At 35.0% G+C, this 72,089-nt stretch overlaps 1 long non-coding RNA gene across 1 annotated transcript; it reads right to left on the bottom strand.

Annotated features, from left to right (window-relative positions):
* Positions 1-4,044: 4,044 nt before the first annotated feature.
* On the bottom strand, positions 4,045-50,747 carry LOC141554977 (uncharacterized). Its single transcript, XR_012486035.1, has 2 exons — positions 50,276-50,747; positions 4,045-5,432 (listed from the first exon to the last, which is right to left on the bottom strand). It is a non-coding gene; the product is annotated as an uncharacterized LOC141554977 (long non-coding RNA).
* Positions 50,748-72,089: the final 21,342 nt, after the last annotated feature.

The following is a 72,089-nucleotide window of genomic DNA, read 5'->3' on the forward strand; positions in this document are numbered from 1 at the left end:
AAGTGGCAGGATACAAAATAAATCCACATAAATCCTCGGCATTTTTATATATCACTAACAAAATGCAACAGCAAGAGATACAAAGAGAAATTCCATTCCAAACAAATGTTGAGAGTATAAAATATTTGGGAATCCATCTACCAAAGAAAAGTCAGGAATTATATGAGAAAAATTACAAAACACTTGCCACAAAAATAAAATCAGATTTAAATAATTGGAAAGACATTCAGTGCTCTTGGATAGGCCGAGCGAATATAATAAAGATGACAATACTCCCCAAACTAATCTATTTATTTAGTGCTATACCAATCAGACTCCCAAGAAACTATTTTAATGACCTAGAAAAAATAACAACAAAATTCATATGGAAGAATAAAAGGTCAAGAATTGCAAGGGAACTAATGAAAAAAAACTCAGAGGAAGGTGGTCTAAGTGTACCTGATCTAAAGCTATATTATATAGCAGCAGTCACCAAAACCATTTGGTATTGGCTACGAAATAGACCGGTAGATCAGTGGAACAGATTAGATACAAAGGACAAAAAAGGGTACATCTATAGCAATCTAATCTTTGACAAACCCAAAGATTCCAACATTAGGGATAAAAATTCATTATTCGGAAAAAACTGTTGGGAAAACTGGAAATTAGTATGGCAGAAATTAGATATGGATCCACACTTAACACCATATACCAAGATAAGATCAAAATGGGTCCATGATTTAGGCATAAAGAGGGAGATAATAAATAGATTAGAGGAACAGAGGATAATCTACCTCTCAGACTTGTGGAGGAGGAAGGAATTTATGACCAGAGGAGAACTAGAGATCATTATTGATCACAAAATAGAAGATTTTGATTACATCAAACTAAAAAGTTTCTGTACAAATAATACTAATGCAAACAAGATTAGAAGGGAAGTAACAAATTGGGAAAATATTTTTAAAAACAAAGGTTCTGACAAAGGTCTCATTTCCAAAATATATAGAGAACTGACCCAAATTTATAAGAAACCGAACCATTCTCCAATTGATAAATGGTCAAGGGATATGAACAGACAATTCTCAGAGGAAGAAATTGAAACTATATCCACTCACATGAAAGAGTGTTCCAAATCACTACTGATCAGAGAAATGCAAATTAAGACCACTCTGAGATACCACTACACACCTGTCAGATTGGCTAAGATGACAGGAACAAATAATGACAAATGTTGGAGGGGATGTGGGAAAACTGGGACACTAATACATTGCTGGTGGAGTTGTGAAAGAATCCAGCCATTCTGGAGAGCAATCTGGAATTATGCCCAAAAAGTTATCAAACTGTGCATACCCTTTGACCCAGCAGCGCTACTACTGGGATTATATCCCAAAGAAATACTAAAGAGCGGAAAGAGACATATATGTGCCAAAATGTTTGTGGCAGCTCTTTTTGTTGTAGCTAGAAACTGGAGGATGAATGGATGTCCATCAGTTGGAGAATGGTTGGGTAAATTGTGGTATATGAAGGTTATGGAATATTATTGCTCGGTAAGAAATGACCAGCAGGAGGAATACAGAGAGGCCTGGAGAGACTTAAATCAACTGATGCTGAGTGAAATGAGCAGAACCAGAAGATCACTGTACACTTCAACAACAATACTGTATGAGGATGTATTCTGATGGAAGTGGAAATCTTCAACATAAAGAAGATCCAACTCACTTCCAGTTGATCAATGATGGACAGAGGTAGCTGCACCCAGAGAAGAAACACTGGGAGGGGAATGAAAATTGTTAGCACTAATATCTGTCTGCCCAGGTTGCATGTACCTTCGGATTCTAATGTTTATTGTGCAACAAGAAAATGATATTCGCACACATGTATTGTACCTAGACTATATTGTAACACATGTAAAATGTATGGTATTGCCTGTCGTCGGGGGGAGGGAATAGAGGGAGGGGGGGTAAATTGGAAAAATGAATACAAGGGATAATATTATAAAATATATATATATATATAATAAAAAAAAATATGCTTCAGAAACATAAAACAAATAAAACAACTTGTTGGTTATATTTTTCTTATTTCATTTGGAGATACAATTGGTAAATTTGTGCTTTCTTCTAGTAACTACATATGCACATGAATGTATGTCTATGTGTATTTATTTGACACAGACTTTTGATAATGTAGGACAATGATATCACAGATTAGAGTTACAAAGGACTTCAATGTATATCTGGTACAACTCTTCTCATTTCACAGATGGGAAAAATAAAGCCCTAAAGAGGCATTCCCAAGGTCACACAATTAGGAAGAATCATTTGAGTGTAGGTCCTTTGACCCTAGAGTCACTGTTTTTTTCTGTAGTACCAAATAATCTCCTTATGAATCTTTTTTTTTCCTTATGAATCTTTTAGTGAGAAAATGTCTTCTACCAATGATCTTGCTTGCTGCTTGTTCCTCCCCTCTGTTTATTATCTCCAATTTTTCTGAATATATTGTTTGTAATATTTTTTTGTTTCTAATAACTGTTTTCATGTTGTGTAGCTCCCTTAACCTTCCTTCTTACCCATTTTCCTCTTTCTTACTCCTTGCCATTTTTTTTCTCTTTCAGGATGTAGATGGCATTTTCTATCCAAAGTTTAGTAGAATTGCCTTGGATCACTGAATCACTAAGAACCAAGTCTTTCATAATTGATCACTGCACATTTTTGCTGTTATTGTGTACATTATATTTCTGGTTTTTCTTGTTTCACTCAGCATCAGTTCCTGGAAGTCTCCAGAGGCCTTTCTAAAATCAGCTTGTTCATTGTTTTTTATAGAATAATAATATTCCATTATCTTCATATACCACAAAAAGAGCTGCTACAAACATTTTTGCACATATGTTTCCCTCTTTTATGATTTCCTTAGGATATAAACCCAGTAGTGGCACTGTTAAATCAAAGGGTATATACAGTTTTATAGCCCCTTCAGCATAGTTCCAAACTGCTCTCCAGAGTGATTGGATCATTTCACAACTCTACCAAAAATGTATAAGTATTCCAGTTTTCCCACATTTATCATTATCTTTTCCTGTCATCTTAACCTAATCTGAGAGGTGTGAGGTGATACCTCAGAGTTGTTTTAATTTACATTTTTTTCTAATCAATAGTAATTTAGAGAATTTTTTCATGAGATTATTGATGGCTTTAACTTCATCTTCTGAAAGTTGTCCGTTTGTATTCTTTGACCATTTATCACTTGAGGACTCCTTGTCCTCTTAATAATTATCTAGAATTTATTCCCAGAAATGTTAACTTCCAAGGAAGTTCCAAAATATGATGGGGAAAAATCAACATTCCTAATTCAAAAGCCCATTCTATCCTTTTCTTTCTTTGTGTGACTTACCCTTTTGATGTCATACTAGACATTCCAGGACCTTATAAACCCTCATTCTACTCTCTCTGAGCTGTGCCTTTCCAGTTTTCCAACAATTCCTTCCTCTTCATGAGAGTAAGTACTAAAATGTTCTTCCTCATAGAAGCCAACCTAAGATGTTTAATTCCTTTCTCCCTGAGTAGAGATCGTTGAAAGCCTCTCCATCTTTCTCTGATGGGAATATTTTTCCCATTCATCCTTCACTCAATCATTCATTTTTTATCTAATATCTGCCATATTCCCAGGATATTTCTTTGGAAACCACAAAAATAAATAAGACATAGTCTTTTAGACCCAGTTTGAAGAAACAGGAAGATAGGGAATAAAACCTTTTACTTTCTTTGTTGTAGCATGGAATGAATATTAGCTTAGAAATCAGAGGAAATGAATTCAAATCCTGTCTCTGGTGCTTACTTGGGAAGTGATTTTGGAAAAATCACTTAATCTCCCTAGGAGAAGTTGTACTAGGTGGTCTTTACAATCCTTTCCAACTTTAATTATATAGTCCTAGGTATGAAAAAGTGTGGATACACACAAATGGAATCTCTCAACATGCAGTTGTGCTCACAAATTTGCTCAGACTCACACATGGTTACACAAGACACATCTGTGTATACATTACACAGACCAGGCAAGAAACTATCTGGGTTTAACATCATAGAGGAAGCAGTTTATTTCATCTTGGTTTAAAGCAGTTTATTAATTTCAAACCCATCATGGGAAACCTTGAAAACATCCCAAAGGAGATCTCCATAGCAACAGTGGTAGCCATATGAAAAGAAAGGTGTTAACCTTTTGAAGCCTGTGGATCTCTTCATATGTTGCCCTTCTCATTAACTTTGCATATAGAAAATGCCAAAATAATATGGGTGAGTGACCCTGAGCAGCAGATATGCTGAGGATGACAAATGACTGAGAGATATAACAGGTAGAGAGCTTTTGCATATCAATATCAGGTGACAGTTCTTCCCTTTGGTGGCTGATTCAGAGCTACATTTCATGACTTAGAGATGGAGAGTGGAGCTTGGCTGAAGTGGGAATTGGCCTAAACTTTTTTCCCCAGAAGGAAATTGAACTCTCTCCAAAACTGAACTCTCTCTTGCCATTGCTCTCATGTCCATCCATCTGTCTTTTTCACTAACAGCCTCTTCAGAGGAAAAGCAGAGCATAGATGGACAGGAGTCACATGTTTCTATGTTCTGGAAATCCACTGCTTTTCATTTACTTTGTGTTCAGTAGAATAATTCACTTGACTTTTCTGGTTTTTCCTCTTATTCTAGAAATGTTGTTATTCTTTGGTAGTTTCAATAGTGTCTGGTTCTTTGTGACCCCATTTGGAGTTTTCTTGGCAAAGATATTGGAGTGGTTTGCCATTTCCTTCTCCAGTTCATTTTTCAGATGAGGAAACAGAGTTAGGTAACTTGCTCAGGGTCACATGGTAATAAATATGTGAAGTCAGATCTAGCTGGCACTCTATCCAGCACTATGTCACCTAGCTGACCTAGCCTAGGAATACATTTACATAAAGGTCTATGCTCTGGTCTGATAATTGGGCAAATGGAACAGACAGAGAGAAAGTCCTATCCTATAGTATCACAAAACTTAATGATGGGAAAGAAATTTGGAGGTCATTTAATTCAACCTCCTCATTATACAGGAAATGAAAGTGGAGTCTAGATTAATGAAATGTTTTGGTGAAAGTCAGATTATAAACAGGAGATCTAGATTTGGAAGCTCAGTCTTTCCATTCCACGTCATCCCTTTATGATATGCTTATTGACATTTTTATTCAGGTAGCACTAAGGTTGAGAGATGAGATATCTACATTACAAGTGTGTTTGAGTCTAAGAAATAGCAGCATCATTGGAAGATCTGTCTTATTCCCAGAATTAGAAGGTCCATCTTTTCCCTGGACTTCTTGGATTGATTGGCACCTGAACTGGAATTCACTGGCTGCCTTATTCTCTGTCTTATGCTTTCTTTAGAATCCGGGTGCCAGGGTAGTTGAGATATTGTGTTGGTTCTTTGTTTCCCTACAAAAGTCACAAATAGGGTAAAATTAGTCATGACCCCAGAAATATTGGGGAAAGTTTATACAGTCCCACGGAGTAAGAAATGGGAGCAACAATGATCTGAACTCCTAGAATTTCTGTCCAGTATCCTGGCAATGTGGGAGTGAGCTCAGTCTGCCCTGGAGACATTATCTAAGTGGTTTGTCCAGCATGCTCTTAATGACAAAATGAAAAACCTTATCCTGTCCAAAAAGATTCAAATATGCATAACTAGAAAATATCATAAGAGAAAATTTTTATCCAAACCAGGGCTGGGATCTGGAAGGATGCAATGTATTATAGGGAGCAACATTATAATTGTGATACAGTGGAAAGAGCTTTGGGGTCTAGAGTCAGAGGAAATAATTTGAAAACCCCTTTCTAACTCCAGATAACCTTTCTGACTGTATTTTTCTTGTTTATAACAACAATAATAATAGCTAACATTTATATAATATTTAAGGTTAGCAAAGTGTTTCACATACATTACCTCATTTTATTATTGCAATAGCCCTGGAAGATAGGTGCTATTATAATCCCTATGTTACAAATAAGGAAATGGAGGCAGAGAGGTGAAGTGACTTGCCCAGAATCCCTGAGTTATTAAGTGTTTGAGACTGAATTTGAACTCAAGGTCTTCCTGATGTCAGATTCAGAATTATATCTATTGAGCCACCTAGCCACTTCTGCATAATGAAAGACTTTGACTAAATGACCTCTAAAGATTATTTCTGGCAAGATCTATGATCCAGTGAAGAAAAAATTCCATCCCATTTCTGGAGAGATGAAAACCTGTCAGAAATGCTCTCTATAACTCATTTTGTCCTTTTTCTTTCCTTCTTTTGACTTCTTCAAGGTCCTCCTAAAGTGAAGCAATGGAGAATCCCCAGAACATCCATACTAAGCGGGTTTTATCTCAACCCACAACATTTTAGTTCAGGCAAAATTTGATTTAAATGTACAATAAAGATAATTTTGAAAAGGAGAAGATGCTATAAAAGGGCAACATACCTAAGCCTGAGAGACATGTTTGGAAGGGGGAAGAGGAATTTTACCAAGTAACTGCTCCAAACCTAACCTGTGATAGGCCAGTTTATGGGCTCAGTAGTAAGTGTACATGGAACTTAGTTTTGTTTTTTGTTTGTGGTTTCATCTCCCTACTCTTCTTGCCTCCTTGAATTCACTGCCTCTGGTCATCTCATCTCTATGATAATACAGTCAGTGGTGATTGTCTCAGTTCTCCCTGGTAGGGAAATCTTTGTTATTTCCCTCTTTCCTGTATTGGTGATTTCATCCACTAGTGTAGGATTGAGAGTAACTCAATTCTTCAAGGGTAGGAATGAGTGGGTAACTCAAGCAATGACTTAGTTCTAATTAGTGTCTATAATTGTAACACAATATTATTGTATCATAAGAAATGACAAAAAGAATAGCTTCAGAGAAACCTAGGAAGATTTGAAAGAACTGATGCAGAATTAATTGATCATATCCAGAAGAAAAAAAATTATACAGTAACAATTTTGCCTCAGACTACTCTCCAAAACTATAAGTTGCAGAACAATTGTTGATTTATCTGCATTGGTACAGGAGATTCCCAAACTACAAATTCCTTAGGAAGGAAATGACAGATTTGGACCAAAATAAATAAAAACCTATGATATAAGGGAAAAAATGTTTGGTTTGAAGGAAGGGAAGTGGGAGTTCAAATTTTGCCCTGATATTTACTAGTTATCTGAGCCTGAGAAAATCAATTAATTTTGATATATCCCCAGCAGCTTGCTGTATTTACTGTCCTAAGTCATAAGATGAGTTTGATGATTTTCACTGATGTAGAATTTCCCACTCCAAATGGTCCCTAGAATATTAATGCATATTTTCCCATAAAATTAGGGAAGACATATCCTGTCTAGCAAAATAGAGACATGATTCATATGTTGGGAATATTCAAACCTTGTGGATGAATGGATGTAATTTAGCATGGTCAGAAACTGGAAGAAGAGATGTCTCCACTTCCTTCAGTTTACATGGTGGCTTACTATTTTTTTAAAGATGAAGATAGAGAAAAGCTAACTGTGAGCTGCAGTGAAATATTCATGACTCTCATCTAATTTCTAATTCAATTAAAAGGTGCTGATTTAGTTAACTGTGACAATTAGTTTTGTTAATGAAGATGTTTAAATGTTTATCAACAAAAGTAATAAAGGAAACTTTACCAAAACATCCCACTGACTTAGATTCCAAAAAGCTTTAAGGTCCTACTTTAAGAACAAAATCTGTACAGAATCCCTCATTTACAGAATAAATAAATTAAAGAATAGCTAAGTTACAAAAGAATCCTTCATTTTTTTGATTCCCTTATGTAGTATATTTTGGTGCATCCAAAATTTCATCTTAAAACTTCAAAATTGAGAAATATGTAAAGTGAGACAAATAGGTAAACAGAAGCTTTTCTAGTAGAAGGAAAAACTACTGATAAATTGTATGAGTAATAACCATAATAATAATAATTAAACTTCATATAAGGCTTTAAGATTTGCAAAGTATGCTTCACATACTATTTCATTTGATCTTCACGACAATCCTGAGAAATATGTAGAATAGGCTATCCTCATTTTACAGATAAGGAAACTGAGTCACAGAGACATTTGTGACTTGTTTAGAGTCATACAACCAGTAAAGATCTAAGGCTGGATTTGAATGCAGGTTTTCTTGACTATCAAGTACAGACTTGATGCATCTGAAATAGTTGAATGGAAAAAGTAATGAATTATGATCAGCTAAATAGTCAGCAACAATTTTAAATAACTAATAATGCACATACTTCATGACAGATTAATATTTGGGATAAGCAGTATAATTTTGGAAGTGACCAGTTTGGAAGTATTTTTTATTTAACTATGTTTATGTAATATAGGAGTTCTGTATTTTTTTTCTTTCTTTCTTTCTTATCTTCCCCCACTGGATGGGAAGAGGTGAGAGGAGAAAAAATGAATGTTAAATAATTGGGGAAAAAAAGAATTTTTAAAAAGAAAAAAAGAAAGCACTAGTCTTGGAGTGGTTTCAAACTTCATTCAAATCCTATTAGCTACATAATAATGAGGAAATAATTTCTCAGAGACTTTGTTTCATAATCTGTAAAATGAGGATAATAATGCAGAGTGATGGAGGTTTAGGAGAGGTTTTGGCCAGGCATTTAAGAATCTATGGGGTCAAGGCTAGGGCTTCTTTTTTAATAATTTTAATACATTTTAATAATAGCTTTTTGTTTTCAAAATACATGCAAAGATCGTTTTCAGCATTTACTCTTGCAAAACCTTGTGTTCCAAATTTTTCTCTTTTCTCCTTCTCTTCCCTCAATTCCACCCCTACATATTTCTACATTTATCATGCTACACAAAAAAAATTCAATCAAAAAGAAAAAGAGAAAAAAAAAAAAAGCAAGCAAACAACAACAAAACAATGTGATATGTTTTATTGTGAGCCACATAAAGTCTCCACGGTCCTCTTTCTGAAATGCAGATGGCTCTATCACAAGTTTTCTGGAATTGAAGGTCAGGGGTTCTTAACCTTGTACCGTGTGTGTGTGTGTGTGTGTGTGTGTGTGTGTGTGTGTGTGTATGTGTGTGTGTGTGTGTGATGGATCCATCCCTCTGGAAATCTAATGAAGTCTATGGATCCTTTTCCAGAATATTTTTAAATGAATACACTAAAATAAAATACAAAGGATTGCAAAGGAAACAGAATGGGCCAATGGAGTCCACTGGGCCTGGAGTCAAGAAGATTTGAATTCAAATACAGTTTTAGATCCTTACTAGCTATGTGATCTTGATCAAGTCAATTGGTTGGTTGTTGTCCTTCATTCTCAAAAAAAGACCAAAATTACATCACTGTGTTAGAGTCGAGTCACTTAACCCTGTTTATCCTAGTTTCCTCTTCTATAAAATGAGCTGGAGGAAAAAAAATGATAAACCATTTCAGTACCTTCACTAAGAAAACCTCAGATGGGGTCATGGAAAGTCAGACATGACTAAAACTACACAACAATGACAACAACTTCCTAACTCTAGGTCAGAGCTCTATCAACCATGCTACATACCTAACTTTTAGCTAAAACAATTGTTACTTGTTTGTTTTTATCAGAGAAAATCAGTCCATATTTGTGCATATCCTGGGTCTGACCCATTAAAAAATATGGAATGATCTATGGACATATGGAAGAATCAATAATTCTTCATTTAGGATGATGAGAAGTTACAGGTGGGTTGTGATCCTCGTTGTTGTTATTGTTTGTTCTTCATTCTAGAAAATGACCATGATAGAGAAGTGATGCCATGGTCTTCAAATGAATTGGATTTAATTGAGGGAGGGCTGTGCAAAGTCACCTGACTCACTTTCTCCTCCACAGCCATCTAGCTCTGGTGGCCAGAGATGGAGATGGCTCTGGATGCAAGGGGAGATCTTGGTGTTTTTAAGATAAAGTCTTCAACAAGTCATTTGACTGAAGCCACACCCAATCAGTGATTAAAGCTGGGTAGAAATTGAAGCAAAGAATCTCCCTTTTCACCTAGTCAAAAAAATCTGAATAAAGAAATTTTAGAAAAAACTCTCAGGGTTTCTGGGCAAAACAGAAAGGATTGCTATTTGCATTCACTCTTCAATCAGGACACAATTGGAAAGATGTCTCACACTGATGAGATCAAAGGCTTACTGATTCACTGTTGAAGCATGCAGGACACCATGCCTGACAAATAGCAAAAATTGATTGTTTCATAGGAATATGCAGAGGTATTATTAGATGCTAGAGAATATTAAAAAGCTTGAATAAGATGTGATGCACACATCAACAAGACAGGATGGCAAAAGGTTATTGGGTAGAGTCCAATGTAGCAGGATGGAACTGGCTAATTATGGGGCTGAAATTGTTAAGGAAGGAAAGTGAGATTGAAGCAAGGGTACTGATTTGGAAGAATACTGGGAATGAAGGAATTTGAGAATGAAGAACAGATTCGGAAAGTATAAGATAGGAAGAGTTGGAATGATAGAATAGGATCAGATGGGGGTGTCATAGGTCTTGATCAGGGAAGCCTAAGTAGCATTAGACATGGAGTTTAGAAGGTCTGAATTCAAATCCTGGATGAAACCAACATTGGCTTTGGGAGTCTAGGCAAATCACTTAAGCTGTTTGCCTCAGTATTCTCACTGGCAAAATGGAAATAAGAATAGCAACAATCTCTCTGGGTTATTGAGAGCACTAAATGATAGAAGAGTTGTAAAGTACTTGCAAATCTTAAAGTGCTACATAAAAGCTATTATTGTTATTAAGTGCAACATTTGTGGGCAACTGTGGGATACTGAGCATGATCACCTCAGAGCTCTTGAGAAATGTGGTCAAAATAGCTCACATAAGAAAAGCTATTAAATTTCTAGGAATCTTTTTTAAAATGGCCCAAGCCTAGCTATACTTGAAGTTGTAAAAACTCCAAAGATCCAAAGGTAAAACAATAGGTCAGCAAAGTGATCTAATGTATCAACTGAGACTGACAATATGTTTTGTGGGGAAAGGAATACTAATCCCTGATCAATGGATTCCACATTTCTTCATTTTTGAAATCAGAGAAGCCAAATATAAGATAATAAAAGTAGCAAAGTATTAATGTCTTATTTCTACTGAGGGGGCTGGGAATATGATTGTGATCTTGTCACATGGACAAAGAGAAAGTAATTTCAGATTATTCACTTCATGGGTAATCTATACTATAGAATCTCTCCTTCATCCAGTCAATAATCAGTTTTGGAGGTAAGAATTCCACTTAGATAAGATGGTCTGGCTGGAGTATATTCTTGGAGCAGAGTCACAAATATCTTGCAGAAAGTGGAGTCTGAATGAGGAAATAAAAATGAGGAAAAAGCCTAGATGTCCCATCCTCATATTAAATATTTATTTATATGAGAAAAATAATCATTTCTTTTAACACATACATATATACCCATATACATATACTTAAACATACACATACTCTCTTGTAAACCTCTTTTGATTTTTGTTTTGTTACTAACTAGGATAACTCAGTTATATATGTTTATTGCAGAATTGGTATTTGATGTGAAAAGCTCTAGGTATAGAGCTTGAAGTCCTCCAGATTGATTAATATTTAAAGAAGATAGATATAATTCTAACCTAGTATTTGCCCTCTCTGAGAAGAACAGAGTGGCCTCCAGTCTCAATTTCCTGCTTCCCCTCCTAGCAGCAAATAGTTTCCTTTGAAAAAGGGTGGAAGGAAAAGAAGCTAGAAATGTCTATTTTTATTGAGTAAATGAACTCCAACAAAATACTATGTCCCTGGTAGCAACCCATTATCTAAGTGGCTATAGTGAGGAACAAACTGACCCTGTAGAATTATCTTGTACTGACAGTGATCTTGTATAGACAAAGCTATTCTGTTCTGATGTCCACTGTTACCTCATATGATTTAAAGATGTCAATTCCCAAGATTATCTTGTATAAACAAGACAGCCACAACCACCACTCGATTTACTGATGCATACAATTCACATAGTTATCACATTTTGCTCTGGGTTCTTTCTCATAAAAGTTTTAACTTCTCCGCTTGTTAATTGTGAGCTCATTAGGAACTTTGTCCACTTGCTGAGTATTACAATAAATCTTTGCCCCTTGATCTAAAGATGGTGTGGGCCAGTGAATAGATGACTCCTTATCTTTTGTGACATTGTGCCTCATAATATTCTGCCTCCTTTGAGTCCCTCACAACATGCACAACTCACTACAACACAAACAAGCAAATTTCATGAACCCATTCTCTCTTCTTATTCCATAAAGATCAAATAGTATAAACGTCACAATTTGTGCATAGGTCAAGATATATAAAAGGTGCCTTCAGTTTTTTCTTTCTGTGAAGTGGGGAGGGAATGGATAAACATTACCATATGAGAGACACAAAATCTCAGGACTTTAGCCTCCAGGTGCCAGAAATCCTGAGATACCTTAGGGCCTATGCTAGGGGAAAGGAAGTGCTTCCTTTTTAAAAAACATTTATTCTTGACAAATAGGTGCTAAAAATAATCTTTCCTCATTCAAAAATCAAAGAAAACAGATTATTGGAGGTTGAAGATAAATTAATAACCCTTATAAGTAAACATATACTTTGGAGAGAGGGACTCAAAAGGGGCTCAAAGCCAATGTCTTATCCTTGGAAAAACTTAAAATTATCATTACAGATAGCTAGAGATAATGCCAAAACTGGGCCTACATTCTCCAATTGATCATTATTCAGGGCAACAAAAAGATTATATAATGATTAATTCTGAGATGATTAATTAATAATTAATTAATGAGATGATTGGAGCCAGTTCCAATGATCTTGTGATGAAGAGAGCCATCTATACCCAGAAAAAGAACTGTGGGAACTGAGTGTGGTTCACAACATAACATTTTTTTGTTACTGTTTTCTGCATTTTTTCTTTCTCATTTTTTTTCTTTTTTGATCTGATTTTTCTTGCTCAGCAAGATAATTATATAAATATGTATATATGTATTGGATTTAACATATATTTTAACATGTTTAACATATTGAATTACTTCCCATCTAGAGGAGGGGATGGGGGAAGTTGGGGAAATTTTGGAACACAAGGTTTTGCAAGGATCAATGTTGAAAAATTATCCATGCATATGTTTTGAAATTAAAAAAAAAACTTTAGTTAAAAAAAAAAACTTGACCTAGGACTCAGGTTTTCAGTGTAGCACTTGTTCAGCTAGATTGATGAAATTTGATTTAAGTTCAGTATGCCTCCCATTATATCATACTGTCTCTACAAGATGAGAAAGTCTCAAAAACCATAAGCATTAAATTTTTAATGGCATGTCACTAGACTTAGGAGTCAGAAAAATGGCACTCAAATCATGGTTCCACCATTTGCAATTTATGAGGCCTTATGAAACCTTGCCCTTAATTTCTTCATCATTAAAGTGAGGGGGATAGAAAGGATGATCCCTAATATCTCTCTGAATTCCAAGATATTGTGATAGCTCATAAAGTTGTTATGAGAATCAAATAAGGTTTGTAAAAAAATATTTTTTTCTGTAATCAAAGTTAAGCAGCTTGACCAGCTAAGAAGTATCTGAAGTAGAAATTGAATTCAGATTCTGCTGACAACAGGACTATCCACCTCACTGCCCCACCTTTAAACTAAATGAGGCCACTAGGTGGCATAGTGGGTAGAGTGCTAGATTTGGAGCCAGAAAAAGCGGAGTTCAAATCTAATCCCTAAAACTAAACTGTGTGATACTAGGCAAGTCATTTAACTTTTATATACCACAGTTTCCTCATTGGTAAAATGAAAATAATATCACAGAACCCCACACACCTTGCTATTAATAATATAAATTAATATTTGTAAAATATTTTGCAAACTTTAAAATGCTATATAAATGCTATTATGATATAAATATTAATGATCATTATCATTATTATTATTATGTGAAACCCAGACCTTTATTATATGTCTATAGAAAGGGCTGCTCTGACACTCTGCACAAGCAGATTTATCTACTTTCACGTAGCCTCATCAGTTGGACAAAAGATAGCCCTTCTGAACTCTACTCTAATGCATTAATAATAGGGGAAGCTTTGGGATCCAAAACAGTATTTAGTGAATATGCATCTTCTCTCATAACTCAGTACTAAGAGAATACCTTACTAACATCATGAAGCCTTCTCTATAAAGATGTAAGGTATATTCTACATTACTTTTTTTTTTTTTTTTTACAGGAAATCTGACTTGGAAGGAAAGAAGATAATGAACAAGAATTTATTAAACTCCTACTAGATGCCAGACACTGAGATAAATTTTATATATATATTCATATATATACATACATATATATATATATTCATATATATACATACATATATTTGTGTATGTATACATACACACATAGAGATTAACAGATGGATGCATTTGTGTATACATATATATATATATGTTTGTATGTATGTATGTATATTCACATTTGACATTTGACCACAAATAATTCCCTCCCCCAGTTGCTAAAATTTTTATTTTTTTAGTGGCCACAACAAAATGCCCCAGAAAATTCTTATTCTTCTATCATGCACAACTCTGGATCTGTTCCCCTTTTCATGTTTCTAATGGATATATAAATGAAGTTTATGAACCATTAACCTTAAGGTCAGTTTTCTAAAATCTCAAATACCATTTAAAAACAATTAATTACTTTGCTTCACTGGCAACAGATTGTAGATCAGTGCAATTAAACAGATGCTAAAGTTGAAACACTATGATCAAGGATGGATAGCAGGCTCAGACCCTTAATTATGTGTGTGTGGGGAGAAGAAGGTGTTTGTGAGTGTGTAGGTGTATACACTGAGTTGTTGTTATTGGGTTTTGTTTTGTTTTTCTTATTTGAGATGGTAAAAAGATGTCCTTCATTACTCTGGATGAGGTGAAAGGGATATAATATCCAAGTGATATCTTCAATAAGAAAAAAAAAAATTTTTTCTTGGTACTTCGACCACAATTGGTTGTCTTTAATCAGAATACATGGGAAGTTGTAGGTTCTAGATAACTGTTATTTTGGGTAAACCAAAAAGCAATTTTACCCAATCTTAGGACCCAGGAATTAGAACACGTAAACACGGGGCTTTTTGACTTAGGTGTCTTTGATTCAAAGACTCAATTCAGCAAGTCCCTATGCTAGAAAATAGGCTAATGAAGATAAGAATGAAAAAAACAAAAGACAACAATAACAACAACAAAATAAAATACCCAGCCCCCTTTCTTAAGGAGCTGGCATTCTTCTGAGTGATACAACATGAAAATAGATAAGAAATAATTTAAGGAGAGAGATTTGAGCTAAACTGAAGATCTTTGTACCAGGAGGCCAAAATATCATAGACCGAGAGCTGGGAAGGATTGTAGAGTTCATTTTACAGAAGAAACTGAGGTCAAGAAAAAATGAAATAATTTGACTAACATCATATATTGTAAAAGTTGGATTCTGGAACTCTTAACTTCATATGCATGAAACTCCTTTTCTGTCTCTATCTCTCTTCTTCCTTTGCTCCCTCCCTCTCCCTTCTTCCCTCTTTTCCTTCTCTCTTCCCTCCCTCTTTTTTCTCTCCTTCTCCTCCTGTTTTTTCTGTCTTTCTCTCTGTCTCTGTCTCTCTGTCTTTCTCCGTGTGTCTCTGTCTCTGTGTGTGTGTGTCTCATGTCTTTCTAGGTGTTTCATATCTCTCTGTGTGTCTTCCTCCCTCTCTCTCTCTCCTTTCCCTCCATACCTCCCTTCTTTGTTATAAAATAGAAACATGATTTATTTCAATACTATTGAATGAAACACACACACAAAATGGGGATAAGGTTTCCTTTACCTATATATAAAACCCAAACCAATTTATTAGGAATAATACTCATCTTTTCTCTGCCTTTTATTACCCAGCACTCTTTCTCCTGTTCAACACTGCCTCCTAAAGTTATCAATTGTTCTCTGACTAATGCTACAATTCCATCAAAGTTCTCCCAGATGTTAATTTTAATTCAGCTTTTGCTAGTCACCCTAGACCCTGTGTTTTTAATTCTTCATGTACTGAAATCTATTAATTCTGAAGCTTCACTGATCTCAAGGAGTTCCTTTTATGTCACTTCTCTGCATCCTACTTAAACACACACACACACTCACACATATTCCCACAGAAATACTGAATGGATTTTTTTTTCAATCCAGTATACAGAGCCTAAACAAATTTATTCACAAGACAAAACTAGTACAACTAAAGTTAACTGAACAATAGCCTTCTTCCTAAAGTGTTCAAAGAACACTTTCTCACTGCCTATGCTCTATTGCCTCAGTGCACTTTCTTAAAGTTCAGTATGAAAATGTTAAGTGTTTTGGAGGACAATTAAAAAGTGGCCATCTTATGTAGGAATTTGGCTTGCCATTAGAAGATAATAGATTTAATGTTAGAAGGGATTGTAAAGGTCATCTAGAACAACCTTTTATTTTATAGATGAAGAAACCTAGGCTCAGATTAATGATTTTCCTAATGTTTACATAGGTAATGAGCAGCAAAGTTGGGTTTAAAACTCATGTTTAAATCTGTCACATATTCTTCCTTTTCATTCTGCCGAATTTTACATAACATCAAAAATAAAAGCCTTTTAGAATGCATCACATAGTGTATTCAGACCTTGTGAATCCCCAAATAAATATGGAAGTTTTTGCTCACATATGTTAATTGAGAAGGCTTTTGGGACATATAATCCTTGTACCATCCCTTCTCTTTGACTATTTAATATTAATTATTATCAAATAAATAGACATTTATTAAGTGCCATTTCTGGATCAGACACTGTACTAAAAAGAAAGGGTATAAAGACAAAAATAAAACAGTCCCTGTCCTCAAGAAATTTCCATTCTGTAGAATTATACAACATAAAAATAAATATAACTATGCGATTTTTTGGGGTGGGAGGAGACACACCAATTACTAGGATAATAACTGAAAGTTTCTAGGAAAGACCAGGAAGAAGGTCCATGCTCAGTATCCAGATTACATACAACCACAAATCAATCTTACATGTTTCAAAGTTCTTATTCTCCGGGATTTCTGAATTCTGGTAGTCTCCATGCAAATCTTCATCCAAGTTTTTTTTTTTAAGCTTACTTTGCTCTATCTCTTCATCATAATGAAATCAGAAGTAAAGAATATATGGATTTATCCTGCAGCAAGAAGGTTTTAGGTTTTGATAAAGCAAGTAACTTCTTGCTGATTTTGGATATCTGATACAAATGCTAGAGTTATCATTTAAAGCTTCCTCAACAGGAACTGTTCTAGTTTCAGGTGATGTGTTTAAGATATGATATCATAAGAAAAAAAGAAATAAAGATGAAACCCTTAGCCTTTTAAAGTGAATTTCATTTCATTCTAGTTTTAAAACAGTGGAATTAATGTATTGTTTTTTTTTTTAAATCCATCCCTGGTAACTTGCAAGAAAAGAGATAACAACCTGTCTGGGAGAGGCTAGTCTTATCTCTTATATCTCTACCTCTAACATTCCATAAAATGTCAAATGTAACTTCATGCAATAAATTGAGTAAAAATTGAAGTTTTCTAGAATGCCAATAAATGGCTGAGTCAACGTGAAAATCATAAAGCCACTGCTCATTGTTCTCTCCTCATATGTTAAAATTTCTAAAAAAGTTAAGCAGTAGCTTTCTGGAATGATAAAACCTTTGAAAAATTGGAGCCTTCTAGATTATCAAGAACTGACCTCTGTTCCCATCACTGATTTCAAAAGTCAATAGAAAACATAGATCTCAAGCTAATAATAGTCAACTCTAAATGTACTCAGAGACCAGCCAGTTTCTTATTTCTGGGCAGCTATTGGTTCTGGCTCAACATCTATATCATACCTACTAACTTTAAGTGATCTCTAAAGCTCTGTCTTGGGCCTTTTTCCTTTCTTTGTCTTCATTCTTTCTCTTGATGACCTCATTAGTTCCCATAAATTCAGTCATCACCTCCATGCAGATGACTCACAGATATCTAGTTCAGTTTCCTCCCTAAGGTTCAGTTCCACATTTCCAGCTATCTATTAAGTATCAAATCACAGAGGAATCTCAAACTCAGCACATTCAGAAGAGAAGCCATTTTCATTTTTCTAAAACCCATACTATTTTTGTCAAAGACACCACCATTTTTCTATTCTCCCAGATTCATAACTTTGGTATTATCCTCAATCTTTAAACTTTCCTCAATTCACATATCCAATCACTTGCAAGGGAATTCAATGAAGCCATCGAAGTGGTCCATGGGACCATTAAGACTGCTTCCCAAAACTGTTGTATGTAGCTCCTTAGATGAAACCAAACATTTTTAAAGGGTGAAATAACATGAATAATGAAGATTGAAATAGCCCAACAAAGTTTTTTTTTTTTTTTTACAGTAATACACATGAGGAGACATAGATGTTTGAAGGAGTAACAAGGCAACGCAAATGAAATGACCATGATAAAGAATCCCAGAATGGATCCTCCCAGTTGTCCCCACTCCATTTTCTAGTGACACTTGCTTTTGGGCAGAAAATGTTTCCCTATTGCCTATTTCACAAGGATGAAAGAAAAAAAAAAAGCTTTTTTCCTCCTTACTGCCTCATTGACTCTGAGTTTCTCTACACCTTCACCAAAAGAGATTTTGCTCTTATTAACTTCAGACCACTCCAGATACTTGAATTTTGCACAATAGAAATGCTGAACTGAAATTTTCAAAGGAAAACTAGACAATGACTCTGAATGACAAGGATAGATACAGCATTTGCTAAGTGAATACAGAAGGGAGCCTGGGCAAATTATGGCCATGAGAGAAGCAAGCAATGTTCTGCTGTGTGGGCAGAAACAGGAAGGATTTCAGTGAGATGACTGAAATTAAAGACAGAGATGTAAGATGAGTGTGGAAAATCTGGTGCATTTTTCAGAAACCTGGAGCTGGTGGGTCAGCAGGGAAAGATTTAAATAATAGTTCAGTTTTACCATGCTATTGATTTCAATAATTATACAAACAATTAGGATTGAATGGAAGAAGAGGATTGGGCACTAAGCTAAATTAAGAATGTCTTTCCAATCAGTACTCCACAAACTTTTCTTGCCTTCTAACTAACTGCTTAGAGCCCAGATCCATCATAATACTAAGCTGGAATAATATTCTTTTCTGACCTTCTTCCCAACACTCCCATCAAAATTTACCTGTCCTTTTTTCCATTATTTCAAGGCTTCATTCTGCTAGGTCATTCAGTTCAATCATCTCTGTTAATGTACTATTGGTTGATATATTTCAAGTGTTACCTTCTTTCCCTCAATGTCCTTCAAAGATACATTTTGCTTTTATTCAAATAAATGACTATAATGGTGGAATTTCAGACATCATGACAAGCCACTTGCAAAAACCATTTGGAATCCTAATCTCTAATAGATTGCTATATGCAATGTCCTATATGGACATCACCTTAATTAATTCAGTTCAATTTAATCCCACAAACATTTAAGTGCCTACTATCTATTAGATACTGGGGGAGATGAAAGATTGTTTCTTAGGCGTCTTAAATTCTGCTAAGGGAATGCAACATATGAACAAATAAGAAACTACAAAATAATTTGATGAAGAAATAATATTAATAATGTAGAGTAAAAAAAAAAAGTGAACTGCAAGAAAACAACCCAAAATGGCACCAAAACTGAAGCTATAGTGCAAATAAGGGCTTTGAATTGCAGAGCAGTGGAGGAAATGCATTGAAAGCATGGGGAAGATGTGTAAATGCACAAATGCAAAAGATGAAGTGTTGAGTTAAATAAAGGATTAGATAATAATTGTCCATTTGGTCTAAATTATATAGTGAGAGAAGAGGTGTATAATGTGAAGTGGGATTAGAAATGTTAGTCAGAGTAACTAGGGTCCACTGAAGATTTTAGAGTGATTAGTATTATTAATACACTCAATTAAGACAATAGTTTTTCTTATATTGAAGCAGTCCGGCATTCCTGGTATAAATCCTTCAGTGGACCTTAGTTACTCAAGGATTAAATAACTATTAAATACTAATATTTTACTTAAAATTTTTGCATCGATATTCATTAAGGAGATTGGTCTGTAATTTTCTTTCTCTGTTTTGGCACTTCCAAGTTTAGTTATCAGCTTCATATTTGCTTCATAGAGGGAATTTAGTAGAACTCCTTCTTTGCCTATTTTTTCAGATAGTTTCTATAGTATTGGAATTAATTGTTCTTTAAATGTGTGGTAGAATTCATTTGTAAATCCATCTAGCCTTAGAGATTTCATTTGAGGGAGTTCATTGATAGCTTATTCAATTTCTTTTTCTGAAATGTGGTTATTTAATTAATTTATTACCTGTCCTATTAATCTGAGCAATTTAAATTTTTGTAAATATTCATCTATTTCAATTAGATTGTCAGATTTGTTGGCATATAGTTGGACAAAATAGCTCCTAATTACTGATTTAATTTCTCCTTCATTGATGGTAAGTCTACCCTTTTCATTTTTGATATTGGTAATTTGATTATTTCTTTCCTTTTTTTCTAATCAAATTAACTAAACTTTTATCTATTTTGATTTTTTTCATAAAACTAATTCTTAGTTTTTATTAATTAGTTCCATAGTTTTTTTGTTTTTTACTTTTAATTTTATTAATCTCTCCTTTGATCTTCAGAATTTCTAATTTAGTATTTGATTTGGAGTTTTTAATTTGTACTTTTTCTAGCTTTTTTAGTTGCATTAGATACATTGATCTCTTCTTTTTCTATTTTATTCATATGACTCTTTTGAGACATAAAATTTCTTCTAAGAACTACTTTAGTTGCATCCCATATGTTTTGGTATATTGTTTCCTTATTGTATTCTCCTGGATGAAATTACTGGTCATTTCTATGATTTGTTGTTTGACTACTCATTCTTCAGAATTAGATTATTTAATTTCCAGTTGGTTTGTAGTCTCTTTTCCTAGCCTCTTCATTGTAATTTGAAAAGGAAACATCTATTATTTCTGCTTTTCTACATTTGATTGTGAGGTTTTTATGCCTAACACAGTCAATTTTTTGTGTAGGTGACATGTTAAACTTTATCTTAGGATGATTTCTGGCAGTTGTGTGGAGGATAAATTGAAGAAGGAAGAGAATGGAAAATTAAGATCAATTATGCAGTCTATTTTAATTATCAAGTGAAAATTAATAAAAGCCTAAATTAGGATGGTAGCTGATGACATAGATGATAGCACTTGGCAACTGATGATTACTTATGGAAGGTTGGTAGTAGTGAGGAAGAGAGAAGAGTCACAAAGGATTCCAAATTTATAAAATAAGGTTATAGTGAATGAAAAAACATGATGAGAAATATGACTGAAAATGTAGATTGGAGTCTCACTGTGGAAAGGCTGAGATGTCAGGACAAGAAGTTTGTATTTTAATATTAAAAGCAATAGGCAACCACTGAAGGATTTATAATAGACATTTCCTCAGAGAGAATTTCTGCAGTCATATAGGAGATGGATTTGAGAAGGGAGAAACAAGGAAAAAAATCTATGAGGTGGGCTATTAGAATAAGCTAAATTAAAGGTGATTATAACCTTACCTAGAAATAGTAGCTATGTGAGTAGGGGAAAGGGAGCAGCTGTATTAAGATTTGACAATTGATGATTGAATATAGGTATGAAACACAAGTATCTAGGAGTTTTCCAAGTTTATAAAGTTAGATAACTTGGAAGATGAGGGTATCCTCAATAAAAATAGAGATGTTCAAAGTGTAATAGAAGAAGAGATGATGAGTTCCATTTTGGACAAGTTAAAATATTGCCAACATGAATATCTAGTAAAGATGTTCCATAAGCAGTTAATAATGCAAAACTCTAGAGTTCTATTTATATGTAGAAACTGGCCTTCATTCAACTTTTAGAAAAAATCAAACACTAGATGACCATTTTGGAAATCACTTTATCAGTAGTCTTGACCTTCCAGGGGACACTTCAAGTATCTTACTCCCTGGGAAGGTACATAGTGGTGCCTAGACAATCAACCAGAAATATTCACAAAATAATTCTTGGACACAGATACCATGGTCCTCCAATATAATTCCTCAGGGAAGAGCAATCAGGAAAGCATAGAGAGAACCCACTTGAGGAATTAATCCAGTAGACAATGGATTTAGAGTTAGAAAGAGGCTTAAAGAGGGACTCTTAACCCCTTCTTTTTACAGATGAGGAAACTAAGACTGAGATTAAGTGATTTGAATTGGGTACTCAACTATTAAGAATCTAAGGCAATATTTGAATTCAAGTCTTTCTGAACAAGGGCAGGGCTTTATTCTCTGTATATCTAGCTGACTTTCAATAAATCAACAGGCATTCATTAAATGTCTCCTATATGACAAGTATTGTGCTAGGTACTGGAGGAATAGAAATATTTTGTTTAATTGTTTCAGTCACATCTTAATTTTTTGTGACCACATTTGGGATTTTCTTGACTAAAACATTGGAATAGTTTGTCATTTCTTTCTCCAGCTCACTTTGTAGATCAGGAAATGGATGCAAAGAAGATTATGTGATTTACCCAGGGTAATACAGCTAGTAAGTGTCTAAGGCTAGATTCAAACTCAGGTTTTCCCAACTCCATTGAACCACCATGGATCACATTCTTAAATTCAGGAACTCTGACCATAGAGTATATAATAGTCACATCCCAACTTCATCTGGCACCTTCACTACTTTTCTCTCACCCTTTCACTTTTTTTAAGCCACAGAAACCTTTCCAAAATACACCACCAACATTCCCAAATACTTCTTACCTCAAACTGGCTACAACTTCTCTGTATAGAAGAGCTTAAGCAATGTTTAGTCCTTGTGACTTTGTCTATGTACTATCCCAGAAGTATCAAACTCAAATGGAAAACAGAGCCACTAGCCCATGCATAAGTATTCTTGCTAGTCACATACTGTCTTAGAAAACTACATATTAAGTTTATCCATGTTTTATTGTCTTTATATTTATTTTGTTAAATATTTCCCAATAACATTTCAACCTGGTTCAGACCACACTGAAGAGTATTGCAAGTCTTCTCTTTGATACCTTTTTGTAGTCCAGTTAGATTGCTATTAACTGTTCTCTAGCCTCAACATATCATGTCTTTACATTCACAGAGGCTATTCTTATATCTACAGAGGTGAAGTATTGACAGTGTGAGATTTGAATAGGTACAGGGGTTTTTGTTGTTCATTTGTTTCAATTGTGCTCATTTCTCTATGATCTCCTTCAGAATGTTCTTGGAGAAGAAACTGTAATGATTTGCCTTTTTCTTCTCAACTAATTTTATAGATGAGAAAACTGAAGCAAACAAAATTAAATTACTTGCTGAATCAGTAAGGGTCTAAGGCTGATTTTGAGTTAAGAAAGATGAGTCTTCACAACTCTATGCACTGTGACAACACCTAGCACTCCCCTTTAAGTACTGAACTTTCCAAAATCTAAACTGCTTTACTTGTTATTCCTTTAATTTGGCCATGCAACTCCAACGTCCATATCTTTGCATGCAAGCAATAGTCAATTAATAAATGAATGGATAAGGGATTGAATTGGATCTGTAAAACAAGTGTGATAGAAACTGTATTACCCCTCTCACAAATTATTTTAAGGTTCAAATAAGATAATTAGTAAGCATTTATCGGGAGCCTAGGCTGTGTGAGGTGTTCTGCTAGGATCTAGCAAAACAAAGAAATAAAACAAAAAATGTGAGTAAAGCATTTTCAAAATTTAAAATATTTTATAAAAATAAATTATTCTTGCTAATCAATATCCTGAAAATTAAACTTTTTATTTATTCTAACCAGTTCTCCCCTACCCAGGTTCACGAGATTTTAGTTTCTAACTCTTGGAGTTTTATTTCATTTTATTTAACAGAATACTATTCTATTTAATATTATTTATTTCTAATAAATATAATAGAATTCTATTTAATATAATAGGGGCAAAAGTGATCTCTGCTATTAAGAAATTTAGGGAGGAGAGTTTAAATGATCCCATTAACTTTATTAAAATGTTTCAAAGAGAAAGATTGCAGACTTGAATGCTGAAATATTATGATCATCAGAGATGAGGAAATACAGGCCTGTCATGGCTTGGGGTAAGAAAGTTCCTAACTTAGCTAGGTAATAATTGACTTGGAAATTGAATGACACAGTATCAGGGGCAGAGTGGAAACAGGAGTAGGCTTGACTGTTAGTAAGTGTGTCATCATAGAGTGACATCTGCAACACCCCCTGAAGCTGTCACTGGGAGGTCTCATTTGCATTTTAAACAAATATTTAAAATTAGCCAAGTAACAAACAATTAGAAGCTGGCATATCAAGCTTCATTCCTTCATTGACAACAGCAGGGACTGAAGATAACTAGGTATTCTCATCTGGATTTGTAGGGAATAGTGCTGGTAATCAGTAGTTTCGATTACTGATGAATATTTGAAATAGAGAGTAGAAAGGCACAAAAAATACTGGATTTTTTACATTTCTACTTAATCTAAATTCATTATTCAAATGAGTTTGATGGATAGTTTTTTGTTTTATTTTTCACAAAGATTCATCAATAGCACCATAGAACTAGGATGGTCTTTAGTGGTCATTTATCAGCACCATTACTATGTGGATTGGCAAGATTTTATTAATTGCCTAACTATGTACCAGGAACTTTGTTGGGAGCTGGGTATACAAATAATGCAGAAAGCCAGATAGTCCCTGCCCTCAAAGATAAAGCTAAAGGGGAATGAAAGGAGAATAGGAAAACTGGGTAACAAGGGATGATGACAGACAAATCAAGAACAATGTAACATGGTGGGACATGAAGAGGTTGTTGCTTGGAGTGCCCTTGTTAAAGTGAGCTAGTGAAAGGAGTCTGGTACCCTTTAATCAGAAGGACTGATCCCAGCACCAGGGGGTACTGAGAAGGTGAGAGTTCTAGGACTTAAGTGATCTTTCCAGGGCTTGATAGAGGAGTTCAGAAGAGTGTAGCTGGTCTCATTTCATCAATAAATAGATAAAGTAGGATAAGCCAGAGAGGCCAATTAATTGCTTGTGATCACATAACCGATTAGGCAAGATTAAGATTAGTACCCAAATTTATGGACTCCCTGTTCACATTACTTCCTAGCATAATATGCTAAATGGGGAGATGGCACTGGAAATTAAAGGAGAAAAGTACTTGAGAATGTTGTTTTAATATGGAGATGTTATAAAAAGAAGACATTATTATTGTCTTTGAACATTTAAAGTGTTAGTCTACAAAAAACTTGTTCTCTGCAAATCTGGAGGGCAGAATTCTAAAATCAATTGGATAGAAGTTTCTGGGAAGCAAATTTTGTTTCAGTATAAGAACTAAGAATGGAATGGAAATATGCAAACAGACTAGATAGCCAGTCATTAAGCACGTGGTTGCATAGATTTCCACACTGAGAATGTTCCACAATGGGATTTCCACACATAATTATTTTAATTGATATCCTCAAAAGCAGTTAGGATCTAGAGCACTAGATCGAGTAAAGAAGACCTAAGTTCAAAACCAGACTCAAATACATTCTAGCAATGAGACTCTGGGAAAATCACCTAACCTCAGTTTCTTCAAGCAAAAAATTGATTACTTACCTCCCAGGAATGTTATGAGTTTCCAAGGACACACTATTTTTCAAGTGATTAGTACAGTAGCTAACAAAATGGGTACTTCATTTCAGCCCAAAAAAATTATGACTCCTTAAGAACAGAGATTTCATTTTATTGTTGAAATTAGAGCAGAATATTAGAAATGGAAGGAACTCTTAAATTGTCAACTCTTTTTATTTACAGATGAGGAAGCTAAGACCCAGAAAAATGAATATATTTTTCCTTGATCACACAGTTGCTTAGTGACAGAACCTGGACTATTCTCTGGATGTCTTGATCTTTTTACTAAGACTATTGCAGTGCTAGACAGGCAAGCACATAGTAGGTGCTCAGAGCATTTGTCTAGAAAATTAGTTGAAGAAAGATGACAAGATCATAGATTTATAACTGGGGAGGATTTTTAAAGGAGAGTAGGGGGCAGCTAGATAGCACTGGTCCTAAAGTCAGAAGTACCTGAGTTCAAATGAGGCCTCACATACTTAATATTTCCTAGCTGTGTGACCTCCAGGCAAGTTACTTAATCCCAATTGCCTCAGCAAAAATAAATAAATTAAAAGAAGGTTAGTCTGACCTTTTCATTTTATAAATGAGACAGTGGAGATACAGAAAGATTGTGTCTGATCCAAGGAAGGACATAGAAAAGTCAGGGGGCAGAAATGAGAGTTAAACCCAGGCCCTCTGACTACAAATCTGACATTCTTTTAACAAGAAAACATGCAGCAAGAATTACAACTTACTTTATTATTCTTGTTGCTTCCAAACTAAAATAAAAAGGGAGAACTTGTCAGTAGAAATGTGTCCATTTCAATTCTATGATACCAGAACCATGAGGAAAAGGCATTAAATTCCAGGAAAGAACCTATTAGGCCCCATAAGCATAGCTGTAGCCAAACATTACTGGCTCACTGACTTCCTTCCATAGATAACTTTAGAGATGGTTATTTTCTTCGTTGAGAAATCATGGCTAGGCATTTTCAATGAAAATGAGTTTTGCAACCTCTAGCATGTTGGAGAAAAAGAAATATTTTGACACTCTGTTCCAATAATAGATAATTTGGAATAATCTCCAGGGTAGATAAGCAATGTGAAACAATTTGCTTCATCAAAGAAAGCCCGCTTTTCTGGGATGGCTATATCATCTCCCATGCCTGCTCTTGGTGCTTCAGAAAGGTAATAAGAAATTTAAGTTAATATACTGCAAATGTGTTAGTCACAGAAAGTCTCATTCCTGTGCCACTAGCATTTCTGCTACTTTTTCAGGTTTGATGACCATTGTGTAGTGGCAGAAATGTACTGCTTCTAACTAATTAACCCTTGATTACAACAAAATGAAGTTTATAATAGAAAAGAGAAGGGGGAATCAGGCATGGGAGATGGAATAAAGACATGAGAAACGGCAACTATAAACTAAGCAGTATAGGGCATATGAATCAAAATTATAACTAAAACAGAGAGAGTCCCCAAACACACAGAGAAATAACCTCTGAAGCCAAACTAAAAAATTTTCTTGTTACAGAAAATTTAGGCCAGCCTTTTAGATAAATAAATCTAAAAAATGAAATCTGCAATGTTTTCCTGGAGGGTTCCTCTTCTCTCAGGGGATTTTTCTGGTAGTAAAATAATGAAAATATGCATTCTTTTTTAATTATCTAAAATAAATCTGAAGGATTATTTATTGTTAATTACAATTATAATTGCCAATAATTTTATATTACAAATAGAAAGTACTTTATTTATAAAGACATATCATAGGTAATCTTTACAACTGTAAGTTAGTTTAAATATTTTAGTTATTTCTTTTTTTTAATTTCTTTTTTCTATTTTAAAAGTATTTTATTTTTCCAAATATATGCAAAGATAGTTTTCAATATCCACCTATGCAAAATCTTGTGTTCCAAATGTTTCTTCTTCTCCCTCCATTTAAGACAGCAAGTAATATGATACAGGTTAAATATGAGTAATTCTTCTAAACATATTTCCATATTCATCATGTTGCACAAGAAAAATCAGATCAAAAGAGGAAAAAAAAACACAAGAAAGAAAAGAAAACCTAATAAACATAATCTTGTTGTTCCCTTGTACAATGTTCTCTTGGTTCTGCTCACTTCTCTCAGCATCAGTAATGCGGGTCTTTCCAGGCTTTTCTGAAATCTGCCTGCTATCGTTTCTTATACAACAATAGTATTCTATTATATTCATATGCTATAACTTATTCAGCCATTCCCCAACTGACGGGCATCCATTCAATTTCCAGTTCTTGTCACTACAAAAAATAAGGCTGATACAAACATTTTTGTACATGGGGGTCAAAAGACAATGTTTCAAAAAGTAATTCTCCTATAAGGATTCTTAGAGCTGAAATTATTATTTGCAGCCATTGGTACTAGTTACTACAAGTGGATATGCAGCATGTTGCCTTCCTAAGCTTAATGTTGTTAAAGTAAACAACATAAACATGAAACCTGAACAGAACTATAACTAGTAATTTTGGTGCCTAGGGCAAAATACCTGAAATGCATCCTCAAATAAGCTTTGTAATTATTCATGAGGAAAAAAAAAAATACAAGGAGTAACTACAGCAAAGTTAAAAATACCAAGTGTAAATAAAGGATGGACAACAAAGGCCATGGGTCACTATTGCTGAGGGAATACCTACCTTGATGAAGGTGGGGGGAGAGGGAGGCTAACAGGTTTAGAGCAAGGTAGGGCCTTGTGAGAATAGCTGCTCAATGGAACATGACCGACTGGGAAAAGTGGGTCCTATTTTAACTAATAACACTTGCTATTTCAAAACTAAGCTCAGATGTTTCTATGCTGCTGAATTATTACAAACGCTATCAAAATATAAATTTAAAACATTTCAAAATTATATATGATGTTTAAAATCATCACTTTTTTTAGTCATTATTTCAATTTTGGTACTCTTGGACAAAGCTCTGGTTATCCCACCCTAGTTAAGTTCTAATTCTGAGTTAATCCAATGAAACCACATCTGATTCTCCAAATCATGATGAATTATTGATGTCTTCAGTAGGAACAGAATAATCTAGGAAAATGAAGTGACTAGAAAATCAAAATTCACAGAGGTTAAGGTACTTACTCAAGGTGATATAACTAACAAGTAATAAATACCAGTACTAAAACTCAGGTTAGTTGGTTCCAAGTCATCTGTCACATCTTACTACACCAAATACGTTTATTTCAGAGTAAGTTTCTGCTAGGCAGAAAGATGTCATATTGACCTTAAGAAGTCTTCTCTTCATCTGTTCTACTACAAATCTAGCAAAATGACTGAGAAAGTTCAAGCAACTAAACAAATGATCAGGTATAGATGTTTGAACAGTGCTTGGCTAATAAAGAGAGGAAAAAAATGTTTTTTTACAGTTAGATTAAAGAATATTGTTAGATTCAAGAAAGCAAATTTAAGAAAAGGACACTGATAAAGACATAGAATAAGTTTCATTGTTGTTGTTATTTAGTCATTTCAATCATGCCCTACTCTCTGTGACCCCATTTTGGAGTTTAATTGGCAAAGATACTAAAATAATATGACATTTCCTTTTCCAGCTCATTTTATAGATAAGGAACTGAAGGGTTAAGTGACTTGCTTAGGGTCACACAACTAGTAAGTTTCTGAAGCTATTTAAAACAATTAAAATGAATCTTCCTGATTTGAAGTCCAATGCCCTGGACTTAAGCAGTTGCCCCAATAAATTGCATATATCACAGTCAGCAAATTATGCTTTTCCATATTGTTGCACTGCCTTGCATAGAATAAATATGGTGTATTGATTTTTTAAATATCACAAATATGGCTGATCATAGGATATAGTTGAGCCACTCTGGGGCCCCATATAGGAGAGATACTATGATAATAGAATCATAACCAGTGATAAAATGGGGGAAATGCACATTACCCCCTTTTGAGTTTAATCAAAATTAATTATTAATCAAATTAATTAATTGAATTAAAAATAATTAATTAAATATGAATTGATGTTAATTAATTAATAATGTAATTAATTTTTATTTTATTTTTAAATTATTAATTTAAAATAATTAATTAATCAAAATTAATTATTAATAATATATCTACTACTCTCTTAAGTCTATACAGTTAATAAAAATATCCACACTATGATTTGTAGGATTTGTCTATTTCCCAAGGTATATATGCTTTTACTGAGAATTTAGCAATTGGTTCTTAGAATATGTGTATGTGTATGTATGTGTGTGTGTGTGTGTGTGTGTGTATATATATGTATATATATGTATGTATATTAAGTGACTTCCCCAGCATCACATAATGACATAGTAGAAATCCCATCAAGGTCCTCTGAGTCAAAATTTATTTTCTTGCCACTAGATCAACATTCCTTTTACAGAAAGTAATCTATGACTTTGTAACTTGCCCAAGGTCACATAGATAAAAAGTAATAAAGCTGAGATATGAATTTAAGTTGTCTAGCCTCAAATCCAGAATATTCTCCATGCATCATGCAGGTCAATTGTATTTCCTTGGGCTAAAGGCCATTGCAAACTTAGAAAACCAAGATGATTTTTCTCAAGTGCATAATTTTATTTGCTTAAAAATAGGCATATTGTAATCTTCTGAATAAGTTATAAAGGATGTGATCAGCAAGATGGTAGAATAGTTGTTTACCTCATAACTCTCCAATCTAACAACCTCAAAAGAAGGAAATGTGTACCACATCCATAGTCATTAATGCTAAATTCACAAGATAAAGCAGAAATACCACACAATGTGAAAGCATCATGGAATAATATAGAACTGAAACATTTAAAGATCTCATTCACTCTCCCTACCACAAGTCTACCAGGTGCACCCAGCATGACCAACATAAGCAAATGGCTGCTTATTTTGATCTCCCCATCTTAGTGACTTCATCTGCACCCTCACCCAGCCCCAACAAACTCCAACAGATATAGAAATTATTGTGTCTATCAAAGCACTCAAAGGAAAGGAACATCAACTGTGGGGAAAAGAGAAGGATGCAAAACTAAGGGAAAAGAAATATAGAGCTAGGGTCAATCTGCCCTGCCCCCAGCTGAATTTATTCTGACTAGGAAACTGAGAGCCTACACAACCAATTCAAGGAATCTAAGAAAACCTCAGAGGTGTGTGTAGGAAGTAATTTGTGTATTAGAGTAAGGAAAGAGGAAGAAGCCAATTTCAAAGTCCATTTTAATGAAACTGAAATGTTTTTGCACAAACAAAATCAGTGCAGCTAAAAAAAAAAAAAAACTAGATTGGGGAAAAATGTTTGTTAACTATCTAAAAAAATTGACATACAAAATATAAGGAGATCAATATAAAGATATTAGGATAAAGACAAATTCTCCAAAAGAGAAAAGGTAAAAAATTATCAAATCATTCTCAAAAGAATAATTGTGAACCATTAAGAATCATATAATTTCTAAATCACTGTTAGTGAGAAAGTAAATTAAAACAACTTGGAGTTTGTCTCAAGCCCATAAAATTGGCAAAAATCATTAAAAGATAAAAGTAGAAGTAAAGGAATACCAATATACAATTGGTGGAGCCATGAATTATTCCAGTCCTTCTCTAAAATAACTTCAGGGGGAAGTGACAAAAATGCCTATACCTATTGACTCAAAGATCCCACTTTCAGGAAAATACTCCAAAGACGTTGAGAAAAGAAAGAAAATTTACCTATGTACAAAAATATGTCACAGAAACACTTCTTTGTTAGGCAAAAACTGGGAAGCAAAATAGGGAACTACTAATTGGGGAACAGTTAAAAGCAAATTATGCAAGAAAGTAATGGATACTATTTCTTTGTATGAAATAATGAATATAGGATTTAGAAAAACATGGGAAGACATGTAAATTGATTAAAAGTAAATTATGAAGAGCCAGGAGCAATATTTACAATAGCAACAATGCAAATAAGAACAATAAAATACACTATTCTTTATATAATTATAAAGACCAAATTAGATCCTAGGGAAGAAATGAGGGATTCTACTTCCTTTCTTTGAAATGGAAAGAAACTATGATTTTTCAATGTTGCATATCCTATCATCTGTAATCAATGAAATGGTTAATTTTGAATAAGTGGAGGGGTTCCTTTGGGGGGGTAAGGTTTTTATGATGAAAGACCATGTTTTGGAGGAAAGGGTATGAAATGATTGTAATGTTAAGTACAAAAAAAAAGATATTAAAATTTTTTAACTTTGAAAATAAAACAAAAGCATGAATTTTTAAAGACAGAAAAAAATCCCATTTGTCATTTATTCTATAAAAGAAATCATGAAACCAATATATTGTCTTGCCAGCTTAACTTGCCAGCATGATCTAAAAATAAAATTGTTTTATCCTTTAAAATAGTAAGTACAGAGAAAAACTTTAAAAAAAAAAAGGAATGTTGCTGAATAATAGTATTGATACAGTGTATCATATATCTCAAAAGTCAACCTTTTCAATCTGAGTTAACCTTTACTTCTGAGCAATAATCCTCTCTGTATCAAAGAAAAGGGACTCTGAGGAAGCCATTCACTACCACCTGGAGCAAGTCAACTAATTTTCTTATAATTCTAATTACATGGCATTTTCTCTTATACTGAACAGATACCTACCTCTCTTAACTTTCCTCCATTTCTCCTAACTCTATTCTCTGGGAGTAGGAAGAATATTTACAATCCCACTTTTCATAGGTCTTCAAAAACATGGTTATGTTTCCCTCTAAGGAATCTTCTTTTCTCTGGGATAACCATCCTTCAATTAAACTCTATAGCATATTTGTGTTATACACTTGTTAAAGGAAGGAGTATATTCTACAATGGAAGACTACTTATTGGAGAAAGGGGTAAACTCAAAAACAATTGTAATGTTTCTTAAAAGGGCATCAATAAAAGTTTTTAAAATAAGCTATAAGGTTCAAAGCAAAATTGCATTTATTCCCAAATATGAAAAAATGTTATAAAAGAAATTACAAAACCAACACATTATCTTATGAGTGTAACTAATGTCTAAAATAAAATTTACTCTACCCTTTAACATAGGAATTTCAGAGAATAACCAGTTATTCTTGAAGAAGTCTTACCTCTAAGAAAGTTTTGTTTCCAGAAATATAGAACTTAAAAGGCTCTACAATAAAAAAAACAAAACCACGAAAAACAAGATTTCTCGCTACGATTGAGTCCATACTATACATTTTGGTGAAAGAAAGAGGGCACGGTTTGGAAACAGATTAGCATAGATACCCTAAGCCTAGAAAAGATGGGACTGGGGAGCTAAGATTCTCTTTTAGAATCACTTTTGATTCTCAACTTATTGAAAAAGTCAAAGCAGTCCAAGTGACAAGCTTAGCTATTAGACAAAATATTTTAAATCGAATTTCCAGTAACTAAAGAATCCCTTCTTTAGAAATGGCCTGTGAATTTACAGAAATAGAACTAAATTGAAGCCATCTGTGCTAATTATAAATCCAGTCTTTAACACTCTATAGTTACATATACCATCATTTTAATAAATTCTTTTACAAGGATTAGTTTAGTAGCACCATGGTGGGATTTCCATTGACATACTTGCCTCAGACCATTAACTTGAAAAATGTGAGTGATTCCCACCTCTCCATCCTCTCATGTCCGTCCTCCCACGATCTCTGTGGATTCACCTACAAAACGGGGGAGAATGGAAGCCTTGAAGTTTCCCTTATCTTCTTTCCTGCCCTATCTTCCTTCTTTATCCAAGGCCTGAGGCCTCTATTTTTGCTTCTGTTACATAAATAGGACAGTAAATAACCTTACCCAGTCAATCTTAATCTTATGTTCACCTGCTCCAACATGATAAGGCAGATGAAGTTGATCTGTGGAGTCTCATCATCCCATTACTGAAATTTTTTCTCGCTTTTGCTCACTGCTTTCCCCTAGACCTCATTCTATGTTCTGAATGTCCAGAATTCTTCAATGTAGAGGCCCACAAGGCCCAGATCTTCTCTATGTCCCTCAAGTCATGCCGAACTCAACCAATATTGTCTTAAGGGAGTAAATCACCCTCAAGGGGAAAATGCAAGTCTAACTTAGAAAAGGATGGAAAGGGAGGAGAGAGATGGAAGGAAAAGGAAAAGGTACAGGGAAAGAGGAGGGGGAAAGGGGGCAAGAGAATGAGAGGAAGAAAAAAGAAGGAAGGGAGAAGGAAAGGGAGAGAAAGAGGAAAGGAGGAAAGAAGGAGGAAGAAAAATGAGAAAGAGAAAGAAGGAAAGGGAAGGGAAGAAGGAGAGGGTGGGGACAAAGGGTAGATTTTTGTTAATTTCTAAGCATATTCCAAAGAATATGTGCTAAACTGCCCTGAAATAGGAGGATAAATTAATAGACAAGCCTTTGAATAACTCAGTGGAGCCAGTAAGAAGGAGGGCAAGAAATAAATTCTTAGCACATAGAAAGAGACCCAATGTTGAAAATCCTACCTGGGCTGACCTTAGCTTTTCTTGCACTATTGGTTATAATCAGTTGGTTCTGGGGAAATGGGAAATGGGTGGACTTCTAATTTCTAAGCATCTACAATCTGCTTCAAGAAAAAATCATAAAGGTGTCAAAAGCTAAGATGTCCCACCCACTCAAAGTGTTTATGTCCATTTGATGCCTTTCTTCACACTATGCCTTAAATAAGAAGAATAAGGAGTCTAGGAATATGTAGAGAAAAATCATTGTGTGGTCAATCCAGCTCTGTCTATCTGGGTAGGACTTCACTGTGATCAAAGCAGAGAGAAAACAATTCTAATCAGCCTACTGGCTTGTCCAGTGGTCAATGAATAGAATTTGGAGTTAGAGTTGCTGAACTCTAGTTCTAGTTCTACCACTGATTATCTCTTATTACCTTGGCAGGTCACTTAACTCTACTATACTTCCATTTCCTCATTTGTAAATGTAGAGGGTTAGATTAAGTGACTTATAAAAACCTTCTAGATTTAAATCTATAATTCTATGTTAGAAAATTCCTTTTTTTTGTAGGGTTTTTGTGTTTGTTGGAAGAAGTTGGGAGATTTGCATCTAATCAGCAAGAAAAATCTTGACTCCTTTCATCTCATTTGCTGAAAACATTTGGCTGCATATAAACCTTCATCACAATGGAAAGCTTGGTTCAAATTTTTAATTCAGTTTCTGTTATTATTATTATTAAATCCCTTATATGAGAAATATTGTTCCTTGACTTGTGTTCTAGGAAGAGGAAGAATGCCCCCATTGTAACTAATTTAACACCTGTAAATTTCCAGGGATGATTATTCAATGACAAGGAGACATATTGAAACTTGTAAGAAAAGGTTTAATAAAAAATGTAAATTGAAAGGACATAAAATTCAAATGAGGTTCATTCCCCAAGTTATAGCAAGCTCCACGTTCAACCTTTATTCATGGCTTTCTTTATAATGTTATTAAGCTTCTACTTTTTCTATCCATGTAATTAAGCTTAATTAATTCCCCCTAAAGGGGGGGAGGAAAGAAATGATATTTGATCTGAACTAGGTGGTGAGTATAATAATTGAGATCTGGTTGTTGCCTCCTGCTGCAGTTTTCTGTGATCAGACCATTCTGAGATGCTTCAGTCTGTGCCAGACAGCTTTTGGATTCCAATTTTTTGTCCCTTCTGGCCAGGAAAACTCACAGCAAACAGGTATGTATAGGGTAGACTGATTATGTTGTCAAAATAGATCACAAGATAGATAGAAATATAACAAAGTACAGTATGCAAAACTGAAATCAAAGAAAAATATATGCAGATCAAGTGTCCCATGATATGGCTTTAGTGTCCCAAGCAAGCTATATCATGAAAATGGGGGTTGTAAGGGTCACTATTTTATACATAAATGAGAGCTGAAACTGTGGACAATCACTAAGCCCAGTCCCTAGCCCAATGAAGCACATGAAACACAAAACCAAAATTGGATTCCACAATTTTTTTTTCTTTTGATAATAGCTTTTTATTTTCAAAATACATACAGCAGCAGCTAGATGATACAGTAGATACAGCACTGACTCTGAAGTCACAAGGACCTTAGTTCAAATCTGGCCTCAGACATCTAATACTTCCTAACTGGGTGATCTTGGACAAGTCACTTAACTCTCACTGCCTCAGCAAAAAAAAAAAAAAAAAAAAAAATCAAAAAGTTTTCAACATTCAGTGTTGTAAAACCTTGTGTTACAAATTTTTCTATCTCACTCCCCTTCACTAGACAGCAAGTAAACCAATATAGGTTAAATATGTGCACTTCTTCTAAACATATTTCCACATTCATTATACTGCATAAGAAAAATCAGATCATGAAGAAATTGAAACTATTTGTAATCATATGAAAAGATGCTCCAAATCACTATTGATCAGAGAAGTGCAAATTAAAACAACTTTGAGACACCACTACATACCTGTCAGATTGGCTAAGATGACAAGAAAAAATAATGACAAATGGTGGAGGAGGATGTGGGAGAACTGGGACACTGATGCATTGTTAATGGAGTTGTGAACAGAGAACAATTTGGAACTATGCTCAAAAAGTTATCAAACTGTGCATACCCTTTGATCCAGCAGTGCTACTACTGGGCTTATATCTCAAAGAGATCTTAAAGAAGTGAAAAGGACCCATATGTGCAAAAATGTTTGTGGCAGCCCTTTTTGTAATGGCTAGAAAATGGATAATGAATGGATGCCCATCAATTGGAGAATTGTTTGATAAATTATGGTATATGAATGTCATAGGATACTATTGTTCTGTAAGAAACAACCAACATCATGATTTCAGAGAGGCTTGGAGAGGCCTGCATGAATTGATACTAAGTGAAATGAGCAGAACCAGGAGATCATTATACATGGCAAAAAGACTATATGATGATCAATTTTGATGGATGTGGCTCTCTTCAGTAATGAGATGATTCAAATCAATTCCAATTGTTCAGTGATGAAAATCTACACCTAAAGTCAGGACCATGAAAGCTGAATGTGGACAACAACATAGCATAGCATTCCCACTCTTTCTGTTGTTGTTTGTTTGCATTTTGTTTTCTTTCCCAGGTTTTTTTCCTTATCGATCTGATTTTTCTTGTGCAGCAGGATAACTACATATATATATATATATATATATATATATATATATATATATATATATATATATATATATATATATATACACATATATTGGATATAACATATACTTTAACATATTTAACATGTATTGGACTACCTGCCATCTAGGAGAGGAGCTGGGGGGAGGAGAGAATAATTTGGAACAGAAGGCTTTGCCAGCGTCAATGTTGAAAAATTATACATGCATATATTTTGTAAATAAAAAGCCTTAATAAAAAACTAAATAATAATAATAAAAATTAAAAAAAGAAATAGAAAAGTCTGATCAAAAAGGGAAAAATGAGAAAGAAAAACAACAAAAAAGGTGAAAATATTACATTTGCAATACACATTCAGTCCCCATATTCCTCTTTCTGGATGCAGATGACTCCTTTCAGCACAAGTCTATTGGAATCGGCCTGAATCACCTCACTGTTGAAAAGAGCCAGGTCCATGACAGTTGTTCATCACATAATCTTGTTATTGCTATGTACAATGTACTCTTGGTTCTACTCACTTCATTTAGCATCATGTAAGTCTCTCTCTCCAAGCCTTTCTGAAATCATCCTGCTGATTATTTCTAATAGAATAATAATACTCCATTACATTCATTTCCATAATTTATTCAGCTGTTCCCCAACTGATAAGGCATACACTCAGTTTCCAGTTCCTTGCCACTACAAAAAGGGGTTGCTACAAACATTTTTGCACATGTGGGTCTTTTTCTTTCTCTTTTATGATCTCTTTGGATACAGACCCAGGAGTGACACTCCTGGATGAAGGGTATACAGTTTGACAGCCCTTTGGGCATAGTTTCAATTTGCTCTCCAGAATGTTTGGATCAGTTCACAACCTCATTTAACAATGTATTAGTGTCCCAGTTTTCCCACATCCCTTCAATATTTATAATTATCCTTTCCTGTCATTTGAATTGGCTTTAATTTCTTCATCTGAAAATTGCCTTTTATATTCTTTGACCATTAATATGTGGATAAAATGGTTTGTATTTTTATAAATTTGAGTCAATTCTCTACATATTTTATTAGGTATATATAATATCTAATATCTAGATAATATATAATATCTAATATCTAATAATAGGTATATATAATATCTATCTATATCTATATAATATCTATATATTATCAGAACCTTTGGATATAAAAAAAATTTCCATTTTCTGCTTCCCTTATACTCTTGTCTGCATTGGTTTTGTTTGTACAGAATCTTTTTAATTTAATATTATCAAAATTATCCATTTTACATTTCATAATGTTCTCTATTCTACATCATGAATCCATTTTGACCTTATGTTGGCATAGGATATTAGGTATTGGTTAATGCCCAGTTTCTTCTGTACTATTTTCCAATTTTCCCAGAACTTTTTGTCAAATAGTGAGTTCTTATCCCAGAAGTTGTAGTCTTTGGGTTTATCAAACACTGGATTACTATATTCATTGACTATTGTGTCGTATGAATCTAACCTATTCCATTGATCAGCTATTCTATTTCTTAGTACCAAAAGATTGTGATGACTGCTGCTTTATAACATAGTTTTAGGTATAGCCATGCAAGCTTCATTTGCATGCTTTCATTAATTCCCTTGAAATTCTTGACCTTTTCTTTTTCCAGATGAATTTTGTTCTTATTTTTCTATCTCTATTAAATAATTTTTGGTTGTTTGACTGATATGGTACTAAATAAATAGATAATAGAATTGTTGGCCTCCCCATGAACACTTGATATTCTTCCAGTTGTCTAGATCTAACTTTATTTGTGTGAAAAGTCTTTTGTAATTTTGTTCATATAATTCCTGGCTTTGTCTTGGCAGATAGACTTTCAAATATTTTACATTATGTACAGTTGTTTAAAGGGAATTTTTCTTTCTATTTCTTGCTGCTGGACTTTGTTGGAACATATAGAAATGCTGATGATTTATGTGGATTTATTTTGTATCCTACAACTTTGCTAAGTTGTTTCAGGTAGTTTTTAGTTGATTCTCTAGGTATACCATCATATCTGCTAAAAAAAAGTGATAATTTTGTTTCCTCATTATCTATTCTAATTCGTTCATTTTCTTTTTCCTCTCTTATTGCTAAAGCTAACATATCTAATACAATATTGAATACTAATGATGATAGTGGACAACATTGTTTCACTTCTGATACTATTGGGAATGCTTCCAGTTTATCCCCATTATATATGATGCTTGTTGATGGTTTTAGACAGATACTACTTATTCTTTTAAGGAAAACTCAATTTATTCCTATGATCTCTAGCACTTTAAATAGGAATGGATGTTGCATTTTGTCAATTTTTTCTGCATCTATTTATATAATAATATGATTTCTATTACTTTGGTTATTTATATAGTCAATTATGCTAGTAGTTCTTCTAATATTGAACCAGCCCTATATTACTGATATAAATTCTACTTGGTCATAGTGTATTGTCCTGGTAATCTCTGTACTAATATTTTATTTAAAAATTTTGCATTAATATTCATGAGGGAAAATGGTCTATAATTTTCTTTCTCTGTTTTGACCCTATTGGGTTTAGGTATCAGCCCCATATCTATGTCATAAAAGGATTTTGATAGGACTTCTTCCCCTATTTTTTCAAATAGTTTGTAGAGTACTGGAATTAATTGTTCTTTAAATGTTTAGCAAACATTAATAAGTGAATATATAAATAAATTATAAATCCATCTGGCCCTGGAGATTTTTTTTCTTCATTGATATCATGTTAAATTTCTTCTTCTAAAATGGGACTATTTAAATAATTTTTTCCTCTGTTAATCTAAGCAATCAATTTTGTGTAATATTTCTTCATTTCACTTAGATGATCAGATTTATTGGCATATAGTTGGGCAAAATAGATGCTAATTATTGCTTTAATTTCCTCTTTATCAGTGGTAAGTTTACTCTTTTCATTTGATTTTTTCTTTGCTTTTTCTAATCAAATTAACTAAAGGTTTATCTATTTTGTTAGGTTTTTTCATAAAACTGACTTTTAGTTTTGTTTATCAGTTTGATAGTTTTCTTCCTTCCAATTTTATTAATCTCTCCCTTTATTTTCAGAATTTCAAATTTAGTGTTCAATGGGGGGGGTTAATTTGTTCTTTTTGTAATTTTTTAGTTGCATGCCCAATTCATTGATCTTTTCTTTCTCTAGTTTATTCAAGTAAGCATGTAGAGAGAGAAAATTTCTCCTAAAAACTGTTTTGACTGCATCCCATGAATTTTGATATATTATTTCATTATCATCATTCTCTTGAATGAAATTATAGATTGCTTCTATGGTTTGCTGTTTCACCCACTCATTCTTTAGAATAGATTATTTAGTTTCCAATTAATTTTTTGTCTATTTTCCCATTGTTTATTAAATGTAAATTTTATTACATCATGATCTGAATAAGATACATTTATTATTTCTGCCTTTCTACATTTGATTTTGAGAGTTTTATGCCCTAATGGCCAATTTTTTGTGTAGGTTCCATTTACAGCTGAGAAAAAAAAAGTATATTCCTTTCTGTCCACATTAAATTTTCTCTTTTGTCTATCATATCTAACTTTTCTAAAATTCCATTTACCTCTTTAACCTTTATCTAGTTATGATAGAAGGAGGTTGAGACCCCTATTAGTATAGTATTGCTGTCTTTTTCCATCTTGCAAATTCTCTTAACTTCTTCTCTGGGAATATAGATACTACCCCACTTGGTGTATGTATGTTTAGCATTGATATTACTTCATTATGTATGGTACCCTTTAGCAAGATGTAGTTTTCTTCCTTATCTCTTTTAATAAGATCTATTTTTGCTTTTGCTTGATCTGAGATCAGGATCATTGCCTTTGATTTTTTTTTTTAACTTCAGCTGCAGCATGATTGATTCAGCTCCAATCTTTTACTTTTACTCTGTATGTATCTCTCTACTTCAAATGTGATTCTTGTAGACAACACATTATAGGATTCTCAATTTTAATCCAGTCTTCTATCCACTTCTGTTTTATGGAAGAGTTCATCGCACTTACATTCACAGTTAAAATTACTGAGTTTGACAATACTACCTAAACTAATCTATTTCTTTAGCGCTATACCAATAAGACTCCCAAAAAACTATTTTAATGGTCTAGAAAAAATAACAACAAAGTTCATATGGAAAAACAAAAGGTCAAGAATTTCAAAGGAATTAATGAAAAAAAAAAAATCAAATGAAGGTGGCCTAGCTGTACCAGATCGAAAATTATATTATAAAGCAGTAGTTACCAAAACCATTTGGTATTGGCTAAGAAATATACTAGTTGATCAGTAGAGTAGGTTAGGTTCAAAGGACAAAACAGCCAATAATGTTAACAACCTAGTGTTTGACAAACCCAAAGACCCCAGCTTATGGGATAAGAACTCACTGTTTGGCAAAAATTGCTCAGAAAATTGGAAATTAGTATGTCAGAAACCAGGCATTGACCCACACTTAACACCGTACACAAGATAAAGTCAAGGGGGCGGAGCCAAGATGGCGGAGAGGAAACACACGACTCAGTGAACGTCCTCACTCCCTCACAACCAATTAGATAAATTAAGTCTCAAAATTAGCTCAGGACTGATAGATACCACAAGGACTGGAAGCACGACTTACCAGCTGAAGAGAATCTGGAGTTTCAACAGGAAAGGTCAGTTCTCAGGGGAGGAATAAGAAAGACCAGCACAGACGGTGGGGTAGGGGCACACTGCGCCCATTGCGCTGGGAGGGGCTCTGGGATCAGAGAAGCCACTGAGGTAAAGGAATCTGGCACAGGCTGTTAGCTCTTCTCTGCTAATTATTTAGCAGTTCAGAAGAGAAAGCCAAAATATTTTAAAACTCAGATTAGATTTCCCCCCCCCCCCCGCCCCCCCCCCCCCCCACCCTGGGGGTGACTCAGGCACAGATCTCGGCACCAGGGGGTGTGGCCTCAGCTACCTCCTGAGAATAGTTAAGAGACTGACAAGTGGGTGGATACGGCCCAAGGCAACACACACTGCCTAGCTTAGCTGGAGGGAGTGGAACTCTGCTCCAGGAAGTCCCAGAGAAGCGGAACCTTTGAACTAGGGACCGCGGTTTCTGGCAGACACTTCCAATTTGAGCGCAGGGGCTTCTCACGTCACCTGCTGCAGACACCCACTCCCCACCCGGACACATAGACTGGGCTTCCTGCAGTCTTCACTATTCTACGCCCTTGAAGCACAGTAGTGCTAATCACCTCTGAGGCACTCCCAGGGAGAGGGTGGGGAACTCTATCCCAGAGCTCTCTCTTAGTGCAGGCGCAGGGGCCTCTGCATCCATCCGGTCTGGGAGGAAGCTGGTAAAGAAGTAAATAATTTCCTACCCCAGGGACAGACCCCAAAACATTTTTTTAAATATGAACAAAAAAGCTAGAAAAACTATAGAATCCTTCTATACAGAGAAAGAGCGGGTATCCAACCCCGAGGAAGTTGACAGCAGAGAATCAGATAACAACCTAAAGGGGAACGATTCCTGCCCCCCATCACATAACTCTCTCCTAGAAGAAGCTCTTAAGAAATTGAGGGAGATCGAAGAAAAATGGGGAAAAGAAAGGGAAGTTATGATAGAGAATAACAATGTCCTGAAATTGGAGTTGGAAAAAATAAAGAATTCACAGGAGATGCAGGGAAACAAAATTAGTGAATTAGAAAAGGTTAAAAAAACACAGGAAAGTAGGATTTCTGAATTGGAAAAGATAAAAAAGTCTCAAGAAAATAGAATTTCTGAATTGGAAAAAGAAAATAATTCTCAAAAAAAAAAAATTAGGGAAATGGAAAAAAACTCAATAGAGCAAAATAATTCATTTAAAAACGAAATTGGGCATTTACAAAAAGAACTAAAAACTGTGAAAGAAGAAAATAACTCCTTAAAAGTCAGGATGGAACAAATAGAAATGAATGATTCACAGAGAACCCAAGAATCAGTCAAACAAAACAAAAAAAATGAGAAGCTGGAGAACAACGTCAAATACTTACTGGGAAAATCTATAGACCTGGAAAATAGATCTAGGAGAGATAATCTGCGGATTATTGGACTTCCCGAAAACTATGATCAAAAAAAGAGCCTAGATTCTATTTTACAGGAAATTATCAAAGAGAACTGTCCAGAGATAATAGAAACAGAAGGGAAAGTAGATGTGGAAAGAATTCATCGAACTCCTTCTGAAATAGACCCTAAAAAAAGAACACCACGGAATATTGTGGCTAAGCTGCAGAATTACCACACAAAGGAGAAAATCCTGCAAGCAGCTAGAAAAAAACAATTTAAATACCAAGGTGCCACAATAAGGGTCACCCAAGATCTGGCTGCCTCCACATTAAAAGATAGAAGGGCCTGGAACCTGATATTCCGAAAGGCAAAAGATCAAGGACTGCAACCAAGAATGAACTACCCAGCTAAGTTTAGCATCTTTTTCCATGGAAGAAGATGGTCATTCAATGAAACAGAGGAATTCTATATGTTTCTAAGAAAAAAACCAGACTTAAACAAAAAATTTGATCTACATCCACAAGACTGAAGAGAAACAGAAAAAGGTACACAGAACCCTTGAGAACTGTAACTTTGTTGTGGGTATATAAAAAATACTCAAGGATAATTTGATTTTACTGATATAAAAGAAAAAAAGGGGGGTGTGGTAAAGGGAAGGAGGTCGGTTCAGAAAAAGGGGAAGGAGTGATAAAAAGAGGGAAACTACATCCCAGGAAGAGACATAGAAAATACACCATATCTGAGGGAACTTAGTGAGGGGGAGAATCATTGTGTGAATCTTACTCTCATCAGAAGAGGCTCAAAGAGTAAATAATTAACATATTTGTTTTTCAGAGAATTTTCTCTCACCTCATTAAAAGGGGGGAGAGGAAAAGGGGAAAGGAAAAGGAGAATAAGTGAAGGGACTTGGAGGGAGGGGGGAGGGATCCTAAAAAAAAAAAAAAAAAAAAAAAAAGAGGGAGGGTTGCGCGTCACAAGGGGGGTCTGTAAATTAAATATCGGGGAGGGGGATCAGGGGGGTCAAGGGAAAAAAGTATAATCTGGGGATAATACGATGGCAGGAAATACAGAATTAGTAATTTTAACTGTAAATGTAAATGGGATGAACGATCCCATCAAACGGAGACGGATAGCAGATTGGATCAAAAAGCAGAACCCTACAATATGTTGTCTACAGGAAACACACTTAAAGCAGGGAGATACATACAGAGTAAAGGTAAAAGGTTGGAACAGAGCTTATTATGCTTCAGGTAAAGCCAAAAAAGCAGGGGTAGCTATCCTTATCTCAGATCAAGCAAAAGCAGAAGTAGATCTCGTTAAAAAAGATAAGGAAGGAAACTATATCCTGCTGAAAGGTAGCATAAATAATGAAGCCATATCAATACTAAACATATATGCACCAAGTGGTATAGCATCTAACTTTCTAAAGGAAAAGTTAAGAGAACTGCAAGAAGAAATAGACAGTAAAACTATAATAGTGGGAGATCTCAACCTTGCACTCTCAGATTTAGACAAATCAAACCACAAAACAAACAAGAAAGAAATTAAAAAAAGTAAATAGAACATTAGAAAAACTAGGTATGATAGACCTTTGGAGAAAACTGAATGGCAATAGGAAGGAATATACTTTCTTCTCAGCAGTTCATGGATCCTATACAAAAATTGACCATATATTAGGACATAAAGATCTCAAAATTAAATGTAGGAAGGCAGAAATAATAAATGCCTTCTTCTCAGATCACAATGCAATAAAAGCTACATTCAGTAAAAAGTTAGGGGTAAATAGACCAAAAAGTAATTGGAAACTGAATAATCTCATCTTAAAGAATGACTGGGTGAAAGAGCAAATTATAGAAACAATTAACAATTTCACCCAAGATAATGATAATGATGAGACATCATATCAAAATCTTTGGGATGCAGCTAAAGCAGTAATAAGGGGAAATTTTATATCTTTAGAGGCTTATTTGAAGAAAATTGAGAAAGAGAAGATTAACGAATTGGGATTACAACTTAAAAGGCTAGAAAAAGACCAAATTATAAACCCCCAACCAAAAATTAAACTCGAAATACAAAAATTAAAAGGAGAAATCAATAAAATTGAAAGTAAAAAAACTATTGAATTAATAAATAAAACCAAGAGTTGGTTTTATGAAAAAGCCAATAAAATAGATAAACCTTTGGTAAATTTGATCAAAAAAAAGAAAGAGGAAAATCAAATTGATAGTCTTACAAATGAAAAGGGGGATCTTTCCACCAATGAAGAGGAAATTAGAGAAATAATAAGGAGTTACTTTGCCCAACTTTATGCCAATAAATTTGATAACTTAAGTGAAATGGATGACTTTCTCCAAAAATATAGGCTCCCTAGATTAACAGAGGAGGAGATAAATTGCTTAAATAGTCCCATTTCAGAAAAAGAAATAGAACAAGCTATTAATCAACTCCCCAGGAAAAAATCCCCAGGGCCAGATGGATTCACATGTGAATTCTACCAAACATTTAAAGAACAATTAGCCCCAATGTTATATAAATTATTTGAAAAAATAGGGGATGAAGGAGTCCTACCAAACTCCTTTTATGACACAGACATGGTACTGATACCTAAACCTGGTAGATCGAAAACTGAGAAAGAAAATTATAGACCAATCTCCTTAATGAATATTGATGCTAAAATCTTAAATAAGATATTAGCAAAAAGACTTCAGAAAATCATCTCCAAGATAATACACTATGATCAAGTAGGATTTATTCCAGGAATGCAGGGCTGGTTTAATATTAGGAAAACTATTAATATAATTGACCATATTAATAATCAAATTAATAAGAACCATATGATCATCTCAATAGATGCAGAAAAAGCATTTGACAAAATCCAACATCCATTCCTACTAAAAACTCTTGAGAGTATAGGAATAAATGGATTATTCCTTAGAATAATCAGGAGTATATATTTAAGACCGTCAGTAAGCATAATATGCAATAGAAATAAACTGCAACCTTTCCCAGTAAGATCAGGAGTGAAACAAGGTTGCCCACTATCACCATTACTATTCAATATAGTACTAGAAACGCTAGCCTCGGCAATAAGAGCCGAGAAAGAGATTCAAGGAATTAGAGTAGGAAATGAGGAAATCAAACTATCACTTTTTGCAGATGACATGATGGTATACTTAGAGAACCCCAAAGACTCTGCTAAAAAGCTACTAGAAATAATTCAAAATTTCAGCAAAGTGGCAGGATACAAAATAAATCCACATAAATCCTCGGCATTTTTATATATCACTAACAAAATGCAACAGCAAGAGATACAAAGAGAAATTCCATTCCAAACAAATGTTGAGAGTATAAAATATTTGGGAATCCATCTACCAAAGAAAAGTCAGGAATTATATGAGAAAAATTACAAAACACTTGCCACAAAAATAAAATCAGATTTAAATAATTGGAAAGACATTCAGTGCTCTTGGATAGGCCGAGCGAATATAATAAAGATGACAATACTCCCCAAACTAATCTATTTATTTAGTGCTATACCAATCAGACTCCCAAGAAACTATTTTAATGACCTAGAAAAAATAACAACAAAATTCATATGGAAGAATAAAAGGTCAAGAATTGCAAGGGAACTAATGAAAAAAAACTCAGAGGAAGGTGGTCTAAATGTACCTGATCTAAAGCTATATTATATAGCAGCAGTCACCAAAACCATTTGGTATTGGCTACGAAATAGACCAGTAGATCAGTGGAACAGATTAGATACAAAGGACAAAAAAGGGTACATCTATAGCAATATAATCTTTGACAAACCCAAAGATTCCAACATTAGGGATAAAAATTCATTATTCGGAAAAAACTGTTGGGAAAACTGGAAATTAGTATGGCAGAAATTAGATATGGATCCACACTTAACACCATATACCAAGATAAGATCAAAATGGGTCCATGATTTAGGCATAAAGAGGGAGATAATAAATAGATTAGAGGAACAGAGGATAATCTACCTCTCAGACTTGTGGAGGAGGAAGGAATTTATGACCAGAGGAGAACTAGAGATCATTATTGATCACAAAATAGAAGATTTTGATTACATCAAACTAAAAAGTTTCTGTACAAATAATACTAATGCAAACAAGATTAGAAGGGAAGTAACAAATTGGGAAAATATTTTTAAAAACAAAGGTTCTGACAAAGGTCTCATTTCCAAAATATATAGAGAACTGACCCTAATTTATAAGAAGCCGAACCATTCTCCAATTGATAAATGGTCAAAGGATATGAACAGACAATTCTCAGAGGAAGAAATTGAAACTATATCCACTCACATGAAAGAGTGTTCCAAATCACTACTGATCAGAGAAATGCAAATTAAGACCACTCTGAGATACCACTACACACCTGTCAGATTGGCTAAGATGACAGGAACAAATAATGACAAATGTTGGAGGGGATGTGGGGAAACTGGGACACTAATACATTGCTGGTGGAGTTGTGAAAGAATCCAGCCATTCTGGAGAGCAATCTGGAATTATGCCCAAAAAGTTATCAAACTGTGCATACCCTTTGACCCAGCAGCGCTACTACTGGGATTATATCCCAAAGAAATACTAAAGAGCGGAAAGAGACATATATGTGCCAAAATGTTTGTGGCAGCTCTTTTTGTTGTAGCTAGAAACTGGAGGATGAATGGATGTCCATCAGTTGGAGAATGGTTGGGTAAATTGTGGTATATGAAGGTTATGGAATATTATTGCTCGGTAAGAAATGACCAGCAGGAGGAATATAGAGAGGCCTGGAGAGACTTAAATCAACTGATGCTGAGTGAAATGAGCAGAACCAGAAGATCACTGTACACTTCAACAACAATACTGTATGAGGATGTATTCTGATGGAAGTGGAAATCTTCAACATAAAGAAGATCCAACTCACTTCCAGTTGATCAATGATGGACAGAGGTAGCTGCACCCAGAGAAGAAACACTGGGAGGGGAATGTAAATTGTTAGCACTAATATCTGTCTACCCAGGTTGCATGTACCTTCGGATTCTAATGTTTATTGTGCAACAAGAAAATGATATTCGCACACATGTATTGTACCTAGACTATATTGTAACACATGTAAAATGTATGGTATTGCCTGTCGTCGGGGGAGGGAATAGAGGGAGGGGGGGTAAATTGGAAAAATGAATACAAGGGATAATATTATAAAATATATATATATATAATAAAAAAAATAAATAAAAAAAAAAAAAAAAAAAGATAAAGTCAAAATGGGTTCATAACCAAGGCATAAAGAATGAGATTATAAATAGATGAGAAGATCATAGGATAGTATATCTCTCAGACCTGTGGAACATGAAGGAATTTATGACCAAAGAAGAATTAGAGATCATTATTGATCACAAAATAGAAAATTTGATTATATCAAATTGAAAAGTTTTTGTACAAACAAAACTAATGTAGACAAGATTAGAAGGGAAGCAATAAACTGGGAAAACATTTTTATAGGCAAAGGTTCTGATAAAGGCCTCATTTCCAAAATATGTAGAGAATTGACTCTAATTTATAAGAAATTAAGTCATTCTCCAATTGATAAATAGTCAAAGGATATGAACAGACAATTCTCAGATGAAGAAATTGAAACTATTTTTGGCCATATGAAAAGATGCTCCAAGTCATTATTAATCATAGAAATGAAAATTAAGACAACTCTGAGATACCACTACACACCTGTCAGATTGGCTAGAATGACAGGGAAAGATAATGCAGAATATTGGAAGGGATGTGGGAAAACTGGGACACTGATACATTGTTGGTGGAATTGTGAATACATCCAGCCATTCTGGAGAGCAATTTGGAACTATGCTCAAAAAGTTATCAATATATTGATCCAGCAATATTACTACTGGGATTATATCCCAAAGAGATTTTAAAGAAGGGAAAGAGACCTGTATGTGCAAGAATGTTTATGGCAGCCCTCTTTGTAGTGGCCAGAAACTGGAAACTGAGTGGATACCCATCAATTGGAGAATGGCTGAATAAATTGTGGTATATGAATATTATGGAATATTATTGTTCTGTAAGAAATAACCAGCAGGATGATTTCAGAAAGGCCTGGAGAGACTTACATGAACTGATGCTGAGTGAAATGAGCAGAACCAGAAGATAATTATATACTTCAATAACAATACTATATGATGATCAATTCTGATGGACGTGACCCTCTTTAACAATGAGATGAAAAATCAGTTCCAATAGAGCAGTAATGAACTGAACCAGCTACACCCAGGAAAAGAACTCTGGAAGATGACTATGAACCACTACATAGAATTCCAAATCCCTCAATTTTTGTCCGCCTGCATTTTTGATTTCCTTCAAAGGCTAATTGTACACTATTTCAAAGTCTGATTCTTTTTGTACAGCAAAATAACTGTTTGGACATATATACATATATTGTATTTAACTAATACTTTAACATATTTATCATGTATTGGTCAACCTGCCATCTGGGGGAAGGGGTAGAAGGAAAGAGGGGAAAAGTTGGAACAAAAGGTTTTGCAATTATCAATGCTGAAAAATTACCTATGCATATATCTTGTAAATAAAAAGCAATATTAAAAAAAAAACTGAAAAAATAAAATAAAATAAAATTATTGAATTTATATTTCCTGCCATCCTATTATTCCCTATTTTTTCTCTCTCCTTTCTCCCTTTCCCTCTTCACCAGTGTTTTGCTTTTGACCACCACCTCCCTCAATCTTTCCTCCCTTTTTTCATCCCTTCCCCTTTTTCTTATCCCTTTCCCCTTCTACTTCTGTTCTCCCATATATAAATATATATATATATATATATATATAAATATATATATATATATATATATATATATATATATATATATATTTAAATATTCCCTCTCTGAACCAACTTCTATGATGATAAGATCCAAACAATGTTCATCCCCCTCTCTTCTTTCCCTCAACTGTAATAGTTGGTTTTTTGCCTCTTCATACAATGTAATTTACCCCATTTTATCTCCCCTTTTCTCTTCTGCCAGTGCAACCTTCTTTCTACATCTAATTTCTTTTATATAGCATTACCGAAAAATCAACTTATACCTACATCTTATAAGTATGACAAAGACAGAGCACAGAGCACATTGTCCGAGCTTCCTCTACAGGATGATAGGCTTTTATGCTACAGACTTCTTCCCCACACTGAGTGATCCTGGCCAAGTCCTGCCTGTTATGCTGAGGCTTAGGGGATCACTATTTGCCTTCTGTAGTTGTATTGGAGGTCTTATAGCTAGTCTGTTGATCCACTGGCTTCTGAACCAGGACACAGTAGACAACACTGTTGTATTTTGTCTACAAGCCTCCCACCAGATTACCCAAGGGGCCTCTCCTCCCTGAGCCCTGACTGTTTTGGGCCACATCCCCCCCCTTGCCCAATTGAGACAGACCTTTCCTGAAGTCCTTCCAAGATATTTTCTGCTGGAAATTTGTTAGACTCCAAATATTTGTAGGTTCTATCATTCCAAAGTCCATTCAGAAGCTTAATCTGGTGTTGATTCTGAGGGAAGTCAAGAAGAGCTCAGGCAAAGCTATCTTGTCTCTGCCTCTCTACCCCTTCCATAAAATATTGTAGGGGTTCCAGCCCTTGAACTTCTGTTTGCTTGTTCTCTGTTTGAAGTTTACAAGGTCACAATCTATTCCTATATTCCTTTCCCTAATAAAAGAAACAATAACAAGATCATATGCTCTCAGGCTACGTGATAGCAGCCTAAGTGGGGAGATAAAAGTCTCTCTCCTCACTAGAACATTTATAACATTCCTTGTCATTCCACTCAAATGCAGTTGGGAAACAGAGCAGAAATTAACCTACAACTGCCTTTTGTAAGCATTCTCAGTTCCAGTCCAGCACCAAGGCCACTTTTTTTTCATTTGGTAAACAGACCGCAAACAATAAATATATATCCTCTAAAGTCCACCTGTACATTACATCAACAGAGCATGCTATCAAATGCCCATACAAACCATTGATCTGTTCCCACCCACAAACCCCATATAATTTTACATTCTTGCCTTGCACATAAAATGACCTATTTATAGTATTTCCTAGGGAGCTATCCATGGATTTACCAAGAGTTGATCATGAAGCATTTTAGCTTTACAAACAAAACAAAAGAATGAATCAGAGGAGTATGGCATGTGTAAATAAAGAGCTGAGAGAGCAAAAGAGATAATGTCCCAGGCAACGTTAATAGAACATTGAACTAAAGAACCAACTTCCTAAATGGAGAGGAGTGTGGAAACACAAGGAAAGGGAAAAGATCACAGGAAAACTACAGAAATGCTCCAAAGGGCTGCACCAATGACATAAAGTTGAAGAATCTCTCTCTCTTCCATTTTCTCTGCCCCCTACTCTATTTTTCACTGACTTAATATTTGATCTTCTTTTTCCATGGGCCACATTCCACCATTCTCCCCCCCTCCCGTCCCTAGCAAAATTTATCTAGTGTCACATTCTCTCACAGTCCTGCTAGCCTTAATGTACTGGTGCTTTTTGGCTCTCTCTTCTCTCTTCCTCTCTCCTTCTCCATCTCCCATCTTCTTTCTCTCTCCTTTCTTTTCTTTATGTGCCTTTTCTCCTTTTCTCTGCTTCTCTTTTTATCTTTCCTTCTGTTTGGATTAGAAGGAAAAAAATGTTTGACCCTTTTGCCCTCCTTGCAAGGGAGGTTGGAGGTGGAGTATTGAGTATGAAAAGGTATCTCCTGCTTCTAGAATGCACAATAAAGGAAAATTTCCTTTTAAAGACCCAACCCCCTGCTCCCTGAATGAGGGTTTGTGATATCCCAGTCTGAATTGGAGTGGGATTTGGGCCATAAAACTCCCTCTGCTGGATAACCTGGGCCAGTGTTTCTAATAGGCTTTAGGATGTATTAGAGAACTGGTGACTTTTCACCATTAATCCCTCCCCACTGAAACTGGATCCTGACCTTACTGACTTTTAAGTCCTTTTGAAAACTCTCAGCAGTGTCTTCTCCTATGCCCTGAATTAAATTCAAAGAAAAGTTTCAGTGGCTACAATATTTCTTCAGTCTGGAGAAAAAAAAAATAAAGAATACTTTGTCTTCATCTTGCTGTCTAGTTTCATATTTTTTCTCTTAGTCAGAATGATTAAAAAAGCCTAAGTTTCTCTAGAACAAACATGTTTGGAGTTCTAGAAAATGATTCCCTCCTCTCTTTCACTCTTTTCTCAGAGAGAGGAAAAGTCATTCGTAAAAGCACCAGTCCTTCAATCATAGCAGCATTATTTCATTCTCCCCTGCCTTCTTTGTACCTTATTCTTATCAATCATCCTTTGTATCTTGCATCTTCCTATTGCTGTATCTTCTTTACCTATAGATTTTCCTCTAGAATCGTGTGTCATAGTATTGGAAATCATCTAGTCCAGCCCTGTTATTTTACAAATGAGGAAATCAAAGACTTTTGGCTAGGTTAAATAAATTGCCTAATTGAATTTGAATCTCTGACCTCCTGTCTCTAAAATTAGTTGTCTGCTTCATGATGCTTCCTTTCTTCCCAAAACCTTCATCTAAAAATCTATTTCCTCTTTAAGCTATCATCGGGGGCAGCTAGATAGTATAGATAGATAGATAGATAGATAGGCAGTGGATAGAGCACCAGCCTTGAACTCAGGAGGACCTGAGTTCAAATTTGGTCTCAGATACTTAGCACTTCCTAGCTGTGTGACCCTGGGCAAGTCACTTAACCCCAATTGCCTCAGCAAAAACAAACAAACAAACAAATAAACAAACAAAAAAATAGTCCTTTTTTCCCCCTTTAGATTCAGAATTTTGCGGTTTTAATTTACTTTCTATTTCTCTGTTTCTTTTCTTTTGGTCTTAGGAGGTTGTATATATTTTTTAATTCCCAGAAATATTCCCCACTCCATTTTTATAGTTTAATTGTTTTTCAGTCATCTAACTCTATTTGAAGTTTTCTTGACAAAGATATTGAAGTGGTTTGCTATTTCCTTCTCCAGCTCATTTTACAGATGAGGAAACTGAGGCAAATAGGGTTAAGTGACTTGCTCAGGGTTACCTAGCTAATAAGTGTCTGCAACCAGATCTGAACTCAGGTCTTCCTGACCTAAAGTTCAGCTTTCTATCATTATACCCCCTAGTCTGTCTCCCTTAGCTCCTCTTAAGTGTAAATCTAACTCTACCTGTCTCCAGGTCTGCCATGTGTTTTCTACATTACCCTAGGCAAGTCACTTCTCCTGTCTGGTGGGACTCAGTTTCCTCACTTGTAAAATAAGTATAGCTTTAATATGCTACTAAGCATTTCAATAGAGTACATGACTATATCCCAATGCTCATTTTGCCTCCTTTAAATATTTCCCCAGGCCTCCTCTAAAAAATTCTTCTTTGTCCTAAAAGAAATTAACCATGGTAAACACCAAAAGATTAAACATAGCCTTGGCTGAACTGGAAATTAGGCTGTCACTCCATTAAAGTCTCCTAGTCTAGATCCAAGGAGAAAGGGCCACCAAAAGTGGGCATTTATTAAGAGAGTGAGTATTTGGTAAGGAAACTGTTGGGAATTCTTCTTCCCATGTGAGGCAGAAGACCGCACTATCCTATCTTGGGCAGCATCCGTTTTATAAGAACAGTTTCTCACTTTTACTCATTTGAGAATTGAATTAGCTTTTGTGTGTGCTTCACTAGCTTTACAGAACATTTCCCTGCAATCATTTAAGATGCTATTAAATCCTAGAGCGTGTTGTCTGTACATCTGATAATTTGATTCTGAGTGATGTTTGTGTCGTTACTAAGCATTTTAGTCGGCAACAATAACGTTAGGAATATGTAGCCCAGTCTTTTAACTACCAACTCAAAGGAGATTTAGGAAACAGGATGTAGCACTAGTAATGAAGAGAACAGATTATTTTCCAAGTTGTTTTATTTCAATGGGGAGGGGAAGGGGGGAAGTGGATTCAATTTAAAGATACTTCCAGCACTCACCCAAGTAATTTCTTTAGTTTCTCCTATGAAATGATTCAAAATTTGATTCTGCCAAGTGGTGATTGTAAAGTTGCAAGTGTCCAAGACCTCCTCATATTAAATGGTTTAAGGATTATTTTTAAAATCCTTTCTATGAGACAATCTTGTAAGTAAGAACAAAACTCCAAAAAGCCCAAATCATTTTTTATTGCTCTGGACTCCTTTTCAGAGGTAACAGTGGTAGGATTCTAAAGGCCATGTTGTTGTCTTCTTTTTTTCTTCCTCTCTCTTATCTAGCTTAAACTCTTACTCATCCTGAGTGGAGAGGTAAATCGATCCAAATGTGTTTTGAATTAAGCTGTGTTTTGATATCTTTTCCCAATTCTACAATCCCACTCACCTTCCCAAACCACCACCTATCATTACTTCTCTTGGTCACACATCCCTTAGATTGTTCACAGACTTTATTAGCTAGAGAGATCTTTATAAACCATCCAGTCCTTCACTCATAGGAATAAAAAGACCCTTAGAGATTTTCTAGTTGCTATCCTCCACTTTTGAGAGGAAGAAACTGAGTTCCAGTCTCCAAGTGACTTGCTTAAGTTCACATGGCAATAAATATGCATGGATCTGAACCCAGGTTGTTTGACTTAAATTCACTGTTCTTTCTGTTATTTCATGCTGCCTGGGTGAACAAAGAGAGATTTGATGAGTTTAAGGTCACAAAAAAAAAAAAAAAAAAAAAGAATATCACAACTGGCATTGCAGTTTGGGTTACATGCTCTATCCTCTTAGAAATTCAGTGTCAGCATCCTGAAAATGCTGATGATTGAGCTGGTGAGCTTAGATGCTAGAAACATCATGGTAATCCTGGATTCAACTGCTGTATAGATGAGTTAGCTTCACTTCTTCCCATAGCCACCAAAAAAGGAGGGAGAGAAAAGAATAAAGATTACTCTTGCACCTACTATGTGCCAGGCACTGTGCTAAGCATTTTACAAATATTATCTCCTTGGAGCCTTATAATGACATTTGGAGGTAGATAATATTATTATTCCCAATTTTGCAGTTGACATAGCTGAGGTAAATAGTGACTTGCTCAAAATTACACAGCAATTAATTATCTGATGTGAAATTTGAAATCAGCTCTTCCTCATTCTAGATCTACCACTTTGTCAATCAAACCACCTTTCACCTCAGCTAGTCATGTTCAAAGTATCTGTTATTGATCACAAACAAGACAATAAAGAAAGCTTGTTATAAACCTATCACTACAATTATTGCCTGCTCTGTAGTGGTCTGTGTCATTATCTCAAAGGCAGCATACATTTTTCATAGCATCATATAGCCCAGAGAGAGTCCCCTTCCTCAACAAAAATACTGGCCAAGTTTGTACTGGTAAATGTTTAACAACTAGGTCTCTGAGGGGAGAAAAGTGTATCCATGATTTTTATGTTTAATCTGCACTATGATTTTTTCTATCTCTTAAGTCTAGACAATAAATGAAATAATAAATCAAATCTAGTTTATAGTATTCACTCATTTCTGAGATGTAAATGCACGTTGAACATTTAACAATTGGTTTTTGTGAGAATGATTCAAATTGATTCCAGAACTCCAGCAAAATCTTTAGGCAAACCAGGTTCAGTCCTGAGAGAATATGACCCCAAGGAAAAGGAGACCAGTCAACTTTTCTTAAACATTCTAGCTCCTTAAGTGCTTATCGATGAAGTTAACACTACCTTTAAGTAAAGCTGAGGTTTGCAGTTAGAATTAGCAGAGTTCCTTCTTCAAAAATTACTCAAATGTACAAAGTATCAGATATGAGCCAGATATTTATTTATTTTACAACTAAAGATATGTTTCAAACACAAAAGACTCATAAGAGTATGCTGACCAATGCATAAAATGTGAAAATGTAACTTCACAAAGGATTTACAAAAGCCCACATATAGTTACAGAAACATGTGTTCTCTTCTCTTTTCCCAGTAGGTTAAAAAGTCTCCCCAGGGATTTGTGAAACTGCTGAAGATTTTCATTTTCATCTCAGTCTATATTATCTGAATGGCAACTCAAGGTCCAGTTCTTCTGGTCAGCCAGATCATGGCTTAGGTTTTGCAATTCTCTAACAGTCCATCAAAAGTAATCAAGAAGCAACCTACATCAAGTCAGTGCTCAGGCACTCTGAACACCTTTAACTCATGAGGCATTAAGGTTAGAAACATTCATCTCTAGGTCACTTCATTAGTGTTGAGAAGAGTACAACAGAAGAGGCATTTGGAAATTAGAGATCTAGTCTCCAGTTTACCTAAGCTTGCATGTGTACTCACTACTCCCTTCCAGCATGTAACCTCCATAACTATTTCTGGGGAAAAGGAAAAGAGACAAATCCCTTCTCTGTAAAAGAAATCCTCAAAATGAATTGTAGAGATTCTGACCTGTCTTTTTTCCAGCTTTTTTTCTACTTTAAAAGATATTAGCCTAAACTTGTTTGTATATATTAAATCCTCTGGATTTTTATAAATAAGAAAAGTTATGTGACTTTGAATCAACAAGTAATCCATTAAGTGCCTTCTATATGCCAAGGATAAGTTCAAAAGATGAAAAAATAAAGAGGACCAGACTTTGACCTCTCCTCGTCCAGTCAATCACATAAATCACCATAGTTCACCTGAACATGAGGGCTACCAGAAGGAACCAAGGCACAATTTCATTTGCATAGGAAGTACCCTAGTAAAAGATAAGGAGAGGGAATAGGGATCTGCTCTAATAACCTCTCTCATTACAATAGAATCAAAATATTACACATTTAGAATTAGAAGGGAAATAAGAAGCTATTTAGTTCAATCTCCTCATTTTACAGATTAGGAAACTGAAGCCCAGAGAGGTTAAATGTCTTGTCTGTGATCACACAGCTACTAAGTGGCAGAAGAATTTCTATACACCAACCAATTAATATTAATTTCTCTAGAGAGAGAGACATAATGATATGAATAAGTTTATAGGTAAATGTTGATCAAGATAAAACTACGGGAGATTGATCCCTGCTGTTCAGTGAAATGTGAAATGTACATAAGTGATAGCATAAGTATTAGCAGTGTGAATGTTCATCATTACTGCCTGTTTTTCAGGAAGGTCTGGAAATCACAATAGTGTAACCTAGCATGTCTAGATTGACTCAGACAGTTGGAAAAACAGAATGCTAATAAAAATTATAATGCCTTTCATTTATAAGAAATGTCTAACTTTTTCCAAGTGGTATTACATCCCTGATACTATTTCATTTCACAACCACACGCTTGAAGAAAGAAATAGAGATAATGATCTCCATTCTGCAGATGGGGAACTGAGACAGAAAGATGAGTGACACAGAAGTAACATAGAATCACAGATTTTTAGACCCAAAATAGCCATTTTCCGTAATCTTCTTGATCATGCTATAGTTGAAAAAAGAATTCTTTCTTCAATGTGCCTAATAAGAAGTCATCTAGTCATTGTTTTGAGATCTCCACTGATGGAAGGATTTCTATTTCACAGGGCAGCCCATTTCACTTTAGAATATTTCAAATGGTCAGAAATGATACCTTCTTTCAAGTCAAATTTTCTTCCCTTATAACTTCTAATCTTTCCTACTAATTCATCCCAGGTAAGAGTCCTTTATATATAATAACAATTATGATAATAGCAATTATATAACATCTACTATGTGCTAGGCACTATAATAAACCCTTTACAAATTTTATCTCATTTGGTCTTCACAACAGTCCTGGAAAATAGGTTTTATTATTATCCTCACTTTACAAATGAGGAACCTGAGGCAGATGTTAAAAGGTCACACAATTAATCTGAGGCTTGATTGAACGCAAGTATTCCTAACTCAAGACTTTAGAACTCTAGCACTCTAGCATGTTGTTGCCTACTACTTCTCCCATAGGGTATTCAAGGAAGACTAACCCCTTTGGTTTGAAAGTTGTTGAGCTCTTTTCAGAGCTGTTTATCTTCGGTCTTTATCTGACACTCAATTCTCACCTCAGTCTTGAAGAAGCTGTAGCATGTACAACAGCCATACCTCAGCAAACCATCCCAGCTAAACCATAGACAGCTAAACTAGTGGGGTTCATATCTATCATTAAGTTAAGGATCTTTCTAACTCAAGCAGGTGAAGACTACTCCCAGCAGAATGGGTGAATGAGAACAATTTATTCCATTGGCCATGCAGGCAGCTGAAGTAGGTGCTGTGGAATTCTTAGAACTTAATTAGACATGAAAGATGTCAAGGTCATCAAAGATGGCATCTCAAGCCATCACCAGTCCTGACTTTTGCCTTACCACTAGACCTCAGTGACTCTGGAAGAAAGAGTGAGATTGACAATCTTGTGTAACTCTACTTCACTTAAATCTGATTCATGCTTATCAAGAGGAAAAAATAATAATAAAGGTTAGAGGGCATGTGGGAAAACTGGGACACTAACTAACTGCATTGTTAGTGGAATTGTGAACTGAAGCAACCATTCCTGTCTTTCTTCCACAGGTTAAACATTCCCAATTCTTTTCACTAATTACCATTTGGCTACTTGCCTGAGCATCTATCTCTGGACTATTTTCTTTGCTTATGAAAGGGGGATAAAAAGCATAAGACAAACCAAAGTGTAAGCTGATATTCTAGAATAAGAAGACAATTCTAAGTGACTGAAGCACTGAAGTGAAGTGAAGAAAAGATTTTCTGATTTAAATCATTCCATTTATTTGTCAATCTACCTATCAATTTTTCTATTTAAATGTATTTTATTGATGCTTTCTGTTTTAACATCTTGGTCATTTCTAAATATAACCCTTCACTCCCTCAACCCTGAAATAGAACTCTATCTTGTTAGAAAGAAAAAAGTGAATCAAACACAACTGAAAATCCAGCTATAGCTGACAATATATACCTCATTCGGTTCCCTTGTTTCCTCTCTTTTCTACTGAGAGTTTTGTTTCTTAACCTATTCTCTAGAACCAAGATTATTTATTACAATTTCTCCAAATTTGGTTTCCATTTTTTAAAGATATATTATTCTTGTGACTTTATTTCATTCACCACCAGTTCATATAAATCTTCCTGTATTTTTCTCTAATCCTCATATTCATCATTTTTAATTTAATAATAGAAGTCAGAATGGTTTCATGAGAGCCACTCATTGTCCTAGCTCCTTTATATATTCCCCCACAGCAACCAATAAAAAGCACCAGACAAAATTCTGATTGGGAAACCCAAGAAAAAGCCACAATGAGTTATTTTTCCAGCCCAATGAACAATAACATTCCATTATAGTTGTATATTGGTATGTTTGGCCATTGTTTAAAGAAATTATAAGCATTTATCTTTTTCTAATTCTTTGCTACCACAGAGGGTATTGTTCTGATTGTTTTTGTATATTTTTGACCCTTTAGGTGTTTATAGATGAAGAAACTTCAGTTCAGCAAGCATTTAGAAAGTATCTACTAAGTGCCCTAGAATGTTCTAAGCTTCAGAGATACAAACAAAGACAAAAGAATTGCAAATAAACAAACCCAACCCGGTCCCTGCTTTTCAGAAACTCACTTCTAATGGTATAGACAACATGCAAACAACTATGTATGAGCAAGATATATCCAAAATAAAGTGAGAATAATCTCAGAAGGAAGGCATCAAAATTAAGGAGGACCAAGATAAGCTCCTTGAAGAAAGTGGATTTTAGCTGAGATTTGAAGGAAACCAGGAGGCACAGAGAAGAAGAGAAAGAATACCAGAAATGGGGGACAATCAGTCAATGAGGGATGGAGTTTCTTGTTTGAGAATTAACAAAGATGCCAGTGTCATTAGATTGCTAGAATATGTGGTAAGAAGCAAGGTATAGGAAGACTAGAAAGGTTAAAAAAAAAAAGGCAAAGTTGTAAGGGGCTGTAAAAACCAAAGTATATTCTGTATGACTCTGAAGGTAATAGAAAGACATTGCAGTTGATGGAATGGGGACATGAGCTTTAGGAACATCAATTTGACAATCTGAGTGAAAGATAAATTAATTGAGGGAGAAATTTGAGGCAGGAAGACCAACATGCTAGACTATTACAATAGTCCAGATGTCTGGACTTGCAAAGGCTGGTGGCAAAATAAGAAGAGAGAATATAATCAAAAGTTCTACAACCAATTCTTGGTAGAGCTAAGATAAGAATTTAAGTCACATTTTTAGGTTAAACATTACCAATTTGACCAGCAAAGTATTGCAAGGAAAACAAATTTAACAAAAGAAAACAAAGGAAAATTGAAAGGGGGAGGTGGAAGCACTTGTCCAGGTTATAAAACAATATAACCGAATTAGAGTAAGTGAATTTCAGATTTAGATTTCCAGCAAAAATTGTTCCCATTTTCCCCACAGATTTGTGTAGCATTAGCAAAATCCCATCAGAGTTACTTCATCTGGATGAATTACAAATCAAATATTTGTAAATAGATTTTCCTAGAAGTAAATAGGACCAGGATTTAGAGTTAAAAAGGACCTGAGAGGTCAACTTTCTCATTTCCCAGTTGAAGAAGCTAAGGCCCAGAAATATGATGATGTTAATAATAATAAAATAGAACAACAACATTTGTAAAGAGCCTAATATCTGTCGGGCACTATGCTAAGTATTTCATAATTATTATCTCATTTGATCTTCACAATAACCCTAGGAAGTAAGTGCTCATTTCATAGTTGAGGAAACAGAGGCAAATAGAGTCAAGTAAGTGGCCCAAGTTATTTTTATAACAGCTAGCAGGTATCTGAGGTCAGATTTGCACTCAAGTCTTCTGACTCCAGGGCCAGCACTCTCTAAGGAGAGGGAATAACCTCTTCCTGAGCATTCTGCCCAGAAGCCTATTGTCTTATGAGGTCGGTTTGACCTGCTTTCAGCTAAGCTGTCACTCCCATTTGCCCAGGGCCCAATTGGGAGCCTTTCAAGCCTAGCTCTTACGTGAGATAAGAGAAATTCTGCAAGGATATGACAAGAAATTTTTTCCAATATATCCCCATTAATCTGAGACAGGAGAAGCCTCTCCGGAGTTGGGGTAGAGGATGGAGCAGAAGCAAGCAAAGCTAAAATTCTGATAGCATTTGTCATTCCTTTGGCAGAAACCCGGCAGGCACATTACCCCCAAAATGTGCATCATAAATACAAGGCTCTCTATCTGTAATAAGGCAACATTTTCTTTGAAATGCACTCAATACACCTCCATAAGAGTAATAGAGCAGAAGCAGCTTGATAACAAAGATGCCAATATTACCAAAAGGCAAGCCAGAAAATTTACAGAGGAAAGAAGGGTTGTCTATTGACTTGTTACAAATGACCTAACTTTGCTTTTATTCAGAATGTTCTTCCCTCTTCTGAAAGCCTCATGTACTAAATCAAAATCTATCCACAGACATTTATCTGGGGATGGGAGAAATTTTCTATCTACCTCTTCTCTCACTGCACCAATTTGTGGGTCTTAAATTAAAATTACAAGTTGGGGAAAAACAGCTGCTCATAGTGGAGGAGTTCAAGTAGTATGTCTTCATACTGATGGTTCATTGCCCTACTTGGCTGACACCATTTACTGCAACAAATGCTTTTTTCACAGGGCATTCCTTGCAAAAGAGTGACCAACTGTGATCTTTCAGGACACAAGGAATCTTCAATCACCTTATGGTGCCTCATGGTGTCCCACCACATAGGAGAAAGGAAGAAGAGAGGAATTAGGGAATCCCAGTCTCAATATGAATCATCAGGGCAATGAAACAACCAAAAAACATAATGTGATATTGGTCTACATTGAGAAGGGCATACCTTCCTAGAACAGGGAGGTAAGATTGCCACTCTACTTTTTAATCATTAGACCTCATCTAAAAACTATATTCCGTTCTAGCCATCAGCTTAAGAAAGATATTGATAATCTGGAGATAATCCAGAGGAGGGCAACCAGAAGAATGAAAGTTGCTTAATCCATGACACATGAGAATTAGTTAAAAGAATTGAGAATGTTTAGTCCTGAGAAGTGGGGTTTTGGAGGAAAATAAAATAATTGTCTTTAAGTATTTGAAGGTTGTTATGTTTGGTTCCTTCTACTATGTGTACCTTGGTAGGCAAGGTGATGTCTGCTTTTTAGTAAGCTGTCCAGATTTGCCATAGCTTTCTTTCCAAGGAGGAAATGTCTTTTAATTTTATAGCTAATAGTGACTCATTACAGTGATCTTTGAGCCCAAGAATATGACCACTTTTCAAGGTATAATAGAGGAATGGTACGGGTTTGTATGGTATGAGGTGAACTAATTCATTTAACTTCTCTGAGCCTCCACTTCTTCATCTGTAAAATAAGAAGCTTAGAATCAATGACATTCAAGTTTTCTTCACCCTCTAAAATCAAGATCTTGGAAAATGTGTTTAACATAAGTGTACATATATAATCTAAATCAAATTGCTTGCTGTCTTGTAGAGGAGAAGGGAAGGGAGAGAAGGAGAAAAATTTGGAATTCAATGTCTTATAAAAATGTATGTTGAAATTATCTTTACAAGTAACTGAGAAAAATAAAATACTATTAAGTGCAAAAAACTATGATCTTGATTTTATGTTCATAGTAATTTGTTTCTTCTCTTGTTGCTTACCAGATACTATCTTTTAAAACATTTAATTTTTTTTTGGCAGGTTAGGTAGGGGAGCTAGATGACACAGTGCATAGACATTGGGCTTAAAATCAGGAAGACATGTTCATAATTTCAAATCCAACCATAGACATTTATTAGCTGTGTGACCCATGGCAGTCATTTAACCTTGTTTGTCTCAATTTGTCATGTGTAAAATGAATTGGAAAAGAAAATGGCAAACCATTCTAGTATCTTTGCCAAAAAAAAAAAAAAAAAAAAAAAAGCCCCACATAGGGTCATGAAAAGTTGGACACAACAGAACAGCTCATTTCTTTTACTAGATTATAAGCTCCATTAGGGCAAACCATTAACGTTGAAATCCCCTTCAATCTACAACTCAGTTCCATGTTTATACTACATGTCCATAATCCATAAATTATTCCAATTCATAGTTTATGAAACCAAATGGAAACCTAAGCAGCATGGTACAATAAAACAAATACTGGATAAAGAGGTTGGTAGATGGCTCTCCCTAGTTGTGTGACTATGAGCAAATCACTTTCTCTTTTTTTAAATCTATTTCCTCACCTATAAAATGAGGATAATAATTGTTCTGTTATTGTGCAAGGTAATTGTGAAAAGCAAAGGAGATTATGTCTGTGCAGTAATATCTAGATATAGATAGTAAAGATATATAAATATCTATAAATATATAATGTGTGAGTTATAAATATGAGCAAAATGTAGCAGAAGATTCAATAAATACCTGCTCATTAACCATTATTAATGTTTTTGAGTTGAGTCAAATATTTTTAAACTCTTGCTAAATGACCAGTACACAGCTAAGGAGCTCACTATCCTTTTGCAGAGTCATTAATTAAACATAGAAGACAGAGAGAGAAGGGGCAGCCCCATCCCCAACATTCCCATGCATTTGAACCAAATTAAAATGCAACTGGAAAAGATTTAACAAACTATATTTGAAAATGATAGAACATAGATAAAGTTAACATATGATTTCCTGAATTAATATGCAATTCACAAGAATCCTTATGTATAGTTTAGTGGCCATAAGTTCTATTTGATTTTCACATCGCTGATATAGTATAGAGAGAGCTGACCTATGAACCTAAGGAAGAGTTGGAATCAAATGTTGTCACTTTATTAGCTGTTCGATCTTGGCAAGTCATTGAACCTTTCTGGGCAAGACTTGCAGAAAAGGTGCTAACTTACATTCTGCCTTACTGGAGAGAATTCTCTTAACTGGGAATGCCCTATATAAGTGAAATCACCAGTCTACTCCCTATCCTTTAAAAGCACAATAGAGTATCCCAAAAGTCTTAGTTCAAGAAGCTTTAAGCTTTAATAGCTTAAATAATAGCTTGTAATAGCTTAAAGCTACACTAAGACATCTATACTTTATATATTTGGAAGGGATATCAGAGGTGCTCTAGTCCAATTTATCTATGAATATTAAGTTCTTCTACAACAGAATGGAACAGAATCAATTGATCAGTAATATCTTATTCAACTCCACTCTCCCTACTGCTGTTTGTACTTTTTTCTGAAAGAGTACCATGACATCAGAGAAGTGAGGCTATGACTTGCAAGTGAATTGGATTCACGTGAGGGACTGCTGTGCAGTCATTTTTCCCTCCAGAAGTATCTGGATCCTGTGACAAGATATAGATTAGATCAGTGAGACAGGAGATGGCCCCAGATGCAGTGAGAGAAGTTGGCCTTTTTAAGTTAAGGTCTTTCTCAGTTTGACTGAGGCAACACCCGTTCAGTGATTAAGGTTAAGTAAGAAATGAGGCCTCTTTTACCTAATCAAAGAAAAAAAATCAATTTGGGAGGGAGAAGCCCTCAGAGTTCTGGAGAAAAAAATATCACTTCACAGAATGAAGAGATTAACAGAGGCTGGAGTCATTTGGGAAATCATGCAGAAGGTGGAACTTGGAAACTGAGTAAGATTTGAAAGGACAAAGACCATTATGAAACTTTGTAGGAAGAAGGAACAAGGAATCACCTGAGCAAAAGCATGATGAATAGGAGGGGCAATCAAGGAGAATGGCCCAACTGGAGCAAAGGATTTGAACTTCATTAAGGTACAATAGATAAATTGGGGGAATGCCCTGGGGGACAACTTGAATTTTATAGTATGAGTTCTGTAGATTTGACCTCCTAGGCGCACACACTCACATACCCCCCCACACATACACATTCTATATAGAGAGAGTATGTATGTGTATGTATATATATATTTTTTTCTTTTTCTTTTTCTTGTCTTGTAAGAGATAGAAATTTTTTGTAACCTCTACTTCTTTTTGGAGAACCTCTTAACATGCTTCTGAGGCTATCCTGAGACTCTTTTGATGAAGGTACGCTGAGCCTGGGATGAATAACCAGTCCCCAAAGTCAATACCTATTCTGGGGCTATGCTGAAATTGAATGATTGCTGGAGGGAATATCTTGCTGCAATGGGGTGATGAATTGGGGCACATACAGCCACAATAAAGATTGCAATGCTGTTAGGAGACAGGATTAGATTTTTCTGGACTGCAATAGTCTGCAATCATCTTGTTATGTCATCTTGTTTATTGTTTTCTGTCCTGACTTATTTCCACAGCAAAAGGTGCATACAAAATAATTCTCCCAAGCACACTAAAATAATTTTGGTAGCAGACATTTAATCTAGCTTGTTTCCCCCCATTAATTAGCAGTACAGGGAGCTCTAGGAAGACAGTTACCCTGCATTGTTCATGAATGCTTCATCATGCTAGAAATTTCACACCCAGTAAATTGCTAATGAAAATGTCATTTTCTTGGTGAGTTTATCTGACATACTATTTATCTTGCCTTTACCATTAGAGACAGTAATACTGTCAGATTTACAACACCCCAAAAATGGAACTGATTTTTAATTAGGATCTCTAGAACTAAAGGTTAAAGATGATTTTTTAATGGAGCCACACCTTATTCTTCAACTACCCTAATCCACCTCATTGCTTAAGGAGGTAGTTAAAGGCAGAGTTGTAACTAGGATCTGGGTACCAATATCTGGGGAGAGGTAGTCTTTATTTTCTTCCAAGGAGTTCCTGTTTCCTCCCAGACTGCTACAGAAGCTCACACCTCACAATACTCCTTTGGAAATAGTCATGTGGCATAGAAGAATCTTACCCCGCCATCTGATGCCCAAAACTAGGGCCTCATTACCATGGTATCTTCTTGATTCCCAACCTTGTGGAAAACAGAAAGAACTCTCTGTAATAGGATCTTCTAGCTCTTCCAATGCAAAAGACCATCATGTCATATCCCTTCTCCAAAATATTTTTGCTCCATATGAAAGGTAGCTAAGTGGAAGAGTGACTGGAACCCTGAAATTTAAGTTAGAAAGACTTGAATTTGCATGCTACCTAAAACCCTGAGTAACCCTGGGCTAATAATAAGGATCAGATGAAATAATACTTTGCAAACCTTAGAGATTATATACAATGTATTATCTGACTCAGGCCAAATGCCAGGCCAAATTCAAATGAGACTCTTACAGTTAACCCTTTAAATCCTTTTCATAAAGAGCAGGAAAGAACAACACAGGTTTAATTCTACCTCTTTCTGGATAATACAAGCCTTTTTTTTTTTTTTTAATTTTCTTTTTTGAAAGGCAATTGAGGTTGAGTGACTTGCCTAGGGTCACACAGTAATCTGAGGCTGGATTTGAATTCAGGTTCTCCAGATTTTAGGTCTGGTGCTCCATTCACTGCACCATTTAGCTGTTCCACAACAAACCTATTATTAAAAAGAAATGTCAGAGAACTGAAGTAATACAGATTTCCTTAGTTTTCTGAAACAAAATTTGCTTCTATTGCAAAAACACCCTCCCCCCAACTACCCAAAAAACGACTGCTTATCCCATAAGAATGTTATATAGACAATTACAAGGAGATAGAATCAATATCTTTGTTTTTATTATAAGATAATTTATAGCATTCCTACCTTCCATATAGTTACCCACAGAAAGAGATTTCTCCAAGATTTAAAATACCAGAGAAAGAAATTATGATCTCTCAAGTCAGAGAGTCTGGGTCCAAATTCTCTATCTGATATTGACTACCTGAGCGACTCTGGATAAATAATTTCCCTTCCTAGGGCCTCAGTTTCCTCACCTATAAAATACAAATAACCTTCCTTTCACCTTCAGCTCATTTGTAATTGAGTGCCATAAAAAATAAAAACTTTCCTGAGTTAATCCTGAGTATCTTCCCATGGAACTCAAATTAGAGTTAATAAGCCTGGAAAACACATTAAAAATCCTTATAATATTGATGTTCTGTATGAGAATGCCTGCCATCTAGGGGAGGGGGTGGAGGGAAGGAGGGGAAAATTCCAAACAGAAGGGAGTACGAGGGATAATGTTGTAAAAATTACCCATACATATGTACTGTCAAAAAAAAATGTTATAATTACAAAATTAATAAAAAAAATGTTTTTAAATATATAATATTGATGTTCCCTCCTTTAATGTCAAAGATCTGCCAGTCAATCAATCATTATTTTTAAAGTACTTATACCTACTTTGCACAGCATACTATGATGGCTAGTAGCTAAGGATTTTTTGTTGTTCAGTCATTTCTGCTGAAAACTGTATTGGGTTTTGTTTTGGTTTTGTTTTGTTTTTTGTTTTTTTTGTAAAAATACTGGAGTGGCTTGCCATTTCCTTCTCCAGCTTATTTTACTGATAAATGATTGAGGCAAACAGGATTAAGTGACTTACTCAGGGTCACATAGCTAATAAGTGTCTTAGGCTGGATTTGAAATCATGAATGTGAGTCTTCCTGATTCCAAGTCCAGTGCTCTATGTATGGACCACCTACCTGCCCCATATAGCAAAGCTACAAAGACAAAAACGAAACAGTCCCTGCTTTTAAGCTGTATAGTTGGTTCCCTTATTTGAAACTTATTCTTCATTCTTGAAGACCATGACATCAGGAAGGTGATGCCATGACTTGCAAGTGAATTGATTGTGAGGGAGGGCTGTGCAAAGTCACCAGTCTCACTATCTGCTTCTTTAGCATTGAATTGGAAGATAGGTACTCAATCCAAAATCGAAGTTTAAATTTATTCACTCATAGCCAAGAAAAACTTGTTATCCTCTCCCCTTCCTTTTTCCCAGTCTTCCCTCCAAATCCTGTAATGTTGGGGCTAGCTTTTTGGAAGTTCATCAAAAGGGCCTTACTCTCAGCAGGATGTCCACGAGGATGGACAAGAATAGAGTCCAAAGTCTTTATTGTCTCCTTCACAGTCTGTGTCTGTCATAGTCTGATCCAGTCTCTTCCAGCAGTCTGACAGTATAACTTTGGTCTGACTTCCTGTCCCTAGTTCTTATATACCCCATTATAATTACATCATTACAGTATACTGAATATGTGTGAACTAGAGAACTATTACATCACCATGCTAAGTACTAAGTATATGTAAACTATATAACCATTGTCACATCAATTCCTCTGGGTTAACCCCTTGTTTCAAGTGTTCTTCTCCAGAGTTCTGCCTCTCTACAAAATCCTACATCATATCTACACTATGGATAGAATGAAACTCCTGTCTATTTATCATCTGATCTTCTCCTGCTCCCCTTGTCTCGCCATGGTCTGGTCAATTTCCCACAAACAGCTTCAGCACCCCATCCCCTGCTTTTTCTATCCTATTCCCCACCCCAAGACAACTGAAAGCAAGCCGTCAGACTTTTCAATATTGCAGGTTTGAATGTATTTGATAATCCTAATCAGCAAAAATAATAAAAGCATCATCTCCAGGCCATCCTTTGGCTTTCTTCCTGTAGAAAACTACAACTAGTTTCTGGCTGATTGTTCTTTATACTTTAAACAAAAGACATTATTGGAAGGAAAGATGCTAATATCTGAACATAGTGTTTTGATAGCAGAGGGTGTCTTAAATACACCCCCACACACATGTCCCTTATCTGAGGCATGAGAGGTGCTGAACTAAGAGGTTTCTCCTCCAACTGAGATGATTGCCTGACACCATCATGTCCTGATGAGTAAGGGAAATCTCCAGACCAAGCAGGAATGCACTTAGGTTGATGGTGCCCTGAGAGAAGAGTTAATTTTCACCAGTAAGCGAATGTAGGATACTCTCTTAAATGCATTTCAAACCAAGCCAGACAAGCAGGAGCCAGGGAGAGCAGGAGGGAAGTTAGTAAAACTAACCAACGTGCTTTCTGCAAGGCATGTTTTCTAAGGCCACTTTGGGAGAACAAGGAAGATATATGATGGAGCTAAATGGACAGAGTGGGACAATGGGCCATAGGGAAGAAATACTGAAATTCAAAGGTTCTTGAGCATCCATAAATCAATAGAATGGAGCCATGTTTCACTACTAAATGGATGTCTATAGGTTTATGCTGAGAGAATGGCTCAGTGATCTTTGAAATGTGAGAAGTATAGCTAAGGTAGCTACTGTCATTCCTGTGACTATTCTAAGTGACAGTGTGATAGAATGGAGAGGGAATCAGCCTTGGATTCATAAAACCCTGAGTTCAAGTACCACTTCTAATAGATACTGTGTGTTTATGATTCTGGACAATTTATTTAGTGTCCCACTTGAATCTCTAAGGATATAAGTTGCAGAATAGTTGTTGACTTACATTGGTAGAAAATATTTTCTAATTGGGAGCTCTTTACTCAAAAAAAAATTATAGCGCTGTTCTCTCTGACAAAAATAGAAAAAAAAGGGGGGGGACAGGGTATGTCATAAGTCCTCTCAGCTTACAAGGTGGATAAATTTATTGGATGACATAAGGCTCCTTGCTATTGGATTTCTCAATAAGCATAAGGTAAGACTTATGCAGTTTGGGGAGTTGCCATGTTTGCATTTTCAAAAGGCAAGGTAAGATGGTGGGTACCAGGATTGGAAGATACAATAGATTTGATCCTGGGAGTGGATTGCCATTTCTATATAACTTTTGTGAGCAAATATGAAGATCTGATAGTTTAAAGTGGTAGAAGGAAAGGGGGATTTTAAAGAAGGGAAAGGGACCTGTATGTGCAAGAATGTTTATGGCAGCCCTCTTTATAGTGGCCAGAAACTGGAAACTGAGTGGATGCCAGTCAATTGAAGACTGGCTGAATATATTGTGGTATATGAATATTATGGAATATTATTGTTTTGTAAGAAATGACCAACAGGATGATTTCAGAAAGGCCTGGAGAGACTTACATGAACTGATGCTGAGTGAAATGAGCAGGACCAGGAGATCATTATATACTTCAACAACAGTACTGTATGATGATGAATTCTGATGGAAGTGGCCATCTCCAACAATGAGATGAACCAAATCAGTTCCAACAGAGCAGTAATGAACTGAACCAGCTACACCCAGCGAAAGAACTCTGGGAGATGACTATGAACCACTATAAAGAATTCCCAATCCCTATATTTTTTTCTGCCTGCATTTTTTACTTCCTTCACAGGCTAATTGTACACTATTTCAAAGTCCAATTCTTTTTGTACAGCAAAATAACTGTTTGGACATGTATACATATGTTGCATTTAACTTATACTTTCACATTTTAACATGTATTGGTGGAAAGGGTGGAGTAAAGGAGGGGAAAAGTTGAAACAAAAGGTTTTACAATTGAAAAGTTTAAAAGAAAAAAAATTTTTTAAAAATTTGTTTGGAGGATTTGGGCTTTTGGCCTTTCTTTATAATTGAGGAAGTTAACATAGCACCTGGCCCTTTATGGTAATAGTACTTTATAGTACTTTATAAGAGCTAGCTGATTAATCAATTAATGCCATCCCTTACCTGAGTCAAATGATTTAAGATTTTTGCTTCATATTATGTGGATTCTATTAAGAGTTATCACTTGTAATATTTGAATTGGACTAGATGGTGGCTGAAGTTCTATCCAACTCTCACGGTTTGTGATTCTGTGACTCTCAGTTCCTTTCCCTCCAACAACAGAATTTGTTATACATTTGGAGATTTATAACATGCTACTTAACCCAGGCACATTATGAAATGTGTCCTGGGCATTAAAATTGCTAGTTACTACTCTGTTTCTGGGATGCTTTACTAAGGATATGGAAAGCAACAAGACAGTAGAATCTTTATGGCCTCAGGAAGATAATCAATGTTATAACCACTTGTACATGGAAGTGTGTCAATGAATTAAATAAATAAAGTGATTGGATGGATAGTTTTCAATTATTGCTTTTATATAAGAGAAACCAGTAAAATATTGCCATCTTTGTCCTGTGGGTCACTGGGTGAGGTGAGGCTCAATTCTTTCCTTCATAAGCACATGGAACCTATAAACTTCAGCTGGGTTCTTTCATTGCTCCGACTTAATGTTGCTTGGTGTCTTGAAACAGGACTCTCCAGAAATCTATTATGTGACAAGCAGGGTGGTTTATGACACAAATATTGTATTTTGCACACTTCATTTGCAGTTAAATTATTGAATAGCTGACAAGGCCAGCTATGTCCTGTTCCTTAGTACAAATCCATTAGAATATGTTTTTCTTTAAATTAGGACTTTAATACTTCTTGACATGAAGAGTGAATTTATTTTGCAATGATTAAAAATCATTTTGTAATTAGATTTGTATGAAGAAGAGATATTGGAAAAGCAAAGTCCAATGTTCCACTTTGGAGGAAAAATTCTAATTTTGCCATTCCAGCAGTATTTATTGCTTTGTCAGCTAGTGATTGTGCAAGAAAGGAGCTTAAGGCCAAAGTGAAAAAATACTAATGTAAGTCAAGACTATCAAACTAACTCACAGAATGTTTAAGCTAGGTTATACTTCAAAAATCATTTTTATCTAAGTTATCTTCTGATAATTTTTATATCATCTTTATTTCTCAGTATATCCCTCCCCATCCTCTACCTGGAAAAGCATCCTTCATTCTTTTTTTTTTTTTTTTTGACTCACATTTACAAAAATCCTTTTACCTTTTTTTTTTAAATAGTATTTTTTTGATTACATGTAAAGACAAATTTTCCCTCTCAAAGATATATAAAGATAGATTTCACCATTCATTTTTGTTAGATTTTGTGTTCCATATTTTTTCTCCTCCCCTTCTTCCTTTCCTCCTCCCCAAGAAAGCAAACAATCTGATATAGATTATACATATACAATCCTTTAAAACATTTTTCCATATCTGTCATGTTGTACAAGAAAAATCAGACCAAAAGGGGAAAAAAACACAAAAAAGAAAAAGCAAACAACAACAATAAGAAAAAAGTGAAAATACTGTGCTTCTATCCATACTCAATGTCCACAATTTTCTCTCTGGATACTGATGGCATTTTCCATTTCAAATACACTGGATATGAAAAACAATTATTAACATTTATAAAAATTTTAAGTTCCAAATTTTTCTTTCTCCCTTCTTCCTCATCTCTCTCCCCCAAAATGGTAATCCATTTGATATAAAGTATATACAGAAATACTCCTCAAAACAAAGAATTTTTAAAAGTGGGAAAAAAATCAACATCAAACATTTCAGTAGAACTAGCCAGCTCATTAATCATAATATTACACACAATATTTTACATCTATTGTACCCCAGCTCTACTAAGATGGGAAGAAGGTGTATTTCTCATATCTTTTTGAGAATTGA

This window comes from Sminthopsis crassicaudata, chromosome 1 (assembly GCF_048593235.1).
Source record: "Sminthopsis crassicaudata isolate SCR6 chromosome 1, ASM4859323v1, whole genome shotgun sequence".
Taxonomy (NCBI): Eukaryota; Metazoa; Chordata; class Mammalia; order Dasyuromorphia; family Dasyuridae; genus Sminthopsis; species Sminthopsis crassicaudata.